We start from the raw sequence: 67390 nt of genomic DNA on the forward strand, positions 1-67390 counted from the left end.
CTAGAGAAATAAAAGAACTAAAATCTAACCAGGCTAAAATTTAAAAAAGCTATGAATGAGGTGCAATCAAAAAATGGAGGCTCTTACTGTTAGGATAAGTGAGGCAGAAAAGAGAATTAATGATATAGAAGACCAAATGACAAAGAATAAAGAAGTTGAGCAAAAGAGAGACAAACAACTACTGGACCACAAGGGGAGAATTCAAGAGATAAGTGATACCATAATATGAAACAATATTAGAATTGGGATTCCAGAAGAAGAAAGAGAGAGGGGAACAGAAGGTATATTGGAGAGAATTATTGGAGAGAATTTCCCTAACATGGCAAAGGGAACAAGCATCAAAATCCAGGAGGCACAGAGAACCCCCCTCAAAATCAATAAAAATAGGTCCACACCCCATCATCGAATAGTAAAACTTACAAGTCTTAGTGACAAAGAGAAAATACTGAAAGCTGCCCATGACAAGAAGTCTGTAACATACAATGGTAAAAATATTAGACTGGCAGCACACTTACCCACAGAGTCCTGGCAGGCCAGAAAGAACTGCCATGATATATTCAGAGCATTATATGAGAAAAACATGCAGCCAAGAATACTCTTGTCCAGCTAGGCTATCATTGAAAATAGAAGGAGAGATAAAAAGCTTCCACGACAAACAAAAACTAAAAGAATTTGTAAACACCAAACCAGCCCTACAGGAAATATTGAAAGGGGTCCTGTAAGCAAAGAGAGAGCTTAAAAGTTACAGACCAGAAAGGAACAGAGACAATATATAGTAACAGTCACCTTACAGGCAATACAATGGCACTAAATTCATATCTTTCAATAACTACCTCAATGTAAATGGGCTAAATGCCCCAATCAAAAGACACAGGGTATAAGAATGGATAAAAAAACAAAACCCATCAATATGCTATGTACAAGAAACTCATTTTAGAACCAAAGACACTTCCAGAATTAAAGTGAAGGGGTGGGAAACAATTTGCCATGGTCATCAACATCAAAAGAAACCTGGGGTGGTGAGTCAAGATGGCGGAGAAGTAGCAGCTGAGACTACTTCAGGTTGCGGGAGATCAGCTAGATAGCTTATCTAAAGATTGCAAACACCTACAAATCCAACGGGAGATCGAAGAGAAGAAGAACAGCAATTCTAGAAACAGAAAATCAACCACTTGCTGAAAGGTAGGACTGGCGGAGAAGTGAATCCAAAGGGACGGGAAGATAGACCCCGGGGGGAGGGGCCGGCTCCCGGCAAGCGGCGGAGCAACGGAGCACAAAATCAGGACTTTTAAAAGTCTGTTCCGCTGAGGGACATCGCTCCAGAGGCTTAACTGGGGTGAAGCCCACGCGGGGCCAGTGTGGCCTCAGGTCCCGCAGGGTCACAGAAGGATCGGGGTGTCTGAGTGTCGCAGAGCTCGCAGGTATTAGAACAGGGAAGCCGGCTACAGAGATGGAGCCGAGGAGTGAGCTCACAGCTCGGGCTTACCTTGAACCGGTCGCAGGCTCAGTGAGCTCGGAGAGCAGCCGGAGACCAGGAAGACAGGAGTAATTGGACGCTGTTCCCTGAGGGCGCACTGAGGAGTGGGACCCTGAGCTCTCGGCTCCTCCAGGCCGGAGACTGGGAGGCCGCCATCTTCTTTCCCGTCCTCCAGACTCTATGGAAAGCGCTCAGGGAACAAAAGCTCCCGAAAGCAAACCCGAGCGGATTACTCAGCCCGGCCCCTGGTAAGGGCAGTGCAACTCCGCCTGGGGCAAAGACACTTGAAAATCACTACAACAGGCCCCTCCCCCAGAAGATCAACAAGAAACCCAGCCAGGACCAAGTTCACTTACGAGGAGTGCGGTTTCAATACCAAGGAGAGCAGCGGAATTCCAGAGGAGGAGAAAGCAAAGCACGGAACTCATGGCTTTCTCCCCATGATTCTTTAGCCTTGCAGTTAATTTAATTTTTTTTTCTTATTCAATTTTTTTCTCTTCTTCTGCTAAATTTTTTTAAACTTTTACCCTTTTCTTTTTTAACGTTTTTTAACTAGTTTATCTAATATATATTTTTTTTTCCTTTTTATATTTTTTCATTATTGGTTTTCTTTTTTTATTTGTTTCTTTTTTCTTTTTTCTTTTTATTTTCTTTCTGAACCTCTTTTTATCCCCTTCCCCCCCCCTCACGATTTGGGATCTCTTCTGATTTGGCTAAAGCATATTTTCCTGGGGTTGTTGCCACCCTTTTAGTATTTTACTTACTCCTTCATATACTCTTATCTGGACAAAATGACAAGGCGGAAAAATTCACCACAAAAAAAAAGAACAAGAGGCAGTACCAAAGGCTAAGGACCTAATCAATACAGACATTGGTAATATGTCAGATTTAGAGTTCAGAATGACGATTCTCAAGATTCTAGCTGGGCTCGAAAAAGGCATGGAAGATATTAGAGAAACCCTCTCGGGAGATATAAAAGCCCTTTCTGGAGAAATAAAAGAACTAAAATCTAATCAAGTTGAAATAAAAAAAAGCTATTAATGAGGTGCAATCAAAAATGGAGGCTCTCACTGCTAGGATAAATGAGGCAGAAGAAAGAATTAGCGATATAGAAGACCAAATGACAGAGAATAAGGAAGCTGAACAAAAGAGGGACAAACAACTACTGGACCACGAGGGCAGAATTCGAGAGATAAGTGACACCATAAGACGAAACAACATTAGAATAATTGGGATTCCAGAAGAAGAAGAAAGAGAGAGGGGAGCAGAAGGTATATTGGAGAGAATTATTGGAGAGAATTTCCCCAATATGGCAAAGGGAACAAGCATCAAAATCCAGGTGGTTCAGAGAACCCCACTCAAAATCAATAAGAATAGGTCCACACCACGTCACCTAATAGTCAAATTTACAAGTCTTAGTGACAAAGAGAAAATCCTGAAAGCAGCCCGGGAAAAGAAGTCTGTAACATACAATGGTAAAAATATTAGATTGGCAGCAGATTTATCCACAGAGACCTGGCAGGCCAGAAAGAGCTGGCATGATATATTCAGAGTACTAAACGAGAAAAACATGCAGCCAAGAATACTATATCCAGCTAGGCTATCATTGAAAATAGAAGGAGAGATTAAAAGCTTCCAGGACAAACAAAAACTGAAAGAATTTGCAAACACCAAGCCAGCTCTACAGGAAATATTGAAAGGGGTCCTCTAAGCAAAGAGAGAACCTAAAAGTAGTAGATCAGAAAGGAACAGAAACAATATACAATAGCAGTCACCTTACAGGCAATACAATGACACTAAATTCATATCTCTCAATAGTTACCCTGAATGTTAATGGGCTAAAGGCCCCAATCAAAAGACACAGGGTATCAGAATGGATAAAAAAACAAAACCCATCTATATGTTGCCTACAAGAAACTCATTTTAAACCCGAAGACACTTTCAGATTTAAAGTGAGGGGGTGGAAAAGAATTTACCATGCTAATGGACATCAGAAGAAAGCAGGAGTGGCAATCCTTATATCAGATCAATTAGATTTTAAGCCAAAGACTATAATAAGAGATGAAGATGGACACTATATCATACTCAAAGGATCTGTCCAACAAGAAGATCTAACAATTGTAAATATCTATGCCCCTAACGTGGGAGCAGCCAACTATATAAACCAATTAATAACAAAATCAAAGAAACGCATCGACAATCATACAATAATAGTAGGGGACTTTAACACTCCCCTCACTGAAATGGACAGATCATCCAAGCAAAAGATCAACAAGGAAATAAAGGCCTTAAATGACACACTGGACCAGATGGACATCACAGATATATTCAGAACATTTCATCCCAAAGCAACAGAATACACATTCTTCTCTAGTGCACATGGAACATTCTCCAGAATAGATCACATCCTTGGTTCTAAATCAGGTCTTAACTGTTATCAAAAAATTGGGATCATTCCCTGCATAATTTCAGACCACAATGCTCTGAAGCTAGAACTCAATCGCAAGAGGAAATTTGGAAAGAACCCAAATATATGGCGACTAAACAGCATCCTTCTAAAGAATGAATGGGTCAACCAGGAAATTAAAGAAGAATTGAAAAAATTCATGGAAACAAATGATAATGAAAATACAACAGTTCAAAATCTGTGGGACACAACAAAGGCAGTCCTGAGAGGAAAATATATAGCGGTACAAGCCTTTCTCAAGAAACAAGAAAGGTCTCAGGTACACAACCTAACCCTACACCTAAAGGAGCTGGAGAAAGAACAAGAAAGAAACCCTAAACCCAGCAGGAGAAGAGAAATCATAAAGATCAGAGCAGAAATCAATGAAATAGAAACCAAAAAAACAATAGAACAAATCAACGAAACTAGGAGCTGGTTCTTTGAAAGAATTAATAAGATTGATAAACCCCTGGCCAGACTTATCAAAAAGAAAAGAGAAAGGACCCAAATCAATAAAATCATGAATGAAAGAGGAGAGATCACAACTAACACCAAAGAAATACAGACAATTATAAGAACATATTATGAGCAACTCTATGCCAACAAATTTGACAATCTGGAAGAAATGGATGCATTCCTAGAGACATATAAACTACCACAACTGAACCAGGAAGAAATAGAAAGCCTAAACAGACCCATAACCAGTAAGGAGATTGAAACAGTCATCAAAAATCTCCAAACAAACAAAAGCCCAGGGCCAGACGGCTTCCCGGGGGAATTCTACCAAACATTTAAAGAAGAACTAATTCCTATTCTCCTGAGACTGTTCCAAAAAATAGAAATGGAAGGAAAACTTCCAAACTCATTTTATGAGGCCAGCCTCACCTTGATCCCCAAACCAGACAAGGATCCCATCAAAAAAGAGAACTACAGACCAATATCCTTGATGAACACAGATGCAAAAATTCTCACCAAAATACTAGCCAATAGGATTCAACAGTACATTAAAAGGATTATTCACCACGACCAAGTGGGATTTATTCCAGGGCTGCAAGTTTGGTTCAACATCCGCAAATCAACCAATGTGATACAACACATTAATAAAAGAAAAAACAGGAGCCATATGATACTCTCCATAGATGCTGAAAAAGCATTTGACAAAGTACAGCATCCCTTCCTGATCAAAACTCTTCAAAGTGTAGGGATAGAGGGCACATACCTCAATATTATCAAAGCCATCTATGAAAAACCCATCGCAAATATCATTCTCAATGGAGAAAAACTGAAAGCTTTTCCAATAAGGTCAGGAACACGGCAGGGATGTCCGTTATCACCACTGCTATTCAACATAGTACTAGAAGTCCTAGCCTCAGCAATCAGACAACAAAAAGAAATTAAAGGCATCCAAATCGGCAAAGAAGAAGTCAAACTATCACTCTTCGCAGATGATATGATACTATATGTGGAAAACCCAAAAGACTCCACTCCAAAACTGCTAGAACTTGTACAGGAATTCAGTAATGTGTCAAGATATAAAATCAATGCACAGAAATCAGTCGCATTTCTCTACACCAACAACAAGACAGAAGAAAGAGAAATTAAGGAGTCCATCCCATTTACAATTGCACCCAAAACTATAAGATACCTAGGAATAAACCTAACCAAAGAGACTAAGAATCTATACACAGAAAACTATAAAGTACTCATGAAAGAAATTGAGGAAGACACAAAGAAATGGAAAAATGTTCCATGCTCCTGGATTGGAAGAATAAATATTGTGAAAATGTCTATGCTACCTAAAGCAATCTACACATTTAATGCAATTCCTATCAAAGTACCATCCATTTTTTTCAAAGAAATGGAACAAATAATCCTAAAATTTATATGGAACCAGAAAAGACCGCGAATAGCCAAAGGAATATTGAAAAAGAAAGCCAGAGTTGGTGGCATCACAATTCCGGACTTCAAGCTCTATTACAAAGCTGTCATCATCAAGACAGCATGGTACTGGCACAAAAACAGACACATAGATCAATGGAACAGAATAGAGAGCCCAGAAATAGACCCTCAACTCTATGGTCAACTAATCTTCGACAAAGCAGGAAAGAATGTCCAATGGAAAAAAGACAGCCTCTTCAATAAATGGTGTTGGGAAAATTGGACAGCCACATGCAGAAAAATGAAATTGGATCATTTCCTTACACCACACATGAAAATAGACTCAAAATTGATGAAGGACCTCAATGTGAGAAAGGAATCCATCAACATCCTTGAGGAGAACACAGGCAGCAACCTCTTCGACCTCAGCCGCAGCAACATCTTCCTAGGAACATCGCCAAAGGCAAGGGAAGCAAGGGCAAAAATGAACTATTGGGATTTTATCAAGATCAAAAGCTTTTGCACAGCAAAGGAAACAGTTCACAAAACCAAAAGACAACTGACAGAATGGGAGAAGATATTTGCAAACGACATATCAGATAAAGGGCTAGTGTCCAGAATCTATAAAGAACTTAGCAAACTCAACACCCAAAGAACAAATAATCCAATCAAGAAATGGGCAGAAGACATGAACAGACATTTCTGCAAAGAAGACATCCAGATGGCCAACAGACACATGAAAAAGTGCTCCATATCACTCGGCATCAGGGAAATACAAATCAAAACCACAATGAGATACCACCTCACACCAGTCAGAATGGCTAAAATTAACAAGTCCGGAAATGACAGATGCTGGCGAGGATGCGGAGAAAGGGGAACCCTCCTACACTGTTGGTGGGAATGCATGCTGGTGCAACCACTCTGGAAAACAGCATGGAGGTTCCTCAAAATGTTGAAAATAGAACTACCCTATGACCCAGCAATTGCACTGCTGGGTATTTACCCTAAAGATACAAACGTAGTGATCCGAAGGGGCACGTGCACCCGAATGTTTATAGCAGCAATGTCTACAATAGCCAAACTATGGAAAGAACCTAGATGTCCATCAACAGACGAATGGATAAAGAAGATGTGGTATATATACACAATGGAATACTATGCAGCCATCAAAAGAAATGAAATCTTGCCATTTGCGACGACGTGGATGGAACTAGAGGGTATCATGCTTAGCGAAATAAGTCAATCAGAGAAAGACAACTATCATATGATCTCCCTGATATGAGGGAGAGGAGATGCAACATGGGGGGTTAATGTGGTAGGAGAAGAGTAAATGAAACAAGTTGGGATTGGGAGGGAGACAAACCATAAGTGACTCTTAATCTCACAAAACAAACTGAGGGTTGCTGGGCAGAGGGGGGGTTGTGGGGGGGGTTATGGACATTGGGTAGGGTATGTGCTATGGTGAGTGCTGTGAAGTTTGTAAACGTGGAGATTCACAGACCTGTACCCCTGGGGGGGGGGGGGGAATAAAAATATATATATATATATATATATATATATTTTTGTAAAAAAAAAAAATATTAAAAAAAAAAAAAAAAGAAACCTGGGGTGGCAATTCTTATATCAGATCAATTAGATTTTAAGCCAAAGACTATAATATGAGATGAGGAAGGATACTATATCACACTCAAAGGGTCTGTCCAACAAGAAGACCTAACGATTTTAAATATCTATGCCCCTAACATGAAAGCAGCCAACTATATAAACCAATTAATAACAAAATCAAAGAAACACATCAACAATAATACAATAATAGTAGGGGACTTTAACACACCCCTCACTGAAATGAGCAGCTCATCCAAGCAAAAGATCAACAACGAAATAAAGGCCTTAAATGACACACTGGACCAGATGGACATCACGGATATATTCAGAACATTTCATCCCAAAGCAACAGAATATACATTCTTCTCTAGTGCACATGGAACATTCTCCAGAATAGATCACATCCTGGGTCACAAATCAGGTCTCAACCAGTACCAAAAGATTGGGATCATTCCCTGTATATTTTCAGACCACAATGCTCTGAAGCTAGAACTCAATCACAAGAGAAAAGTTGGAAAGAACCCAAATACATGGAGGCTAAAGAGTATCCTACTAAAGAATGAATGGGACAACCAGGAAATTAAAGAAGAATTGAAAAAATTCATGGAAACAAATGATAATAAAAACACAACTGTTCAAAATCTGTGGGACACAGCAAAGGCAGTCCTGAGAGGAAAATATATAGTGGTACAAGCCTTTCTCAAGAAACAAGAAAGGTCTCAAATACACAACCCAACCCTACACCTAAAGGAGCTGGAGAAAGAACAGCAAAGAAAGCCTAAACCCAGCAGGAGAAGAGAAATCACAAAGATCAAAGCAGAAATCAATGAAATAGAAACCAACAAAACAGTACAACATATCAATGAAACTAGGAGCTGCTTCTTTGAAAGAACTAATAAGACTGATATACCCCTGGCCAGGCTTATCCAAAAGAAAAGAGAAAGGACCCAAATTAATAAAATCATAAATGAAAGAGGAGAGATCACAACCAACACCAAAGAAATACAAACAATTATAAGAACATATTATGAGCAACTATATACCAGCAAATTTGACAATCTGGAAGAAATGGATGCATTCCTAGAGACCTAGAAACTACCAAAACAGAACCAGGAAGAAATAAAAAACTTGAACAGACCCATAACCAGTAAGGATATTGAAGCAGTCATCAAAAATCTCCCAAAAAATAAGAGCCCAGGGCCAGACGGCTTCCCCGGGGAATTCTACCAAACATTTAAAGAAGAATTAATACCTATTCCCCTGAAACTGTTCCAAAAAGTAGAAATGGAAGGAAAACTTCCAAACTTATTTTATGAGGCCAGCATTACCTTGATCCCAAAACCAGACAAAGACCTCATCAAAAAGGAGAATTACAGACCAGTATCCTTGATGAACACAGATGCGAAAATTCTCACCAAAATACTAACCAATAAGATCCAACAGTCCATAAAAGGATTATTCACCATGACCAAGTGGGATTTATTCCTGGGCTGCAATTTTGCAATCTGCAAATTGATACAATACATTAATAAAAGAAAGCACAAGAACCATATGATACTCTCAGTATATGCTGAAAAAGCATTTGACAAAGTACAGCATCCTTTCTTGATCAAAACTCTTCAAAGTGTAGGGATAGAGGGTACATACCTCAATATCATCAAAGCCATCTATGAAAAACCCACAGCGAATATCTTTCTCAATGGGGAAAAACTGAGAACTTTTCCACTAAGCTCACGAACACGGCAGGGATGCCCAGGGATACTTTATGTGGAAAACACAAGACACCACTCCAAATCTGCTAGAACTTGTACAGGAATTCAGTAAAGAGTGTTAGGATAAAAATCCATACACAGAAATCAGCTGCATTTCTATACACCAACAACAAGACAGAAGAAAGAGAAATTAAGGGATCAATCCCATTTACAATTGCACCCAAAACCATAAGATACCTAGGAATAAACCTAACCAAAAAGACAAAGAATCTGTACTCAGAAAACGATAAAGTACTCATGAAAGAAACTGAGGAAGACACAAAGAAATGGAAAAATGTTCCACACTCATGGATTAGAACTAGTATTGTGAAAACGTCTATGCTACCTATAGCAATCTACACATTTAATGCAATCCCTATCAAAATACCATCAATTTTTTTCAAAGAAATGGAACAAATAATTCTAAAATTTATATGGAACCAGAAAAGACCTCAAATAGCTGGAGGAATGTTGAAAAAGAAAGCCAATGTTGGTGGCATCACAATTCCAGTCTTTAAGCTCTATTACAAAGCTGTAATCATCAAGACAATGTGGTACTGGCACAAAAACAGACACATAGATCAATGGAACAGAATAAAGAGCCCAGAAATAGACCCTCAACTCTATGGTCAACTAATCTTCGACAAAGCAGGAAAGAATGTCCAATGAAAGAAAGACAGTCTCTTCAACAAATGGTGTTGGGAAAATTTGACAGCCACATGCAGAAGAATGAAACTGGACCATTTCCTCACACCACACATAAAAATAGACTCAAAATGGATAAGAACCTCAATGTGAGGAAGGAATTCATCAGAATCCTTGAGGAGAACACAGGCAGCAACCTCTTTGACTTCAGCCACAGCAACTTCTTCCTAGAAACATCAGCAAAGACAAGGGAAGCAAGGGCAAAAATGAACTATTGGGACTTCATCAAGATCAAAAGCTTTTGCACAGCAATGGGAACAGTCAACAAAACCAAAAGATAACCGACAGAGTGGGAGAAGATATTTGCAAACAACATATCAGATAAAGGGCTAGTATCCAAAATCTATAAAGAACTTTTCAAACTCAACATCCAAGAACAAATAATCCAATCAAGAAATGGGCAGAGGACATGAATAGACATTTCTGCAAAGAAGACATCCAGAGGGCCAATAGACACATGAAAAATTGCTCCACATCATTCAGCATCAGGGAAATACAAATCAAAACCATAATGAGATACCACCTCATACCAGTCAGAGTGGCTAAAATTAACAAGTCAGGAAACGACAGATGCTGGTGAGGATATGGAGAAAGGGGAACCCTCCTACACTGTTAGTGGGAATGAAAGCTGGAGCAGCCACTCTTGAAAACAGCATGGAGGTTCCTCAAAAAGCTGTTAATAAACCTATCTTATGACCCAGCAATCACATTACTGGGTATTTACCCTAAAGATACAAATGTAGTGATCCAAAGGGGTACATGCACCTGAATGTTTATAGCAACAATGTCCACAATAGCCAAACTATGGAAGGAACCTAGTTGTACATCAACAGATGAATGGATAAATAAGAAGTGGTATATATATATACAATGGAATTCTATGCAGCCATCAAAAGAAATGAAATCTTGCCATTAGCAACGACATGGATGGAACTAGAGGGTATTATGCTGAGCGAATAAAGTCAATCAGAGAAAGACGATTATCATATGAGCTCCCTGATATGAGGTAATTGAGAGGCAACATGGGGGGTTTGGGGGTAGGGAAGGAAAAAATGAAACAAGATAGGATCAGGAGGGAAAAAAAATATAAGAGATTCTCAATCTCACAAAACAAACTGAGGGCTGCCAGGGGGGAAGTGGGGGTATGGAGAGGGTGGTTGGGTTATGGACATTGGGAAGAGTATGTGCAATGGTAACTGCTGCGAAGTGTGTAAGCCTGACGATTCACGGACCTGTACCTGTGGGGCAAATAATACATTATATGTTAATTTTTTAAAAAAGAAATTAAAAAAAAAAGTTCAGGAAACTCAATGTTATTTAAATAAGTGAACACATTGGAAAGAACAGAGAGTCCAAGCAGATGACTTCAGTATGTTTAATTCCTGGGTCAGGAAATTAAATTCCTTCTGAACTCCACCAATATCTGTCTCTTTTAGTTAATATAATCATCTAGACCTTCTTTGATATTTTGATTAATGGAACAATCAGAGAATGTGACTAAGTGGAACATTTTTCTCTTTCCCTTCCAAGTAGAGAATGGACAGCCAATAAACACTTGAATTTATTTGGTCAAGAACAAGGTTAAAGACTTACCATTTTCCTTTGTGTTCTGACTTCATGGAGTTGTTGTTTGTAGTAGCAGTGATTTTTTATTGCCTGTGTCCTGTGAGAAAGATTATGTGTTAATAAGAACCCCCTAACCAGCCTTCTTCACATAAAAATGTGAAGTGACATGACAAATGAATCCTTCGGGGAAATTCCTCTAATTTGAATAGAGCCAAAACCACAGGGAATAAGGGCAATAATCATCGCTGCTTTCTCTTGCTGAAACTTAGCCCAAGATGTTTATTTGAGAGAGTTAAGGATGAAGAAGCAAAATAAAGGATTTTCAACCAGTACTTCAAAACTAAGATCAAATGTCCTTGAGGAAAACAGTTTCAAAAATTGTCCAGATTCTTATTTGCATTCTTACACCAATTAGTACTTTAGGAATCATCTGGAACAGCATTTTTCAATCATTGGTGGACATTATAAATACCTGTGGTGGGGTACCTGGCTGGCTCAGTCAGTAGAGCATGCAATTCTTGATCTCAGGGTTGTGAGTTCAAGCCCAGAGTTGGAAGTAGAGATTATTTAAAAATAAAATCTTAAAAAAAAAAAAAGACATTCAGAAATTAAATCGTTAAGAAACACCTGTGGGGGCACCTGGGTGGCTCAGTTGTTTAAGTGTCCTACTCTTGATCATGGTTTAGGTCTTGATCTTGGGGTCATGAGTTCTAAGCTCTAAATTGGGCTCTACTTTGGGCATAAAGGCTAGTAAAAAAAAAAAAAGAAGAAGAAAGAAAGAGAAAAAGAAAAGAAATACCTGTTGAGTTTTCAAGTATACACATACTTTGGCTCAAAAACTAGGAAGACTGATTCATTGGGTCTGGGGTTGGGCACAAGGATCTGTAATTTTTAAAGCCTTAAGTGAGGTTATGATTTTTTTTAACTAGGAATCAAAAGAACCTGTTACCTAAAGGAACATGGCATTCTGCATTTTGTTCTTCAGTGCTATCACTAATGTATTCTCCATTTATTGACTTAGGGAAACTGAGTCAGAGCACCAAGGGAAAGAGTCATTATCAGAGCGGAAATTACATCTAGGATTTTCTTAACCAATAATCATTGCCCATTATTTGCAGCCACATAATTGATAATAAAATTCTCTTTCCAAACTTACTCTCTGAACTTTGTACTATCTTCATCTGCAGGTTGTTGGTACATGACAAGAGAACAACTGGCATTTATCTTCTCTCTGTACTTGGGACAAAAGCAAATTCTTTGTGATGTGGCCCTGTCTACCTTCATCCATTCCAGCGATACCAGCCAGATTTTTCTATTTCAACAAGTCAGCTGGACTCTAGGTGGGGCAGAAACATGGATTAGATGGCTCCAGCTGGAGCAAGAATTGGGGCAAGGACCCAGGTGTGGCCCTTGGAGAGTCCAGTCTGGCTTTATTAAGGAATAGCTGGTCAGTGTCAGGGAGATCCAAAAAGTAAGGAATGCGTGGGAGTACATAGTCACCAAGAATTCAGAGATAATTAAAACCTGGAGAGCCACTAGCAGCTAGACTTTCAGAGTCTGAAAAGGCATTGAATTAGGGCTCTAATAAACCTAGAAAAGTATCTTAGGTAGATGATCAAGCAGATTGAAAGTCAGGAAAATTCTGTCACAACAGTCTGTGATTAAAGAACAATTAAGCAGCTTAAATGAATTTCTTTACTAATTTTTTCAACGAAAACATGAATAAGCCTATTACTGACCCCTTTACATAGGTTGAGAGCAAAATGCAACTGAGAACAAAATCACTTCCTTAGAGCAGCGCCTTTGTCCTGCGAGCCTCCCGCACAGATTCAACCAGAACGCCTCACTTCCCAGCCTACAGCACTGAACCACCAAGCCGGAGTACTGGCCGATTTCTTCACGCACACCACATCAGAGCAGGCCTTGGAGCACGGAGATAGCCATTGCCTCTGACTGGAATGTCCTTGGATTTCCTTTTCTGCCTTCTGAGGTGATGTCTATGGGTCTGCCTTAGAGATTCCAACATGGAGAGTGGCCCCTGCCCAAACCTCCTATCCCAGGCAGAGATGAATACCCCCACCCCTCCCCACCTCAAGCCAGCACACCTCAAGGCATTCTCAGGGACAGCGAGGTTGGCCGAGGTTGAGAATCATTGTCTTAGAATGAATATCTATTACACGTGTATTTGAAAGTCACCAATTCAATCTTCTTCACTTAGGCTGAATTCAAATGAAACTAAATTAAAACAGCATATACAGTGTGGCCTTGTTAGTGAGCATATTTACTCTTCTTTGTGTGTATGCATTAAAATATCTATTCACAATGATTGTTTCCGAGTGGTGGGATTATGAGTGGTGGGATTACAAGTAATTTTTTTGCACTGATTTTTGTGCTTTTCCATATTGATAGAATTATTTTAACAATGATATTTTTATAAAATGAGTAGTCATTTTAAAAGAGACTTTATCTATCTTACCTAAAAATATCTACCTAGTCCCAGTGCACTATCCTCTATCACTTCATGATATTGGTTTTCTTTATAGCTCTTACCACAGTTTGTAGTTATATATTCATTCATTTGTTTATTTTCTGTCTTTGCCTCTTGGCCTTAAACTCCTCAAGGGAAGGACTCTGTTATTTCACTCACTCATGTGTACACAAAACCTAGCTCTGGGCCTGGCACAAACTAGTTGCTCCAAAATCCTTATTGCTTGATGGAGGCCTGGCATAGAGCAGCTGCTCTGAAGTATTTGTTGTTTGACAGATGGGTAGACAAACATGTGATATAGTAGAAGGGGTCCAGCACGACTTGAAGGAAAAAGAATAGAATGAATCCTGTTAGAGAAGATCAAAGAAGGCATCCCAAAGAAGGAGACACATGAACTGAGTCTGGAGCATTGAACAGGATTCCGGACAGCAAAGAAGGAAAGCTGTCTAGGTGGTGAGAATATCCAGAGTGAGGGTACAGAAACATGCAAGGATGTAAATATTTGTGAAACAGAAGCTGGGTGTGGCCAGAGGGTAGGCAGAATCATATGAGAAAAAAAAAAAATGAGACAGGAAGGTTGGGTTGGAGCCCACTGTAAAGAGCCTGGAATCCCCATTAAGTAGTGGGGACTTTAATTTACAAGGCAACCTTAGAACATATGGGCAAAAGAAAAGGAGGGCAAAGGACAAAAATCTTAGAAATACCTAGTGGAGAGACAAAGATGGGAAACGAGTTCAAACAGAGCAGCTGGAGTTGAGGAAAACCAGGAGAAAAAAGTGTGGTGGGAGGCAAGGAAATAGTGTTTTAAGGAGGAAGAGGCTCAGAGTGTCAGATGCTGCAAAGAGACAAAAACAATAGAATTTGGCACATACACAGATTAGCAATGACTATAAAAGGACTCAATACAGTAGAGTAGGATATAGGAATATGATTAGAAGGAGGGTTTCTGTAAACTTATTTTGAAGTTATTGTAGATTTGCAGAAAAGCAGGAAAATAAAACAGAGTTCCCATAAACCCTTCACTCACCTCCTGCTAATGTTAACATCTTGCATAACCAGAATACACTGATCAAATCCAAGAAATTAACATAGGCACCATACTATTTAAGAAAGTACAGATTTTATTTGGATTTTACCAGTTTTCCACTAATGTTCTTTTCCTGTTCTGGGATCAAACCCAAGAACCCCACTTTGCGGTTAACTGTGTGTCTCCTTATTCTTCTCCCATCTGTGATGGTTTCTCATCTCTCCTTGTCTTTCTTGACCTTGACCTTTTTAAAAAGAACTGGTCAGTTATTTTGTAGGTTTTCCCTCAATTTGTGCTTGATGATTTCTCAAGATTAGATTGAGATTATTATGCATTTCTGGCCTGTCTTGGCTTGTCATTTTGGGGAAGATGTTGATAACACGTTATTCCTGGTTCAAAGTTATGACTTTTCCCTTTATAATGAGTAGGTGTCTTTGAGCAAATTCTTTTTGATGATGTAAACATCCTATTTTTTCTTCAAACTTCTGCCTACCAATTTTAGCATCCAGCATCCTACAATTATTACTGTGGTGATAACTTGCTATTTTTCTCATTCCTTCCCTTTCTATTAATTGGGATTCTGCCATAAGCAAAAGCTATATTGTGTCCTCATCTGCTCATACAGTTAAGCATTTATATCAGCAAGGATTCATGGATATTTATATTATGGGTTTAATCCATTATCTTGCTATTTATTTTGTTCAAATTGCTCCAAATTTGCTCACTGGAAATTCTTTTAGGTTGCTTCTGTGCTTTCCAACTCCATCAGGTGAAGTTCCTCAGTTAGAGATTTGATTTCAGCTTTTCAAATAAAATCAGCCTTGTAGAAAGATTGTGCTGCAATACTCTACCCTGACAAAAAGTCTCCACTCATTTCCTCCTCAAACCTTGGAAGAGATTGATCAGGAGCCTTGGATAATGTCAAAAGCTGTTATAAAGTAGCCAGTAAGGTTTTAAATTCTGTGTTGTCACCTTACAGGTGAGTATGAGAGCAGGTGTGAGAAGAAGCACATTCTTCTGGAGCAAGTGCCAGAATCACCTGTGGGGTGCCCAACCACACCATCTCCTTCCAAGCAGCGGTGAGCACCTGGTACTAATGGGTATCACACAGTCCTTCAAGTCAGCTGTTATGGGGAAAACATAAAGGTAGGGAAACACTAATATAGGAAGTTCTGGAAATGAGAACACAGCTGTTTGTCAACAACCCCCCCTACCTGCCTTTGGCCATAAATGTCTTGTCCTTTTATAACATAATTTTAATCTACAACTCTCTTGAATTCCCAGGCTCATCAAACTTCTGAAGGCACAACTCTGAAAGGCAAAAGGGCCATCTGGAACTCAAATGGCTCTGTGTGGGGATCTAGGAGGATTTCAGAGATTTTAATGTTCCTGGTGAGGGGCTAAGCATCAGCCTTCAGGAGGGTCTCCTCCACCCCCAAATTTCACCACAAATTGCTGCTTCCCATTTTTACATTGAAACTGGTCATGCTAAAAGGTAAAAATATATTATTTCTCTTCTAAAATATAATCAAAGACTTACTGGTATATGGAATAAAAGAGTCTGAAAACTTCAAAGGTTGATCCAACTGGAGGTACCCTTAGGAAAACTGTGGAATTGATAACAAAATTTCTTCAAAGACATGGGGTAGAATTCTTTGAGAAGAAAGTTTGTGAAATGCTCAGAGAGAAAGCCCGTAAACCTTCCCAACTTCAGTATTTCTCTATCACTCCTTTACCTTCTCTTCCCTTCATGCTCCTAACGGGGTAGGGAGGACAGATTAGGGCAGCAAAGTGGTCCAGCTACAGCCCCTCTCCTCCAGCAAACAATGGATAGGTGGAGGGACACTATCCTTCAAAGTTCTGGAGCTGACTAAGACTTGGGGATGTCATGTACAGCACGGTGACTTTTAACAATACCGTATTAACAATATGGTATTTAACATTATACAGTAGTTAACAATACCGTATTATATAGTTGAAAGTTGCTAAGAGAGTGGATCTTAAAAGATTTCATCACATAAAAAAATTGTAACTCTGTGAGGTGATGGATGTTAACCTGGGGCAATGATTTCACATATAATATAGGATATATAAGCATATATGATATATTTATGATATATAAACATATATCAAATCATTATGTTGTGTACCTTGAACAAATAAATGTTATATGTCAATTATATCTCAGTAAAAGTTTGGGGGGGGGACAAATACATTAAAAGCATAGTGGTTTTCAACAATATCTCCTAAATAAACTAATTTAAAATTCAATTTTATGTTTCAAAAAAAGAGAAGGCCAGGATCCCCAGTCCCAATTTATCTCTACGGTAAACTGGGCCCAGAACTCTCTGAAATCTTAAGTAAATTATTCTCACCATTCTACCCAAATTCAGCTTTCAAAATCAAGTAAAAAAACACATGAGTAAATGAGTCCACAGAAATGAAAAAAATATTCTGTGGCCCTTTTTCCAACCACGGGAGAGAAAATGGACTTGACAGAATGAACTTGTGAAGGCACTTAGAAATATTTTTATGTTCACTAATGTAAAATGATAAAGGCAGTGAACCAAATGAAGATAATGTTAATGGATTATCATATATCTTAAATCATATAACAGGTTACTATATAATTAATTCTATTTCCGTTCCTTATCTTGTTAAACATTTTTCAGGATCTCTCTTTCCTGAATGTTCAATAGATGTGTTTGTGTATGCTTTGTTGTAGACAGCAACCAATCTTTTTTGTGTTTTTTAAAAAATCTTGCCTTCTATCCTACTGCTTCCTAACCTTTCACCTCATGGCACGCAGGAAAACAAATGGGATGAACAGACAGGTATTTCGAGATGTGCATATGGGCCATGATTTTAAATAAATAAATAAAAGACGTCAAACTCCTCATCAAGTCTTTTTAATGACAGTCTCTTACAATTCTGGATAGTCCTTACCAGATGAAAACATTGTGCATGTTGGGAGTAAAAGAATTTTCAAGCCACTATTTCACAAGCATTCAAAACTTTATAATAGTATAAACTCTATATAAAGAACCGATGGCTTTTCCTTTTCTTTCATGGACTGTTGTCATGTTGAAATTCATGTAATAATGTGAATAGATGTTGAGCTTTAACTTTAGCTCATCCAATACCTCTGAATAATGTTGAAGCTATAATTTGCTGAGTGCCCATGCATTAAAACTGTCAGCCTGCAGCTAGCTGAATGTCATTAAAAGGGCACATGAGAGGCAAATGAACAGAAGGATGGCATCAAGATGAAGACAAATGTACCCTGTCAGCTAGACCCATCCTGCCAGGCATCCCTAGAAAAGCACACAGGCTCACCGGCCTTACCCTCCAACTCCTCCAAACACTCAGTGTACCATTTGTCCACGAGGTGCGGTGTCTCTGCCTCTGACCTATGAACGAGAGGAGGGAGCAGAGGGGAGAGGCCCCTCTTGGCCGCGTTCAGCTTCACAATGCCGTGCTGCGCCCTTGTGTCTTCAGCTTCAGGAACCACAGGGTACACCTTCAGAGCTTACTCTGTCTAAGCAGATGTCTTCCACATCACAGTGTAATAACAGAGACACAGTCACTAGAGTAACTATAATTTAATTTAAATAGTTAAGAAATTGTCTCCCTGGGGGCTCCTGGGTGGTTCAGTAGGTTCGGCTCAGGTCATAATCTTACGGCCTGGGATTGAGCCCCGAATTGGGACTTCTCCCTCTCCTTCTGCCCCTCCCCTCTGCTCGTGCTCACTCTGTCTCTATCTCTCCTCTCTCTCAAATAAATAAGATCTTTTTTTTTAAGATTTTATTTACTTATTTGACAGAGAGAGCGATCACAAGTAGGCAGAGAGGCAGGCAGAGAGAGAGGAAGAAGCAGGCTCCCTGCTGAGCAGAGAGCCTGATGCGGGGACCTGGGATCATGACCTGAGCAGAAGGCAGAGGCTTTAACCCACTGAGCCACCCAGGCACCCCAATAAATAAGATCTTTTAAAAAAAAGGAAATTGTCTCCCTAATACTCAAAGTTAAGTCTTTAGTTTCTCCCACCATAACTTCAACCCAAGCATCTGCCAGCACCTCCTTATCCACACGCCCATCCCACTTCCTCCGTCTTCACAAAGCACAGGTGCATTTCTAGGTCAAGCCCAGGTTTCCTTTCTTCCTCTTCTTTCATCCCTCTGAAACCGTCTTGGGCAAACCACTACTTCTGCTTTGCCTCCCAGTTCCCCTCTGTTTCCCAGACCTAGCCCTGATACCTCCTTTTTCTAGTTATCCCCAACAGGAGTTGCAGTTGAGAAAAAGGTATGTGTAAGGAAATCTGTACATGCTGAAATTCTACTTAATGTCAACTTACTTGAGAATCAATTACTGTTACAGATAATTTACAACTGAATAAGTGACCGCTTTGTGATCAAGAGCATGTAGAGAAAATGGATATAGTTTTCTGTGCTTCCCAGCTTTACTCTCCTACTTTTCTGCAAACATTTCATTCATGGAAATGGCTTTAAAACAGCAGAATAGCTTCATTAGAAACATTCTCCCCAACTTTCAGTTATGTGCCAAACTCTCTGGCTGCTTCTTCAGAGACTCCTCCCTGACCCCCATTTCCCTCACTCTCTTTCCAAAACCTCGGCTTGCAAGTCCTTCAGATGAGTGAGCTCTGGAAGTCAGGTTCAACAGGCAAGTACTTATCAGAGTATGTGTTTCTCTAGGGTTCCGGAGGGAAATTCATTTAAAAAATCCAACTGTTATTTCCTTTTTATGTCTCCCATTTTGAAGTTTGATGCAATAATTAATTTCTCTCTTTGCTTCAAGCAAACTCAGACTTGGCTTTAGTTCTTTGTGAAAACAACATTTAATATTTACAATTCCATATGCTACCCAGTTTCAAATAGGAGAATATGGAAATCCTACTTGGGTTTCAGAAGAGAGAAATCACTTTGTGTTTCTCCTAATGAAGTTCAAAAAGAAAGTGTCTGAAGGGGTGTTGAATGAATCAAAAACAAAAACAAAATGTCATAATGGTAAAACTGAAGCTCTAGCTTCAGACAAAACATCAGTGGACAATTCATAGTTCATATTTCATTTCTTTTACTAACATGGCATTTCACCCTGAGCAGATCTCCAAGAGAGTGCCGATTCGGGACCCAAGGAAAAAATAGGTTCTTTGCAGTTAAACACGTCATACCTTGAGAGGAAATTGGAATTTGAAAGAAACAGCACAAAACTGGATATGGGGAGACCCAGGGTTCCATACATTCTCAGTCCCTGTACAACCAAAGTTCTTGGTGCCTCCGTTTATTCAATTGTTAAATGGAGACAGTGCCACCTGCCCTGACTTGCAGTCCACAAAGGGCTGAGTCAGACACACCTACAGGAGGCACAGAAAGCTTTGAGAAAGTAAAAGTGCTGTACTGATGTCAGGTGGTTTGACATCGATTAACTTTTTATCAAGTGAGGGTACCTCTCTGGACCTCTTGAGGTTTGTGGTCCTAACCAACTTCTTCATGTCAGCTTCATGGTCATTTACATGTGTATTCTCTGGTTTTACCTTCCTGTTGGACCAGATCATGGGCAGCTCTTCTAGTTTCCGCATAGCTGGTAAAAGCAAAACCAAACTATTTGGGGGAATATTTTCTCCAGAAGCCTCCCAACACTATAAGAATATTAGGAATCAACATTTGGGATCTCAGATTGGAATTGGAGACATGTGGAATCTAAGATTCTCACCAGTTTTGGACATTATCTCCCACAGTCATATTAAGATAAAGAGGTCATGGTCGTGGCTAGCATGGAAAGTTACACAGTGTGTGGGCTACACAAAGGGGTTAAGGACTGACTGATATCTACTTTTCTGTGCCATTTAGTTCTGAAGCCATTTACTTAAGGTGCTGTGCCTGCCCAGAGAGGGCATTTTTCATCCATTTGCACAAAGGCTCCAGAATGGCTAGAGGTCTTCACTTTGGGTGATTACTTGGATTCCAGCAATGGTGGAGGAAGAGGTGGCAGCGTGTAGAGCCATGACTTTTTCCTCTCTGCTTTAATCCCGGTCAGCCACTTCTGAGGCTGCAAACTCCTCCAGCACCCCATCTTGTCTCTCCCCCATCCCTCTCACACGTTTTTCCTGCCCCAACTTTTTCTACCCCCTCCATTCTTCTTTCTCTTCCCTTCCCTGTGTCTCTTTCCCTCTCATTGTTTGCTGCCCTTTCCTTCTGCTCTCAGGAGACAGACTGAGTCATAGGAACCATCCTTGTTCCCTGGCCTCCTCGTTGAGCTCTCATCATCAGTGGCATCCCCGTAATCACTTAGAAGTTATGGCTCCAGGATTCTTGATACAACTACAGAGAAGTAGAAGTCTAGCTTTTTTGTTTTATCCTTTCATCATTCCGCCTGACACCCCTCTCTCCCTAGTAACCAGGGCCCATGACCTGAGCAGACAGACCCGGTGGTCTGTTTATCTTATCTCTCAGGTTAATGGTCAACGGTGTTGCCTCCGTCAGATGTGTTGTCATGGGGGGTAGAAAAAAGATGCCCAGGAGACTGTGTCTTAGTCCTAAGGAAAGAATCTCAAAATGGTAGAATTTCAGGCAGCTTTCTGGCTGAGGTAAATGATAAAGATTTTTTTGGATAAAATAATCGCTCAAACACGTGCTCGTTCTACCTCTTTCTTTTAGGAATTTTTCACAGATAGGCTTGAAACAAAATGTCCAGCCCCCATGCCTGCCTCTCTTCTGCCTCGCTGCTTTTATGGTTGAGATTGTAATCTGTTCTCTAGAGAGCTCATATCAGGGCTTTCAACTCGACTGTTGCACAAGACATAATCATTTTCTCAGCCAGCCTGGCCGAGAATCCATGGTTGGCGGTCCAGCATCTCTTCATCACACTCTCACACACTCCTGAGCAATCCTAAACGCCCCTGTGCTTTTGGCCTCGCCCACCCCTGACGACCCTCAAGCCTGTACCTCGGGGCTGGAGTCCTTTCCTGAGCTCCGTGTCACTGTACAGGCTGCCTATCAGAGAAGTTCACCTGATATTCCTTAGACGCCTTAACTCACAGGCCCCAGACGGAATGTCATTCCCCCCTCTGCTGCCATGCAAACCTTTTCCATTTCCTGGTTATTGACCCAGTCATCCACCAGCCACCCAAAGAGCCAGGAGCCACACCCACAATGAGCTCCTCATTTCCTCCTAATTCCTCCCAACTCCATCTGGTTCTCTTACTCTCATCCTCACTGCCAGCAGACTAGCACCGTCTCGTGCCAAGACAATTGCAAACTTGTGATCCTGGGTCCAGTCTCTCACTTTGCTTGCTCCCAAAATGATTTTTCCAAAGTGGAAAGCTAACCATATTAATTCTTTAATAATACCTCCTCCATTCAAGTACTCCTAAGGCAAGCTCGCAGCAGGTGTGGGAGGGGTCAGAAGAACAGGGTCTGGAGGGCCCCACTCTCAGCACAAAGTTTCTTTTTTTACTCTGATTTTTACAACTTTACATTCTATTCTATAATGTATTGGTCTTTGTTTTAAAATCAAAATAATATTTCCCCAAAGCTTCAAGCAAAATCGATCTTGCAGAAAAGGGTGTTTTATCCTGCAGCCTCTGGAACCCTCAGGCCTTCTAGTTTGAGAAACTGCTGTCCTAGCTGGAGTGTACTTTCTCTGCATGTTATACAAGGACTTTGACAAGTGTCCATTTGTCTCTGCGGTTGCAGGACTTATCCATCTCCCTGTGATCCAGTCACACTGAACTTCTTGCAATTCTGTGAGCATCACACCTGTTCCCATCTCAGGATGTTTTCTTTTACTGTTTTCCTCCAACTAGACTGAGTCCCTCCCCCATCTCTCTGCTTAACTCTTAGGCCCAACTCAAGTATCATCTGCCCTGTGAAGCTGTCCATGACAAACCCTACCAGGCTGAGTTAACCATCCCTGTTTTTGCGCCACCAAAGTCCCACACCTCTCCCATAGCATGTATCCCATTAGATTGTAATTCTTTGCCTATGTCTCTCTTCCCCAGTGGACTGTGGATAGCTACAGAGCAAGTCTGTGTCTTACTCATCTTGACCTTCCCAAGCCCAGCACCATGCCTGGCCCATGCTGAGATGGGAAGTGAATATCGCCAAGACATTTCATCCTAATGTTCTCCAGGGTTGATCTGATTGATCTGAATGACCATAAGAATGTCTCCTCCCTGTCTGTCAATTAGATGATCCCAGATGGACAAAGACACTCTTTCCTCTCCTGCGGAATTCCCCGACGAGATCTCCAGACCTGACACATGGTAGATTCTCAGTGAATATCTATTAAATATCTGTATGAACTAATGATCAGCTGTTCTCTTGAATTAAGCTACATTATATTTTCTCCATCTTATCTTTCCAGGAATCCTGATATCTCTGAATCCCCATAATGTACCAACATGCCAGCACTTACTAGACACTAAATAAATGTATAATAAATGAACGAATGAACAAATGGAGTAATATCTTCATGTGTTTTTCTTAAAAAGTACATGCACTCATTTTAGTTTTTTATTCTGATACCCAGTGTGTTTACAAACCTGTTAAGAACTAATTTTTCATTTAGAAGTGGAATCTTGACAAATTAATGATAACTGAAATTATTTTGAAACCTTTATCTGTGACCAGTGTGATTTTTTTTTTTTTAATTTCAGGCTCCTGTAGGAGAGAATTTTTGAGTGGCTTTGATCTCTTCCAGAGCTAATATAATTTAATGTATAAAGCCATCAGCCTCAGAGGAAGGGCCATCTCTGTTTTTAAGTATAAATACTCAATAAATGTGACATTGCTCTTAAGCATTTGGATAGAACTACATAAAATTCTACTACAGTGAAAAGCTTGGCACCCCATCTAGCCCACAGTGAGGGCTCAGTGAGTACTTTCTCATCATTTATTCATTCCCTTCTAGGCTTGAATGTGGACTGTAAGAGCCAATGTCCGTGGAATATCAAAGCAGTGCCCAATTTTTATTGAGGACAACAATGCCCTTTCCTTAACCACCATTCAGTTGTAACATTGTTGCCAAGGACTAATAAAATGTACTCTTTTTTTAGCTAGGTATAAGCCATGTGGATAGTATCTTCAGGCTGGGAAGGATTTTGTCTCACTCAAAACTTACAGCAGTGTTTTTTAATTCTTTTTCCCTAATTTTGCACATTTCTCCCAGTAAAAAGTGTCTGATCAAACGTCCTCAATCTATGCAGAATTATTTATTTATACATTTTATACATTTATCACCATACTGATGTATATATACTTCTATAAAAGTCATCAAAGGGGTGACATAAAAATGAATAGCAATGGAGGTTCTTGTGTTTTCTTTCCTCAACCCAACAGATTGTTTTATAACTAGCCCACTGGCTAAAGGATGTACTTTTGGATCTCACCAGAAGGATCTTGGCAAGATCAGTGTTCTCTGGGGTCACTGAGTGCATGGGACCTTGGCTCACCCATTGGCTCCCTCCCTTCAGTTAATCTTATCAAAAGTACCTGGCTTAAACCCTTAAGAAAAAATTAGAATCCAATGATAGAATGATGGTTTAAAAGGCTTTATTTCCAGAGGAACCAGCTTTTTATGCTCATGCTAAATGCAGTACTTCACTCCAAATGAAAAGAACTAGACTTCTGATTATACTGTAGGAAAATGAGAAAGGCAATAAAGCTGCAGTACATCCCCGAAGCACACCAAAAGGAGTATGGTAAGTAAAAAGGGGGTTTTATCTCACAAGGCCATAAACACTGAAAAATTAACTTTTCACTCCAGGAAATCAGCAGTCATCAACATGCTCTTTTGCAAAACATTTAAGATTTGTGATAATAACAGGTACTGCAGTGGCACTCCGTGTGGTTCTCCACTTTGGCATTTCCCATCACTGTGGCCTAAAAGGAAAGTGAGAAAAAAGATGGATGGATGGATGGATGGATGGATGGACGGATGGAGGGACAAAACTGAAAAATGTTAAATAACACTGTCTGTAGGCAGCCGGACTAAACAGATGCTTGTTCTGTTTGTACATTCTTTATTTCAGCTAATATTTTACTCTAAAAGTTTGGGTTTGCCCTGTGTACATATGTTATATTCTCTTCCAACCCACCCCTCATCACTTCCACAGCTGTTCCTTGCATTCTGAATAAGTCCAGCTTGTCCCCACAGGTTATTTTTGATGTAAAGGGATGAATCCGTGTACCAATGTGAAGCAAAGGATGGGTCATTAGACACTTCTGACATGAAACCCCATGGATGTGTTCTGGGGACATTTCTCAGGTTGCACTGTTAGAAAACTTCTGGGGCCCTCTAAGTTCTCACCTTGGTAAATGCTTTGGCCACACAGCATGTGGCTTCTGAAGTGATGTTCTTTGGGACCAACATCGTCTTCTTGGACCTTGCTGGAGTGGGATATGCTCTGGAGAAGCAGCAGCCCATGCACTGAAAAATTGGGGCACCCAACTTGGAGAAGTATTTGTTTTCCTTTAGCTTGCATTCTGGGCAACCTACCACCAAAAAAGGCAAAGAGTAAAATAATCCAAGAATGACTCAAAAAGAAATGGCTCAAGTGGTGGAACATGTGACTCTTGATCTCAGGATTGTAAGTTCAAGCCCCACCCTGGGCATAGAGCTTATTTTTTTTTTAATTGAAAAATAAAATTTAAAAAAAGAACCTGAATTTTCCCCGATTATGAGATGATAAATATTCTTTTTCCATTGGAAATAGAAGGAAAATAATAAACATTTTTTGGCTGTTAACTTTCATGCATAGTATCTATTTGTACTGATTGTATTTATTTTCATGGGAAATAATTTTTGCAGATATGCATGAGAGATCTCCAGAGTCTTCGTTTCTCACATAAACATTAAAAAAAAAAAAAAAGAGGAGTTGTTTCTGTGTCTTCAACCATGGATTTTCTATCCGTGTTAATAGCATGCCTATAGGAAGCACAAAACTTGACAGATGAAAACACCATGCTCATCTGAAAGGAGAATTTTGCCCAGAAGCAAAACAGTTTCCCCTTTAGAACATGCTATTGTTTTTTTCCCCCATGGAAACTCCAAATATTGACAGAGAAAAATATGTCAGAATTAAGAAAACTTGGTGAATGGAGAGCCCTGATATCAGACAGGGAGCATCCACACCAGAGAACTGGGATTAAAATATTACCAATTGTCTAAGAAAAACCATAACCAAGAGTAGCTCACAATTTCATCACATACGGAATTATATCAGCTACTCTAGAGATTTTTCAAACAATAGAGCAAAGCAAATGTACTGCATAAAATGGTGTTGTTTTTCTCATTTGTTAACTGATGTGAAAATTCGTCTACAGAGGAAATGTTAAAATCTTCTCAAAGCTTCTGGGAAAAATGTAAAAAAAAAATTGAGCTGATTAAATAAGGAGCATTTTCTACTTATAAAACTCCGATAAAGAATAATAAGGAATCTATTTCAGATGAAAATGTATATGCTGCTATTTAAATGGACATGTTCGATAAATTCTCACTATACATTATCTGAACCTAACTTAACTTTATGTATAGAGTCGAAAAGTGTCTGGATATGTACCCAGCAGCAGAGATTTATCACATTTGAAAAGGAAGTGGAAATGTAATTAATGGAGTTATTGATGTACATCTAGAAATGTGTGTTTTTCTTATTACTGCAAATCCGTTCAGCCACATACCTTGCATTGTAAACTCTCCTTCAGGAAAGGAATGGAGAATATGCAGAAACACAGACAATGTGGCCAGAATGACAGCTGCGTATTTTCTGTAGTAATCCATGGCTCTCCTGCAAAACAGAAAAAGAAAACAAAGTTACTCTAAAATTGGCTTACCAGTCATAAAAACAACTAGTAGTTTTAACAGTACTACTACTAATACTCATCAGTGTCTTGACCCCTCAGCTTATAGCTCCAAACACACTCTGGAGCCATGTAAATAAGAAAACAATTTTTCCTTAGGAAAGAGCTAGGAAATCGAATCTTTCCATTTCACATATAAGTCAATAGAATTGGACTTGATGCAAATAAAAAATTCTCTTTTTAAATACATCATTCTGCTAAGCCTCAGTGTCCTTAATTGTTAAGACATGAAACTTAAACTAGATAATGTCTTAGAAGACAGAGAAGGCGAAAGAGAGAGATAAGCTCATATAAAATAGATAAGCTTATATGTGATATATAAAATGTATAAGCATTCGAGTTCATCCTTCCCATTCCTACACTCCCAGGTGGGAGAACAGAAGGAAAGGATAATGTGGTGCCTGGGTGGCTCAGTGGGTGGCTCAGTGGGTTAAAGCCTCTCCCTTCGGCTCAGGTCATGATCCCAGGGTCCTGGGATCGAGCCCCACATCAGGATCTCTGCTCAGCAGGGAGCCTGCTTCCTTCTCTCTTTCTGCCTGCCTCTCTGCCTACTTGTGATCTCTGTCTGTCAAATAAATAAATAAAATATTTTTAAAAAAGGGAGAAGGAAAGGATAATGTCTTTTCTGCTTTTTTTTATTAAGATTTATTTTATTTATTTGAGAGAGAGAGCATGAGAGGGGAGGGGTCAGAGGGAGAAGCAGATTCTCTGCTGAGCCCGGAGCCTGATGTGGGACTGGATGTGGGACTCAATCCAGGGTCTCTAGGATCATTACCTGAGCTGAAAGCAGTTGCTTGACCAATTGAGCCACTCAGGTGTCTCTCTTTCCCGCTTTTAGTAGTGAGCTCTAAGATTCATTATCAGCGTGCAACAGTAAATGCTAACCCAGCAATGTGGCAAGAGCAGACAGCAGAGAATGTTTATCAGAGTTTTCCTAAATGCATTTCTTGACTTATTTATACCCGTAGATACAGCTTTACCTAAGCATTTTGAGGGCATAAGATCAGGCTAGCCATTGTCAGCTGAATGATTGACCATAGCCAGCATTGACCTCGCCGCACCTGAGAATGGGCAAACAGGGAATTGGATTGTATCCCTACATTTCCTACAAAAACCTCATATAAGATAAAATGGGTAAGTTTTATTCCTATTTTTTAAGTGAAAGTGTTATGGATTACTCATGTTCAAACCATGGGAGATAAGATGAACAGAGCATCAATTACCAATAAAAAGATAATTCAGAACATTTAAAGGAGAATTAGCACCAACTTTACAGAAACTCTTTTAGAAAATAGAGGAGGAGGAATAGTTTCCAACTCATTTTGTGAAGCCACAATTACCCTGACACAAAAACTAGACCAATTCAGTATGAAAGAAAGAAAAAACACAAGAAAGAAAGAAAGAACACAAGAAAGAAAATGAAAGACCGGTATACCTCATGAAATTAGATGCAAAAATCTTAAACAAAATAATAGCAGATCAAACTCAGCAATGTATAAGAAGATTTATATATGATCTACTGGGAATAATTCACATATGCAAGGTCGGTTCAGTATTTGAATATCATTTAATGTAATCTACCATATCAGTAAGATAAAGAAGAAAAAAAATGATTTGTTATATCAGTTGACAGCATTTAATACTCTTTCATAATAAAAACTTTCCACAAACAAGAGTCAAAAGTTTTCTCAACTTGATAAAGAGCATTTACAAAAAACCTGCAGCTGACATCATACTTAATGGTAAAAAAATGAATGTTTTCCCCCCAAGATCATCAACATGGCAAGGATATCACTCTTACCTGTTATTTGGTATAGTCCTGGAAGTTCTAGCCAGTGTAAAATGGCAAGACAAAGAAATTAAAGACACACAAAATAAAAGGGATGAAATAAAATTATATATATAGATGACACGATCACCTATGTTTAAAAAAAAAAAAAAGGAACCTACAGCAAAGGTTCTGGAACTAATTAGTGAGCTCAACAAGATGGCATGTTGTAAGATCAACACACAAAAATGAACTGCATTTCCTCATACTAAAAACAATAATGTGAAAACAAATTTAAAACACAATACCATTTACAATTGCTCCAAAGAAAATAAAATACTTAATCTACCAACATATATACAGGACTCCTTTGCTGAAAATTCCAAAAAAAAAAAAACTAATGAAATAAATTAAAGAAAACCTAAATAAATGGAGAGACATATCAGGAACTGGAAGACTCAACATGGTAAAGGTGTCAGTTGTTTCCAAATTGATCTTTTTTATTGAATGAAATGCCTATCCAAACCCCAGAACAGCTTTTGTAGACAGAGACAAGATTATTATTGAAAGGCAAATGATCTAGAATAGCTAAAACAATTTAAGAAAGAAAGTGGGAGGAATCGCTGTTCCTAGTGTTAGGACTTACTATACAGCAACAGTAATCAAAGCTGAGTGATATTGGCAGAGGGATAGATACATAGACCAGAAGAACAAAATAGAGAACCCAGAAATAGACCTACACAAATATGGCCAGCTGGCTTTTGACAAAGATGCCAAAACAATTTAACAGGAATTCAACCTTTTCAACAATGGCTGCCAGTACACTTGGACATCCATAGGCAAACAAACAAAAATTAGATACAAATTTCATACCTTGCATGAAAATCATTGAAAATGAATTATAGACTAACCTAAAATGAGAAACTATAAAATTTTTAGAAAAAAATTGGGGGGACCAAGGACTAGGTTAAGAGTTTTTAGGATTAACAACAGAACATGACACATAAAAGAAAAATTAATAAATTGGACCTCATCTAAATTGTGGGTTAATGCTTTGTCAAGAAGATAAAAATACAAGGTAGAGACTTGAAGAAAATATTTGCAAGCCACATATCCAACAAAGTGTTAGTATTAGAATAGACAATAAGCTCTCAAAATTCCAAAGAAAAAAATATAATTAGAAAATGGCTATTGCAGGGGCACTTGGGTGGCTCAGTCTTTTAGGTGACTGGCTTTTGGTTTCTGCTCAGGTCATGGCCTCAGGGTCGTGAGATTGATCCCTAAGTCAGTCTCTGCGTTCAGCAGGGAATCTGCTTAAAATACTCTCTCTCCCTCTCTCCTGCCCCTCCCCGCTCAAATAAATAAATAAAATATTTTTAAAAGAGAGAAGAAGAAAATAGGTTTTGCAGCAGAAAGAATATACAGATGACAAATACATACATGGAAAGCATTTAACATCATCAACCTTTAGTAACATGCAAATTAAAACTACAGCAAAATAGTATATACCCATCAGAATAGCTAAAACAAAACATAATGATAATACCAAACACTGGTATGGATGCAGAGAAATAGGATAATTCAAACATTGCTGGGGAAAAACAAAACGAAAACTCATTTGAGAGCTTCTTTCTTTTTTTTTTTTTTTAAGGATTTTATTTATTTGAGAGAGAGAGAGAGAGTGGGCACACAAGAGAGAGAAAGAGAAAGCATCAGCCAGGGGAGGGGCAGAGAAGCGGACTCCCCACTGGATAGAAAGCCTGATGTGGAGCTTGATACCGGAACCTTGGGATCATGACCTGAGCCAAAGGCAGATGCTTAACCAACTGAGCCACCCTGGTGCTCCATTTGGGAGTTTCTTATAAAACCGACCATATAACCCAACAGTTGTACTCAGGCATTTATCTCAAAGAAACGAAAACTATGTTCATACAAAACTTATATACAGAGAGGTTCAGAGAAGCTTTATTTATAAGAGACAAAAACTAGAAACAGTCCAAACACTTTCAGTAGATAAATAGTTATACAAGCAATGGTATATCCACATGAGCTAATAGTATATAGCGACATAAAGGAATACATTATTGATATCCATGCAAGGCAGATGGAGCTCAAGAGTCTTGTGTTGAGTGAAGGTTGCATGCTGTATGATTCCATTTATATAACACTCTATATAATATAATAAAATTAGAGAGATGCTGAATAAATTAGCAGTTTTAAGGAGTTAGTGTCGGGGAGGGAGCTGAGGGGGGATAAGACTGGCTATAAAGGGAGCCACGTGGTGATGGAACAGTTCTGGATCTCGATTGTCATAGTTGTCATACTAATGTACACACGGGATAAAATTGCATGAACTACACACACATTCACACACACGAGCGCGCGCACACACACACACACACACACACACAATACAAGTGAAATCTGACTAAGCTCTGTGGGTTGTACCAATGTCAATTTCCTGGTTTTCACATCGTACTACAACTAGTCACAGTATTATCTTCGGGAGAAACTGACTAAAGTATACCCAGGACTTCTCTGTACATATTTTTGCAACTTCTTCTAAATCTATAATTTTTCAAAACAGGAAATTTATTTTTTTAAAAAAGGGCATTCTAAAATGAGGTTTAAAATTGCACGAGTCAAAATTTGTGGTTATTTTTCATGCAGATTGACAGAATGAGACCATATTTTGGCCAAAGGTTTATATCTACCTATACATCTTTTAAGAAAAAAATTGTCAGCAGAACTAACAGTTCGTAATGCAGAAAAACAAACTATATGAATATAGGTAAGGCTAAAGCAGAGGTATGTTATTATTTCTCCCTGATGTATGTACTTATACATAAGTAATTATGGGTTTTATTTATCTGTACCTAATTAGCACCAAATATTGTTCTGAGTTGGTGGTTCTCAAAGTGTGATCTGGGGACTCTCAAAACTTTTCAGTGAGTTTGTGAGGTCAAAACAATTTTCATAGTAACCCTAAGATGCTATTCACTTTTTTCACTCTCAGCTTCTCATGAGTGTTCAGAGAAATTTTCTAGAGGCTACATGATATATGCAATTGCAACAGATGGAGTAAAGATGAACATGGGAATCTAGCTGTGTTCTATTAGGCCAATTTTTAGAAAAAAAAATTACAGAAAGATAAAAACATGCCATCTTTCTTACTGCTTTTTTGTTTGTTTGTTTGTTTGTTTGTTTTGGGAGTTGTCATTTTTTAATAAATATATATTTGTGTTAATATATAATAGGCTAAATCTTATTGTTTTAAAATGAATAAATGTGTTAAAACTTTTTCTAACACAATTTCTAAATCGGTAAATATTGAGAAATACAACTTCATAAAAAATTCTTTGGACTCTTCAACAATTTTTAAGAGCATAAACAGTTTCTGAGACCACGAAGTCCGAGAACCAGTGCTTAAGTGATTTACAAAGCCACAAGGAAATTTTCAGAATTGAAACTGGTTTCCTTTTTTAAACTAGAATCATTTTTGTGCTTTGATATTGCAGCTCATATATTATGAAAATTCAGCATTATGCAGTGAACAATTATATCAGAATTAATTCAGAGAGAAACATTTATAACAAGATTGCAGAATGTGAGAGCATGAAGTCAACGTACATTTCAGAATCGGCTTTATGGTAAAGTGAAGAGCAGGTTGGAAAAGCAGAACAAAAGTCACCATTGCTGTAGCTTTCAGTAGCAGAAGTGACTTTATCTTTATTTTAAAAAAGAAATAGGATTAATCAAGCAGAAAGGGATTAACCTTCAAATCCTGAAAACATTTAAATAAATATTTTTATCATTCGAATCACCTTCAGGTCTTTCTGCTTTGGAATTTGGGAGAAAACATTAAGAATCAAGACAGGAAAAATAATTATGTCCAGCTGGGATTTATGCTATTTTGCAAAGTATGCTCAATCTTATTCAGATTTCCTGACCTCAGCCTCTTTTGGGATTGCAAGTGGGTACCTTGCAGACATCCCAGACTCTCTACATCTGACGCCATGGTCAGTGCTCCAACATACTCTTAACTCCCACCACCTGCCACATCAGAATGGTGTGAATCCAACAGAAGGTGCGTTTTCTCAACTTGGCCGGGAAATCCTCTCTCCTCTATCTCGGTCCGTCCACCTCAGTCATTTAAGAAGTGGTCCTGCTGCCAGCCTCCCCATGAAGGTTTCACACAACCCCAAAGCCGGAATACATCTCTCCACAATTTGCCCTGAACTCTAGCCAGTAATGTACATGTTGGTTTCTCCATTTCCGTGAAAACCTCCTAAGGGTAGAAACTATGCCCCTCTGATCCACCACCAACCCCAGCGGCTGGGTCTTGCACAGAGTAGATGCAATTATGTTGCACTGGGACTTTACAACAATAATAATAGTATCAACCCAAAGTTGCTAATGTAGAGCTGTCATTAAAGAACAAGATAACTCTTGAATGGGGGCTTAGAATAAATGTTGAATAAAATAAATTAAAATAAAATAATTTCAAATAATAAATTCATTAGAGACTCTATGTTCTCACCAAGTCCCTAATTTGTAGCTGGCTAACATGTGAATCTCTAAGTGTTGAATATGCCACAGGTAGAAGCCACTGTATGCTGAGATATAAAAGTCATAAGAATTTAAAAGAAGGCTTTAATAAAAAGCATATGTAAGAGCTTCAAGGTTTAAATTGGGTGTCCCATCTCTTAGTTTACGTCAAACTATATGTGTGCACAAATTTAAATTTGCTAAGACTGAGGAAAAGACAACATTCTTGAAAATATAGAAGAATATTATTGCCATAATTTAATATTATTGTTTTCATATTATTTATTGTGATTATATAAATTAATAAATTAAATTATTTACAAAATAGGTAAACGCTCTACCAGTACATATAAGCTAACCAGCTAGCTAGATAGGCCAAGTATTCGAAACATACACACACATACACACCCTGTATGTCAAATGGGGTACGAAAATCGACACCCCACTTTTGGACATGGAAGTGGCACACATACTGTCATACTACAGAGTGAATTTAGTCTAAGATACTTCTGTGACCTTCTTTGGAAATACAACCCACTATCACATGAAAACTTAGGGGCAAGGAATAACCAGGGCGCTTCTCTTTGTATCTCCTCTGCTCTGTGGTTTGTTTTTGTTTGCTTGTTTTTAACATTTTTTTTATTTATTTGAGAGAAAGAGAGCATGGGAGGGTGGAGAGTCAGTGGGAGAAGCAGACTCCCCACCGAGCAGGGACCCAGATATGGGACTCAGGACTCCAGGTTCATGACCTGAGCTGAAGGCGTTCACCCAAGCAACTGAACCACCCAGGTGCCCCTCTGCTCTGTTTTTATGGCAGAAAAAAATCCTTATAAAGTTAGGCACCTGTCTATTGACAATTCTGGCCTGTACACACATATCTGTACACACATGTATACACACATATATGGAGATGTACATATATATCAAAGATTGCTCCAAGAAGATTACAAGTGCTTGGTACAATGTGACATCCTGCCCTTCACTTGCAAAGATGCTGCTATTCCTTCCCACCCCCCACCACCAAAGAATAAGGTTTTCGGTTTTTCTAAAGGTGGTGATGGGAGGGGTGACTCATCCACACTCTCCACACCAAGACGCCCGTCTGACTCATAGCACGCTTTTGAGATGACTGGCTAAGACTAGAGGCACAATTCTTTTTGAACAAAACAGTAGAAATGTAACTGACTTCTAGAGGGTTACTTAACTCAAGCCTTCACCTCATTAGCCCCATTGAACTCAGCTAACTACCAAGGAGAGGAAAAGTCCAGCTGCCTTCAGTGAATAGTAACGAATGAAAGGGAACCTTTAAGGTAGAGCCTTTAATCCTTGGCACATTGCCTGGCATGAGAAAGGTATTCGATAATCATTTACCAAACAGAGGCTCGGCCTGTTAGTTCTGTGTCTTGCCTGGTGAGAGAAGATAGCCATAGCTCAACCTGAGGAAAGATTTGAAGGAGGAATGTCACAAGGGAAAGTAGAATGTTTGCCATCCATCATCCCACAACGTCCACGGAGTCAGCACCCCCTCTGCCTGCTGCTAAGTGACTGCCTCTGTTACTAGGTGGACGAATTTAAAGAGCCTGGGGCCAGTAGTAAGGAAACTCAGCTTGGAGTGACCCTGGCAACTACTTTTCTTCGCTCTCGCGCTCTAGGTGCAGTAAATGGGTTTCTACCTTGTTCTTATAATGTGCTCGGCACCGCAGGTCCAGAATGAGTGTCTTGCATGATCCCATGTTCCAGCCCCCAGCCTCAATGATCCTCTAGGTTCTAGACATTCCAACATTGCTTCCAGGCACACAGAGACCTTCAGACCCGTTAACATATTCACTGACGGTTTTTCCAAAGATAGTGATGTGGATGGTTGAGCAATTGGGGAGACAAGGAGAGACTGGTTAATGCTCCCTCAATCTGTCCCTGGTCATTTCATCCACTCTTGGATACAGATAATTACTATTTTCTCTATCTTATAAAAAGATGAGTTTGGGGGAGGGGGTCCTGGGTGTCCCAGTCAATTAAGTGCTTTGGCTCAGGTCATGATCCCAGGGTCCTGGATTGAGCCTCCCATGGGGCTCCCTGCTTTGTGGGAGTCTTCTTTTCCCTCTCCCAGCTCCCCCCTCATTCATGCTCTCTCTCTTTCTCTTGTGCTATCTCTCTCAAATAAGTAAATAAAATTTTTTAAAAATAATTTAAAATAGGCTAAAAATAAATAAATAAAAAGATGAGTTTGGGATAATTTGAGGGGGGTTCAATGTCGTTAAGTGCAAAATTTAAGGTCCAAGTTGAACCTCTGAAAGACTTAAAGTCTTTGAATAAGCACCTGCTACATGTCAGGCACCAAGCCATACACTGGTGACACAGACTTGAATAAGCTTCCTGCTCTCTGGCCCAGATACAAAGGCAAGTAACTATGAGAGGTGAAGAATGCTGTAAAGAAAGTATTTGTTAACACTGAGGCATTTGCTGGATGGAGGACATAAAAAAGGAGAGATGACAAGCAAATAAGAATAAGGCGCACCTACTTGACCGGAAGAGAATCTCTATAGCAGTAAATACATATTTTAGTGTTTTGATATTTGTTCAGGGGCTTCGTGGATTCAGTAGTCCCCATAACTTATGAAGCAGCTATAGGTGGCAAACAGTGGCTTCAAAGCATCCCAGAATCCAGAGGAAAATAAGGCCAAGTGAAGTCACACAGATCAGGGGCAGTATCAGGGATGGGATTTCTGTCTATGAGTCACATAACAGCATTTTGTGCCTCTTTTGCTGGGGATGCTGAGATGCCATCCAGGCTGAGAAAGACTCGGAAACTTCTGGGGAACGTAAGCCACGGCCATGCTGCTTGGGCAAGCACCGGAAGCACCCAGGGCCCAGGGTCGTCCTGGTGGCATGCGTCATCGGCCCAGGATCAACTTCAACAAATCATACCCAGGTTACTTTGGAAAAGTTATTTTTAAAGCAGAGTTCTTATTATTACCAAAGCCAGTATTGCAGTATCTGCACAGTATCTGTGCAGATACTGTGACCTTCTTTGGAACTACAGCCCACTATCACATGGAACCAGAGCTTCTGCCCAGCTATCAACCTTGACAAAATATGGGACCAAGTCCATCAGCCAACTGGAAGAAATGTGGCCAGAAACAGGACTGGAGCTGCTCTTATCATTGATGTGGTGTGATCTGGCTACTGCAAAGTTTTGGGGAAAGGAAAGCTGCCAGAACAACCTGTCATGGTGAAGGCCAAATTCTTCAGTAGAAGAGCTCAGGAGAAAAATTGGGTGGTTGGGGTGCTGCATCCTGGTAACTCAAAGCCATGTGGAGGGAGGAGGTCCAATAAATGTCAAAGAGTGCTTTACAAAAAACGACGACAACAACAAAAAAACAACAACAGTGCTTTGTGTCTTCACAAAACATTCAAAGGGATCCAACTTGTTTTCCAGATGAAATGGGGAGAAAGGAAATGGAAAAAAGGGGTTCCATGGACAAGAGAAATATACAGCACAACTTGTACAATTTCTGTCTTACAGAACAGAGGTTTCCATAAGGAAGCACCAAACAAAAGATGACCTTGAGATATTTATCTTAAATATTTATTTTAAAAATAAAGGAAAAAAGCAAGCAGTAATTAGAAGAAAATTCAAGGGCTTATGGATTTATGAAAATAACTTTAATCCCTATGACCATTCTTTTAACCATCATATTTTAAGAAGTTTCTTTTCTTTTCTTTTCTTTTTTAAAGATTTTCTTTATTTATTTGACAGACAAAGATCACAAGTAGGCAGAGAGACAGGCAGAGAGAGAAGAGGAAGCAGGCTCCCTGCTGAGCAGAGAGCCCAATGCGGGGGCTCAATCCCAGGACCCTGAGATCACGGGCCCACGTGGAAAGCAGAGGCTTTAACCCACTGAACCACCCAGGTGCCCCAAGAAGTTTCTTTTCTTAATTGAATAAATTTAAGGGGCTTATAATAAGATGCACACTTTCTACTTTAATTTTTATTTAAAGGCATGTTACAATGTTAATTATGTAATTAAAATCTTGGTTTTTCCATTACCCTCTGGTTTTCCTGGCATATCAGCATTTTTTAAATTGTCTGTATACTAAATCAATAAGAAATTTTGATAAAATGGACTCTATGCACCACAAATATTGTTCTAAATGAGAATTTCAAGTGTTTGCTGTTTAAAAATACCCAATTTTTAAAATTAACATTATTGGAATAATAAATGCTGGCAGGAATAAAACACTGGATAGTATCAGTTTCTCACTCAGAAAAATAAAATATCCAAAGGCTAGAAAAGTTTCATATGGAGCATTATTATAGCAATATAAGAATGTTTCTTATAACTTTTTAAATTTGTGCATTGTATTTTGTTATGTTTCTCTGAGCTATTTTGATGCAATCTTTTGACACACCACACATCATTCCCATTTAATAGCACTAAAGCATAAAAACATATTTCATTTGCCTTGAAGTTTTTCAATAATAGAATAGATGGGCAGGGTTATTGATTTCTCTTCCCTGGTATCTTACTTTATAAGGATTTGTTTTTCTGTAATAAAAACACCAGAAGAGCTCCAAAGAGAAGCTCCTTTGTTTTTCATTGCCCCTAAGTTTTTCATTTCTGTGGCAGGTTGTACTTCCCAAAGGTGGAAACAAAAATATATCTCAGCCCATTCCTTCTGTAGCATGACCTTGCCATTTCCACAACAAAACACAGTGTGTCTAGGGCATCTGGGTGGCTCAGTCGGTTGAGCATCTGCCTTGAGCTTAAGTCACAATCTCACGGTCCTGGGATTGAGCCCCACATTGGGCTCCCTGCTCAGTGGGGAACCTGTTTCTCCCTTTCCCCCTGCCTGCTGCTCCCCATTCATGCTCTCTCTCTTGCAAATAAATAAACCTTAAAAAAAAAAAAAGAAAGAAAAGAAGAGGAAGAAAACCCACAGTGTGTCTATTTCTATACCCCATTTGACTACTGAAACCAATAGAATATGGCAGGAACAATATTGGGCCGGTTGTTAGGTGTATCCAGGCCCTAACTTGGCAGTTCCTGCTTCCTGTCTCTTAGAAGACAGTTGCCAGGGGCACCTGGGTGGCTCAGTCATTAAGCGGCTGCCTTGGGCTTAGGTCATGATCCCAGGGTCCTGAGATTGAGCCCCACATCAGGCTCCCTGCTCAGCGGGAAGCCTGCTTCTCCTTCTACCACTCCCTCTGCTTGCGTTCCCTCTCTCTCTCTCTGTCAAATAAATAAATAAAAATCTTAAATTAAAAAAAAAGAAAAAGACAGTTACCAGATAGAAAGTGCTACTACTCTGAGATCACCCTGCAAGAAGAAGTTAACCTACACGGAGAGAGAAAAGAAGGCCAAGCAGTAAGAAATGAAGAAGTCGTCCTAGATGACCCGTCCAGTTGAGCCTCCAGATGACTCCAACCCCAGCCACAACCTGACCATAAACACCTGAGAAACCCAAGTGAAAAACTGCCCAGGTGAGCCCAGGGTCACCTACAGAACTGACAGAACAGTAGCTTGTTTTACCCACTAAGTTTTGGGGTAATTGGATTCACGGCAATAGATCACTGGAACAAATATCTATTGCTCTCTCTTACAACAAAAATTTTTCCTCCAGGGTCTGAAATATAGGACCCCAATCTTGCCTTTCTGCTTTCTCCTCTTTCTACTGTCCTCTTACTTTTCCTCTGTGGAGGTTATTTCTATAACACGTATTCAGTTTACTCTATTTGGGAAATGTAGCAATGTGTGAAAAAAAAATTGGAGTGAGCATTATACACAGTATCTGCAATACTGGCTTCGGTAATAATAAGAACTCTGCTTTAAAAATAACTCCTACATTTAATGGAGCACTTGTGTGCGCTAGATGTTCTTTTGGGCACCTTGAACGCATAAACATATTCAATGCTGATGACAATCTTGTCAAGTATTACTTTCATTTTGGCTAAAGAAATTCTTGAGGCAAAGTAACCCAGACAAAGTCACAAAATTTGTTGCTAGTGGAGCCTAGATTTTCGAATATCTCTTTACAATTCCAAACTCCAAGCTCTGAACCACACTTCACTATACAGCCTTCAAATCTTTATATTTTACAATGGCGTTCTTAGATGATTTTTTCGGATGGTGTATCCCTAAATAAGATGCCGACATTTTTTTGTCTAGAGCAACATTATGTTATGCCAGCTTAAATATAACTTGCCCATGTAATTTCTGATTTTACATATTTATCTGACTTCACCTTCTTCAGAACAGCCTCAAGAAAGCCATTCCAGGGTGCCTGGGTGGCTCAGTAGGTTAAGCTGCTGCCTTTGGCTCAGGTCGTGATCTCAGGGTCCTGGGATCGAGTCCCGCATCGGTCTCTCTGCTCAGTGGGGGGCCTGCTTCCCTTCCTCTCTCTCTGCCTCTCTGCCTGCTTGTGATCTCTCTCTGTCAAATAAATAAAAAAAAAATCTTAAAAAAAAAAAAAGCCATTCCATCCAGATAGAGAGGCATTTTATACCTGATCGAGTTGTGAGGACTGGTGTCTGACTGTGGGAGAAAGGAGGAAACATTGGCTTTCACGTTAACAGTCCTTTGTTTGAATCTTTTTACATCTATATGAGGAAAGACTTGTGGTGGCACAGATTTCTTAGACTAGAAAACTATGCTTCAGAAAATTAAAGGGATCAGCCAAGGTCACGTGGAAAGTGATCTGTTCCTAAGATCATACTTCTTCCACTTATACCACTTCTATAGCCCTACTTAGTTAATCCATTACCTCCTTTAGGACATTGATTTACCTATAGATCATGCTGTTACAATTGTCTTCTCTAATTTGTTTCCCAATATTGCCCCTGATTCCACACTAGTTCAGCCTCAGCCCCTTTTAAACCCTCTTGTGAGCCCTAAGCCCTGTTTAAACCCTCTATTGTATTAAGGATGCTAGAGCATTTTTATAATGTTATCTCTGAGTCTGATGAACCAAGAAATTACCAGATTACTTTGTGCAACATTACAATATGTAATGCTGAAATGTTACACACCAAGACCAGAATTTGCAAAGATCATAAACTGATAACAAACTACTCCAGGATTCACAATCTGTAAAAAAAAAAAAAAAAAAAAGGGAGTTTGGTGCTTTGGGTTGTACTGTTCTCAATGGAAATATTAATTGATTCCTATACATTTTCTCTTTGTGAAAGCAGATTATCCAGATCTCTTTTTGGACAAGATGTACATTACTTTCTAATTTTACTATTTCTATTTCACAGCTTTACTTTGAGTTTTCATGTAAATTTGAGTCCCACATTTATAAGAAATGTACAATGAAACCAAGACTCTGTTCTGGAACATAATCAATTGCTTTTCTAGCATTGTTCACATGCTACCCTTTTCAGCAGGAAATGGTAAGAAATATGACTCAAAATTTCAAAAACTCTATTACTGAAAAGAGAGAGAGAGAAAGGAAACTTAAACCAAAACCAAAGTTAAAATTGAAATGAAAGCACATGAGCTATTCATAAATGGTAACTGTTCTTATCTTTTTTTTAAATAATTCAAACTATAGCAAAGTATTACAATACAATTTGGATGACCAATATTTTAAATAGTTGATCTGGTGTTGGGTCAAGTAATTATTTAAAAGGTATCTTCAGGGGTGCCTGGATGGCTCAGTGGGTTAAGCCTCTGCCTTCAGCTCAGGTCATGGTCTCAGTGTCCTGGGATCAAGCCCCACATCAGGCTCTCTGCATTGCTTCCCCCTTCTCTGTCTGCTTACTTGTGATCTCTCTCTCCCTGTCAAATAAATAAATAAAATCTTTTAAAAGATAAATAAAAATAAATTAGAAAAAGATATCTTCGGAAAATTAAAAAGAGTCCTCTGATCTAATATAAAAAAATATATATTATTTTGAGGTGAGGAAAGGATTGTAAGTGCTTAGGAAATAAAAGCTCCTATGACGTTTAAATGGAGCTTCTGCATTCCCCAAGAGACCCATAATTCTTCCATGCACCTAAATCCTATTTCTTGATACTAATAAAGAGGGACAAGAGAGCACTTTTATTTTCTAGTCTCACTTTCCCAATAAGCTGCCGTTTTAGCTAGTGCTCATGTAAATATAAGGTTAACAAAAGTTTCCAGAAACTCTCATTGGAACACAACCAACTAGACTTAGTCAGGAGATTCAGAATTACAAGGTCATCAGTAATAACTGGAGAAATAGCTCTGACTCTTATTTTTGTAGCATTTGATGAAAGAAGAAAATGCAAACAATGTTGTCCAAAAATTTTCAGCGTGACTCTATTCACGTCTACAGGAAAACATCTATTCAGAAGATACCAGAAGCTCTGATCATTCATTCGGCTAAACAAGTGAGCAGCTTTATCACTGGCCAGATTGAAGATATAGTTATGCATCATTTAAAAACTGATTAGGGGCCCCTGGGTGGTTCAGGCTGTTAAGCGTCCGACTCTCCATTTTGGCTCAGATCGTAATCTCAGGGTCCTTGGACCCAGCAGAGTCTGGCTCCCCACTCAGCGGGGAGTCTTCTAGAGATTCTTCCTCCCCTTCTCCCTCTGCCCCTGGCCCAAATAACATGCTCTCTCATGCCTTCTCTCTCTAAAACAAACAACAAAAATCTTTAAATAAATAAATAAACAAATAAATAAAAACTGATGGTAAAACAGTATCCGCAACTTATATAATATCTACTCTCCTTCTACCTGACCCCTGTAAACCACTCAAACTAAAGTCTTTCAAATGACACCCAATATTTCTTGAAGAAAATTTTTTAGATACTGACAGGCACTTGCAGATCTCAGCAGGAGACATTTGGTTTCTGGTTTCTGTTAGATAACATCTTAGCCTGTGATCACAGACCACAGTTTTGCAGACTTCCTCCCAATTCAATCATGAGCGCCGAAAAGAGAACGTGTAAATGTCTGTCTCTCTCCTCACGAAGGCTTATGCATAGCTGACCTATATTATAGAATATTATACTCCTTACTCAATTAAAATCCCAGAAATTGTTTCATTTATATTACCTTCCTCAGGACTTTTTGCAGGATGTGTTCAGGGCAGTTGATTGTGGATCTGAAGAGGGATTTTAGCTTTGCCTTGTGATTTCTCAGTAACCACAGTTAATAAAGTTCTCACTTGTCTTTTATACCAGGAGAGTAATAAAAACTGCATGTTCCCACCTGCATCTAAGCCCAGGGATCAACAGTAAATTCCACCCAGTGATTGAATGGTCCTTCATGTAATTACCATGACATCAATTTGATCTTATCTTGTTTCAACCCTTAGATCATTTTTTGTTTTGAGCCCTTTTCAGGCAGTGGTGACTTCAAGGTCAGCCTATGAAAAGAGAGTACACTCATTATCTATGTAATTTTATCAAGACTTACACACAACATCCTGAAAGTGGACACTTTCCTATAAACAAGACTCTATTAATATTATATTTAATTAGCTAAGTACCTGATGTTTACTTAAAACAGGAGAGGAACTGTAAATGTCAGATAGTAGATACAGAACATTACCAGGCTTATGTTATTCTAGTAGGAAACAGAAAAATAAAACACGTACCTATTTAGATTTTTCTAACCCATTACTATGTATTTGGATTTGATAAGGATGCATAGAGAAAGCATGAGATAGTTCTAAGAAAGACTGATTAGTTCTCAACCATGACTTTTTCCCTTTCTTAAAAATTTCACATCTGTAAGGCTCAGTTTCCGCCTAAACAAAAAATACATGTTACAACTTGCCAGCTGGGGACATTTAACTCCAAGATTCCCAAACCATGTCTCTCTAAAACTACCCAGCTCCTCAGGATTCAACTCTGGCTTTTATCCAGAGATTATGATCCTCTCAAGCGTCCACTCTCCATCTACTGCACTCAGTGCCATTTCTGTAGGAATTGGCTTGAAAATAAACTACCAAGGACCTCCCCAGGGGAGGGCTTAGAAGATCTGTGGGATACAAAAAAGCAACTCTTGTTTCACATAAAGACACAGACCAAAGAAAGCAATATTGTTCTGTGATTTATTATCTGTGATAAGTTGATTTGTTTCAGTTCTTACACCTTTTCAGATTTCCATTATCTCCTTCCAGTGGTTTTTCTTAGGATCCACTCTAACCATTCACCTTTTTCTGGTGACAATTGTCAACATTATTCATGAATTTCTATCATTTACATCTCGAAGGATTAGCAGTACATTTTCAAAGTAGCAGACTTACTGTGGAAATCTTGAGCCTTTATAGCTTCAGGGGAAGGAAATCTCTCTAGTCTTATGGATAGCTTCCTTTCCCTCCATTCCTGCATTTTGTTCTAGTCTCTTCCTTCCCTCTGTGCCTTCTTTTGATCCTTTTTTCTTTTTTATCTGTGTGATTAAGTAGATAAGATGCTTCTTGTGTTCTCTTATTATTTTCATTTGGTTTATGATTCAGTAATGGGTTTCATCTTTATTTCACGCTTCTGTATAAAAATGAGGAATATTAGGGACTCATGAAAGTTCTTAGAGTATTTTTAAAGTTTATAGTGTTTTCGTATTCTTTCTTAAACATGATATGGCAAAATAAATAAATTAGACAACGGAGTTGTCAAAACAGTCCCTTCAGCATGTGACCTCTCCTGCTCCACAGACTCCCAATTTCCCTACTTAGAAGTGATGTTGAAGTTGTGATGCATTCTACACCTGAAACCAATACTACACTAATGAGAATTTAAATAAAAATTTGAAACAAAAGAAAAGAGTGATATTTTTAGTTTTTATATGTTTCTGCATTTATCCTATGTATATATAAAAAAGTTATACATAACTTTCCTTCCCCATCCAAATTATCTTTTACATGATAAATAGAACACAGAAGTTGGAGGAGACTGAATTTGTACTCACAATTTAGAGGCATTTCTTTCTGTTAATATAGTATAAATTATAGTTCTCCATACTTCCAAAAATGAGTATATATTACTTTTTTGGAGCATATATTACTTTTAATTATAACTACAGAAATGAATTTTTAGTTACTGGAGGAGAAATAACGATTTTCAATTACAACCAGTTAAAGTACCAGTACTGAAAATATGTTTTCAAGTCTCATTTTTTTATGTAGTTGTTTTCCTGTACTAACAGTTCTATCCTATATCAGGCCATTCTCCTCTTGGATAACAGGTAGGGCTGGTGGGTAAGAGATCCAAACCACACCTCATTCATTTATAGTTACTCTCCAGATGCTAAAATTTGGAGTGCCCATTTCCAAGAAAGTAGATTGGTTGAAGAACATGAGATGACAGGCCCACCAGTCACTCTTACTAGGCAAGGTCCTGAAAGCACATCACACTACAGAGAGTGTGTCAGGCACATCTTTGCCTAGCAGTATGACACAGTGAATTTCATACATGCTAGGCTAAATGCATGAATTTTTCCTAATGAAGTTTTGTCATCTACACATTGGATATTTTTTAAATAACCACTTTTGTAAATGTTTCATATGTCTAATTGATTTGTTTTATTAAACATAATTTGATCTTTCTACTAACAAAGTATAATTATCACAAACATTATGCTATAATCAAAACAGCTGAGGCATGTTAAATGCCTGCTTTCTCGAGTAGTTTATTCTTCAGTAATTTTAATAACACATGACACGATTTTAAATTTTCAAGCAATCTAAGAGTATGTATAATGAAAAATTAGTCTTACTTCTACCCCAAAATCTTCACTTCCATTCCCAAAGTTAATCAATTTTTAACAATTTCTTTTTTTGAGAGAGAGAGAGAGAGAGAGAGCATGAGATGGGGGAGGGTCAGAGGCAGAAGCATACTCCCAGCTGAGCAGGGAGCCTGCTGTGGGACTCAATCCCGGGACTCCAGGATCATGACCCAAGCTGAAGGCAGTGACCCAACCAAGGACCCATCTTTAATAGTTTCTTAATGTTTTCTGACATTTTCTACATATATAGATACATTTTCTGAGGTATTACTGTGTCAGGAAGCAAGAATTCCTGTCCCTTCAAAGGTTCTTTTGGCTGGACTAAGAACCAAATTGTCATGAGACAGATTAACAGGAGAAAATCAAATTTAATAGGTGTATACACAGGGAATCCACACAGACATGGATTCCAGAGATTATGATCCTCCCAAGCGTCCACTCTCCATCTACTCTGCTCAGTGCCATTTCTGTAGGAATTGGCTTGAAAATAAACATCGAAGACAGGCAAAATGAAATATATATGCTGAACTAAGGAGAAGGAGCTTATAGGGGTGTGGGACTTCGGAGAGAGGGGTCTGGGATTTGAAAGGAGAGGAATGCACTTTACAGGGTGATAAGAAGAACAGATATTTGGTAATTAGATGTTTGCCCTACCATGAAGATGGGTCACTCAGATAAAATTTATCTCTGTAAATAACCCTTATTCTGGGAAAGACCCCCAATTTAGATTCTTCCATGTGGTTAAGGGACAGACAAAGTTTCTCTTGGGCCCACAGGGTCTTAAGTGCCTTCAGCTCAAAATAATCCCCATGCCAAAATGACACATTCTACAGGGGATCCTATACTGAACCCCTTCAACTATATAGAAATATACGCATTGTTTAGTATGACTTCTTTTTATTTTTTAAAGTTTATTTACCTACTTATTTATTTAAGTAATTTCTACACCCAACGTGGGGCTCAAACTCATAATACCAAGGATCATGAGTCACATGTTCTTCCGACAGAACTAGCCAGGTGCCCCTTTCTTCTTTTTAAACCTTATGATGTATTTTGGTGTTTTTTTTTCCCTATGTGCAGATAGGTAGATCTAACCATACTTTTTAAATAGCACAAAGTATTTATGGACCACTAATTATTTAACCAGTCCTCTGTTAATGATCATTTGCATCATTTCCAGTTTTTTACCATTACAAACAATGCTATAATTATCATCCTTGTCCTGGTTGCACATACACTTATAGTTCTTCAATACATTTTTAGAAGTGCAGTTGGATCAAGAATATGAGTATTTTAAACTTGTATAGAGATTGCTCAAGTGCTCTTCACTGTTCCTCAAAGCCAATGCTATAAAATATGTTAGTTTTTATGAAATAGATGAAAAATCATCTTATTTTCATTTGCATTTATGTAATTTTGAGCAGGGTTAAACGTCATTTCATAAATTACAGCTTATTTATGGGTTATTTTTCAAAAATCTTTATTTTCAAAAATCTTATTGTTCAAAAATCTTTCCCAAGTTGTTAATTTCATCTTTGATTTTAAGCTTGAGTTTTGACTCTTTTATGATATTTTTATCACACAACAGTTTATGTAAACAAAGATGCCTATCTTTAACTTTTAGACGTGTTGGTTTTACGTAATGCCAAGATACTAAAGAGAAGTCTTCTTCTTTTTTTTTTTTTTTTTTTTAGAGAAGTCTTCATTTTTTACTCTAGCATGTGTATTGCTTTATTTATTTTCAGTTCAGATCTTTAATCCACCTATAACTTCTTTGGGAGTAAAGAGTGAAGTAGAAATCCAGTTTCTTTTTCAATCTAAATGGCAAAACAGGGGTACCTTGGTGGCTCAGTGGGTTAAAGCCTCTGCCTTCGGCTTGGGTCATGATCCCAGGGTCCTGGGATCGAGCCCCGCATCGGGTTCTCTGCTCAGCAGAGAGCCTGCTTCCCTCTCTCTCTCTCTCTGCCTGCCTCTCTGCCTACTTGTGATCTCTGTCTGTCTAATAAATAAATAAAAAATCTTTTAAAAAAAATGGCAAAACAGTTACTATAATATCATGTAGGGAATAATCAAACCTTTTTTTTTTTCTGGAGTAATTTGAAATGCCACTAAATTTACAAATATTTGGGGTCTAGTTTTGGGTTCTCTATTGTGACTCATAGCAATAAAAATTGGTCCATAAATGATAATAGATGTCCTAAATTTGTTAAGATAATTGAGTAGTAAGATTAGTAATATTAGTGATTATCCACAAAGTGTACCAACCAGAGTACATTTACAACCAAAGAGAAATTAGATGTAAATAATCTCCTTCAGTAGCTAACAATCTCCTTGCTATAAACTGAAGTGTTGGGATTTTTCCCTCAACATTCTCTTTGATTTGTCATGAAGCTACTAAGACAGAATCCTGATCTCTTAACCTCCACTCAACTCTTTGATGCTATGAGGCTACATTTCTTGCACTAGCTCCCATTTTTCATCGATAACCAGAATTTTCAGGCTGTTTAAGATCCAGATTCCCGGGTCCCATCTGAGACCTACCACATCCAAATCTGTCAGTTGAGCTGAGAAATTTGCATTTTGGGTACCAAAGCTTGAAACCCATGAGTGTACAGCCTTGTTCCATAAGTCAGAAACGTAGTTAAGGAACAAAACGGTTTGTTTTCTTCTTCAGCTGCTCCCGTCACACAACTAAATTCAAAATGGTAAAGTCATTGATTTCAGCCGTGTGGGTCTCCACTGTACAAACAGCAGAGACACGCAGCAGTGGGGATCTACCAGAACGACAGCCCAAGGCACCAAACAGCTACCCCATGGTCACAGCCACAAAAACAGCAGCAGTTTCTTGGTGGAGATAAGGTTTTTAATCAGCACAGCAGGTAAGGTGACTGACAGGCTGAAAGGACAAGGTGAGACGTGATGTCTAATACAGGCGGCCGCCACGGAATCTCCCCGGAATGGATGGACCAGAAGCAGGCAGACGTGACACATGCAAAGCAGCCGAGGATATTCTCCACTAATTCAGTCACAGCAGCGTAGCCTAATCAATAATGCAAACATCCTGTTTCTCGGGCTAACAACCTCTGTCACTTGAACCCTCGGAGAGATAGAGAAACTGCGGGGACAATTACGCAGATTCTTCCTCGAGTCTGAACCGTCCATAGACAAGGCAAATAAGGCTGTGGAGAAAAGGGAGGAAAATCTCACAGGTGAAAAGGAATTTGTTGAACATCTTCCTGTTTCTTTTGCTTTGTGCGGCTCTCCTCCCCCTTCCACTGCAGAAAGCTTTCCAGGATGGGCTCTCAATGGGAAGCTTCACGAGACAAATGGGTTTTGTGCAGAATCAAAAAAAGCAGCAACGGGGCTGATAGAGAAGTTCAGTCCTATTTATAGTGCAGCATGGGAGGGACAAATGAAGCCCAACAGAACTTCCTACCCCTCTTTTGCGGGGGAAATCTTGGGAAATTCGATGTCAGGTGGGTTTGCCAAAGGCGTCTCTGTCCTGAAGGTCTTGGCTATTTTGCCATGAGAGGTAAGGGTGCTACATTTAGAAACCTGTCTACCTTCCTTCAGTGGCTGCATAAAAGGCCCTGTGCAGCTTTAGAGACAGTGAAGAACCTTGTGGGAGGGACTCAGAGCCACTTTTATTAAGTGGAAGGAGCTTTCCTTTGGACAATGTTTTTGGTGTGCGTGACAGAAATCCCACTGTTCCTGTAAGAAGGAAGAGTCATCAATGCTGGTTGTCCTGGCCTAAAATCTTGGCTGCTATCCAAAAGAAAATACATTTAAGGAAAAAAAAAAATGACCCTGTCACAAACATTACCCTGATATCTTCCCTCCCCACATACCCAACCACCCTGGAGCTCAAACTGAATTGGAGGGTGGAGAGATTCTGTCTAATCTCAGCCTCTAATTGCTGTCAAACACTCATTTGGGCTGGCTGGTGTGAGTTCCCATCGTTCACTAGGGGGACTCTGCCTCCCACATAGGTGCCTCCATATTTTGCCAGCCTTTTCGAAACACCATTAATCAGCCAAGACCCACCAGCCCTTCTCCACACCCATACAGTTTCCATACTCACATCTTCAGGATAACTGTACTCTCTGGGAATCGGGGACCAGTTGGAAATAGAGGTAAAGACATCCCCTACTTCATCCTTCTCTGTACCTGATCAGATTCCATGGGAGAGGTTTTAACTTGGGTCGCTCTCTGAAGCACTAAAGCAGGATTCCAAGGAAAAAAAGAAGAAAGAGAAGGAGAAGGAGGAGGAGGAATGGGATGTAAAGAATTATATATACCTGAAAATTGTTAAGAGAATAGAATGCCATAAAATACAGCATTAGAACTGTTGATAAAGAGATGGAAAAAACCAATGTGGAGACTGACACCTAGAATTCAGAGAATTGAGACAATACAATCTTTATTTGAGTATGTGGCCCCTTCTCCATACCCCCCCAAATACTGTATTTTTTTTTTAAATAAATTTGTTTGGGGGCACCTGGGTGGCTCAGTCTGTTAAGCATCTGCATTCAGTTCAGGTCATAATCTCAGGGTCCTGAGATTGAGCCCCGTGAGGGGCTCCCTGCTCAGCAAGGAGTTTGCTTCTTTCTCTCTCCCTTATCCCCCCTCCAACTCATGCTCTCTCTCACTTTCTCTCTCTCTCAAATAAATAAATAAATTTTTAAATAAATAAAATTAATTTAATTTTGAAAATTATTTTTCTCCTTTGAGATAAAGATATTTTAGATGTGGTCCCAGAACTAGGGTTGGAAGCTCTGACCTTAAGCACAATCCACACAAAACTAGTCTTCTCGCATCATTTCCCATGAAATCTCTATTCCATTCAACCTGGCATCGTTGTTGAGTTTCATGCCAGTGTCTTAGTTCAGTGTACTAACTATCTATTGCTGTGTAATCAATTACCCCAAATTGGCAGCTTAAAACATATATTATCTCATGTAGCTTCTCAGGGTCAGAATTCTGGGAGCCTCTTAAGTGGATGGTTTTGAATCAGGGTCTTTCTTGAGGTTGCAGCCAAGCTATCAGGTGGGGCTGCTGTCATCTCAAGGCTCAGTCAGGGTGAAGAATCCACTCATAAACTCATTACGTGATTGCTGCAATCCTCAATAGCTGATGGGCAGGGACAGGGAGGTTACCACGTAGAGGTCTCCTTGGGGCTGCTGACAAATTGTAGTGAGATTTCCTGAGAGAGATGGAAAAAGAGAGGGAGAAAGAGAAGACACCTAAAACAGTCACTGCCGGTGAGGATACAGAGTGATTGGAATTCTCATACATTGTTAGTGGGAACGCAAATGGTACCATTACTTTAGTAAAGAGTTTAGCAGTTTCTCTTTTTGTTTTTTGATATTTTATATATTTATTTGACAGAGAGAGACACAGTGGGGAGGGAACACAGCAGGAGGAGTGGGAGAGGGAGAAACAGGCTTCCCGCTGAGCAGGGAGCCCGATGTGGGGCTTGATCCCAGGACCCTGGGATCATGATCTGAGCCCAAGACAGACGCTTAACAACTAAGCCACCCAGGCACCCCAGTTTAGCAGTTTCTTATGAAGTTAAATATATAATATATATTTATATTATGATCCAGCAATTTCTCTCCTAGGTATTTATTTAACAGAAATGAAAACATATGTCCATACAAAGAACTGTATGTGAAAATTTATAGTAGCTTTAAGTGTAATAGCCAGAAACTGAAAATAATTCAATTGTTCTTCAAGTAATAAATGTATAAAGTATGGCACACCCATACATAGAAATGTTATTAAGCAATAAGAAGACATGAACAACTGATACATGCAACACGTGAATGAAACTCAAAATCATGCTAAGGAAAGAAGCCAGACACGAAAGGCTATACAAAGCATGTATGATTCCATTTACACGACATTCTGGAAAAGGCAAAACTATAGCCACAGACATCAGATTAGCGTTTGGGGGATGGAGTGAGGGGATTGGCTCCAAGACATACACAAAAATTTCTTTACCATGAATGTAGTGATGATTACGTGACTGTATATTTTTGTAGATACTCAAACCATACATCTTAGAAAGGATGAATTTTATTTTATGTAGATCATACATCACTAAACCTGACTTTAAAAATAATAAAAATAAAGGTGGGAAGACATTTCGTCAGAGGTAACACAAGAGAAAAGGCATGGAAGTATGACAGTATGGTGCATGCAAGAGAGAGACAACAATATTACAACACTCAATATTACAAGGACCTAACAGTCAAAGCAAAGGGTTGCAGGCAGTGAAATCCTAACCTTCTCACATGCATCTCCAGCTTTGACCTCAAACTCAACGTATCCAACCCTGCAGCCTGCTTCCCTCTCTCCCCACAAGAGCACCATCTCACCTGCTGTTGATGTCATTTTCCCAGTCACTGAATCTCGAAAGCTCAGAATCTTTCTTCACTACTTCCCTTCCCTGTCCTACCAAATCTATGCTACTCCCTTGCAATGTCATGTTTTTTGTGGTATTTATGGGGGCAGCCATCATGCAATGATGACAGTAGTGATTTTCTTTCTTTTTTTTTTTTAATGTAAATTCAATTAGCCAACATGTAGCACATCATTCTTTTTGATGGAATGATCAGTGATTCATTAGTTGCATGTAACACCCAAAGCTCATCATATCACGTACCTGCCTTCATGCCCATCACCCAGATACCCCCACCCACCAGCCCTTCAGTAGTGATTTTCCATTTCCCTCATATACCATTCTTTCTTACCCCACTGTGGTCATACAGTTCAGGCTTTTATTTCTTCTCACCAGGCAGCCCTCTGCCTGGTCCTGGTACATCTGGCCACTCTCCCTTCTTTCCAGATGAGGCTTCTGAAGATATCAACCTCATCCCACTATGTCCTAATAAAAAATTCAAGGTCCTTTTCAATGAAAATACCCTCTTCCCTTGATCCCAACCTACTTTTTAAGTTTATTCCTCAATAAATGTAAGTCAACAACCTGTTTCAAAGTCAGCCAGCTTGAATGTTCATGCCCACCTGTGCACATCTTCAGATTTTACAGTTCTGTCCAGATGCCCACTCCTTTTGTCTCCACGAATTTAGCTCCTCCCTGTCCACCATGACCCAGCACAAAACACTGCTCCCTCTCAAACAGATTCTGCAAGTGACACAGTTTTCATTCTCTGAACTGCAGTTCCTCTTGGTCCACCCATTTGGGGGTTTTGGATTAAATTGATAATGGTAGCATGTATTTCTACAGCCCTTGAAAGATTTCAAAGCGCTTTCCTATTCATCATCCTCTTTGAGGCCTACTCAACAAATGTGTGAGATGATTCCTGTCTCAGAGATAAAGAAGCTATGGTTCCATAATGCACAGTGAATTGTGCACAGTCACATGGCTATGGAGAATATTTTTAATACATATATATATATATATGTTTTAAGATATTGTTTATTTATTTGAGAGAGAGAATGAGAGTGGGAGGGAAAAGGAGAGAATCTGAAGCAGACTCCACGCTGAGCTCAGAGCTGTACTCGGGGCTCAATCCCACCAACGTAAGATCACAACCTAAGGCAAAACCAAGAGTCAGACCTCAATCGATTGAGCCACCCAGGTGCCCCCCAAATTTTTAATATATTTTTAAATGAAGACAGAACCAGAATGTTGACTTGGCAATCAAGAAGAAGAGGCAGGACTTGTTTGTTTGGTTTTTTAAAATCTTAATAATATATTCTATTTAACCCAATGTATCCAAAGAGGCAGAGCTGTTTTTAATGGAGAAGAAACTAAAGTCCAAAAAAGACTATGTAAAATCAAAATTTGACCACAACTACATTCAATCTGACCACACTGTCTGCTCGGCTTTTGTGAGACTGGTAAGATAAAGAGCAGAATTTAATCTAAACTGTTCAATACCAGGAGCCTGGCTGTCTCGGTCAGTGGAGCACATGACTCTTGATTTCAGTGTTGGCAGTTTGAGCCCCATGTTGGGTGTAGAGATTACTTAAAAATAAAATCTTTCAAAAATAAATCAATAAGTAAACACTTCAACAGGCGAATTTTTTAAAAGCTTAAAACTGGAAAACTATGCCCTCAGCAAGCACTTATTTCTGCTTTTGTGACTGCTGGCGCTAACTGTGTGGGAGAGTCAACTGCTGTGTAAAAAGTGAAATTAAAATTTAAAAGTTCTTATGTATATTTTTAGAGAACAGAAACAATCAAGATTAAATGTAGCTCAAAATACAGTTAGTTGAGTTGGCACTTAAATTGGCTGTTTAATTAGCAAAATTCTATATGATTAAAGTAGTCACTTGAAAATGTCTTTCAAAGCAAAGCATTTTAATATGCCTCAGTTCTTAGATGATCTGAATCACTGGACCTTTGTTCCCCCTCTGGAATTGACTTGCTCTGCAGTCTGAGTTAAGGTGCTCTTGGACTAAAGATTTAAAAGGTAGCTTATCAGAACGAGAGCAGAAAGTGAATCTTATTTGACAATGAAATACCCAAGACCTTCAAAAATTGTTAGCTATCTCTAGTAAATGAAGGATTATAGGGAGAAAACTTTTTCCATATTGAAGTCTTAGACTCCTAGCCTACATTTCATCTGAGACACTGAGAGGGTGATTACCTGTGAGTGCATTAATGAATCACAGAGTTCTTCAGGTTGTGACCCTGATCTAAAGTGGGTTTTAAAGCACACACTTTTTTTTTTTTTAAAAACCCTTATACACAACCATAAGAAGGTCTTTGAGAAAGGATATGTAGTTCGACCCCCCTTTTTCACTTAGAACTAGACCAAAACTGTAACGAGTAAATAAAAATCCAGATAGGTTTTTATTTTTTATTTACTTTTTTAAATTTTATTTTTAAGTAATCTCTAAGCCCAAGGTGGGGATTGAATTTACAATCCCCAAGATCAAAAGTCACGCACTCTAACCACTTAGCCAGCCAGCCACCCCCAAATGGTGTTTTAAAACTCCCCATGGCAGAGACTAGCTAGATATTCACCAAATGTCTTTTGTCTCCCTGGGCACCCAGATAAACTACATTTTATTGACTTCCTTGCACCTAGAAGTGGGATCTTTGGAACGAAATGTGAAAAAGGATGTGTAACTGCCTCATCATGGCAGTTAAAAGGGACATGTCTTCCCCTTTGTGCCACCTGGATGATGCCAGGGCCTTTGAGGTGATACATTGAAGCTGGCAGAACCACAGCATGAAAAGAGCCTATCTTTAAAAGTCTGCATACAGGAGACCTCCCCACTACATTATCATGCACAGCTCTATACCTCCCCACCTCCCACCACTATAATTCACAATGCAATGTCCAAACAATGTTGCTTCATGTCCTTTTGTATTAGTTGCCTATAATAGGGCCCTGTGGATCCTAACCTTTTTGGAGACAAGGACTTTTTTGAACCTGAAAAAAATTCAAAACTCTCTCCTTTGGAAAATAAATGCATATGTACTCAAAATTTTGCCTAAAATTTCAGGGTGTCTTGAAAACCACAAGAAGCTCATCAATAAATTCCCAGTTTAGACCCCTGCTACCAGTAATTAGTGTATTAGAAATGTAGAGGGGGCTCTGAACAAGTAGTATGTGTATTCCAAGCTTTCTAGTTGTCTTCATCATTCCTTTCATATACAGCTGCCCTGTCATATTCATGCCTTTGATCTTTGGATTTTAAAAATGCAGAAAATTAAATGTTTCAACATTGATATTTCTCTCCCAAAGCAAAAATGTCAGTGTAACAGTCCCAATGCCAAACATCAATTCTGTGACCATGCCTTTTTATTTCTGGATCGATTGTGAGCAGCCTGTACATTAGAACCACCAGCAATGGTTCTGTGATGATTGATATTTTATGCCTGGTACGGGGCAATTGCTTTTGGAAACAGAATTTTAACTACCTAGCATGACCCTTGAAATGTTTTCAGTTTTGCTTTGTCAGGCTCCCTAACTTCATTGTCATCATCCCTACATCAACTATTTGTTCTTTTAATTAATTTATTTATTTACTTTTAAATATTTATGGGGTGCCTGGGTGGCTTAGTTGGTTAAACATCTGCATTCGGCTCGGGTCATGATCCTAGGGTTCTGGGATCGAGTCCCACATCAGGGTCCCTGCTCAGCAGAGAGCTTGCTTCTCCCTCTCCCTCTGCCTGCTGCTCTGCCTACTTGTGCTCTCTCACTTTCTATCAAATGAATAAATAACTAATTAAATCTTGAAAAAAAATATTTATGGGTGCCTGGGTGGCTCAGTCAGTTAAGCATCTGCTTTCAGCTAAGATCAGGATCCCAGGGTCCTGCAATAAAGCCCCCCATGGGGCTCCCTGCTCATGGGGAGTCTGCTTCTCCCTCTCCCTCCTGCTTGTGCTCTCTCTATATATATTAAATAAATAAATAAATAAATAATCTTTTAAAAATATTTATTTAGTCATTTGAGAACAAGAGAGAGGAAGACAACGAGCAAGTACACAAGCAGGAGGAGGGGCAGAGTGGAGCCCATGCGGTGCTTGATCTCACAATCCTAAAATCATGACCTGAGCCAAAACCAAGGGTCCCATGCTCAACTGATTGAGACACCCAGGTGCCTCAACTCTTTTGTCCTTTTAATACCACAGTGATCATGGTGCACTGAACATGTTCTTCAATGTCTCATGACTTTGGCTGCAATGTCCTTTCCTTGACTGTCCAAAAGCTCTTATTATCCTCTAAGATTCAGCCCTAGCATCACCTTTTCGGTAATTATCCCTGGCCTACCCTCTCCTAAATGAAGCATCCCCAAGAGTGCTCCTACCGTGTTGTCCAACCCCTGCCATAGTTCTCATCATGCATGGTGAGGATTTACTTCTCTGCCTCCCATGGAACTGCTGGCTCCTTTGGGGTAAAGACTACCTTCTATCGCATATCCTTCATGTAGCACAGTGCCTGGAGCAGACGGAAGCATGCCACCCATATAGCATGTCTATGTTCCAGACAACATGAGGGAATGAATAGCTGTGAAGTTGATTTTACTTGATTAAGCAATTAAACTCCTCTGAGTACCCTCAGCAGCTAAGACTTCTTTATTGTAATGTGACCAGTTGGTAAATTAAAGGCAAGGATTCTAATATGTTGGCTTTCTGGGGTATATATATATTCTATGGATAGAAAATATATATGTGTATATTCTAAAAAGGAATTAACTTTATCACATTTATAAAAATATAACATAAGATGTAATGGCATATTCAATAGCTTTCATTGGATGTCTCCCACATACCAGACACTGTTCATCCAGACACCGATGATGGACAAACAAAACATGAACAAGATATGTATGATCCCTGCCTTCTCAGTGCTTATAGGGATAATAAATACTAAATAAGCACAAATAAATATGTACTTATAAGTTGCAATAATGTTCTGACGGAAAAAAGGAGACAAAATATGAAACAAAACTTAAGGGAAATAAATTTAGCTAGGAAACAGGTCAGAGAACTTTTAGAGTTTTTCTCTCTAAATTTGCTCTCTAAATTTCTGATTTAAAAAAAAAAAGAAATGAAGATGAATTAGCCACAGTTACCTCTTTCATCCTTAGGTAATTTAACACTCACACTTCCCTAATAAAGGCCCACCCTGAGTTTTGGGTGCATGGCTTTTCTTTTATGTTCTTTTCTCTCTCTCTCTCTCTCTCTTTTTCTAAATAGCCCATGAAGGATTGGTGGTGACTTCCTGGGGAGCCCTATCTTAAGCATTCTAGTGAGCCATTCCCTAAGATTCAGACATATTATCCCGAAAGGAAAAATTCTCTCTAAAAGTATTTAAGCACAGAATCTGGGTGTGCTGAAAGGTAGCAAGTAAGATAAATATAGAAAAAATTTTGACTGTATCTCCACCTTGGATATAGTTACAGATGATATCATGTTTATTTTCCCCTGCTTTCTCTCAAATTGAATATTTGGATAAGGATAAAGTGATTATTTTTCCCCTTTCCCATTCCTTTACATAGTTTACCTAGAAGCCATTTACTCTCAGAATTGGATGGCAAAATTTAAGGTGCTAGAAAGATGAAAGGGATAAAAAATATTCTTGGTTCTATGGGTGTCTTCTAAAATTCAGCATTGCTGTTTCAAGGGCAAGTTTGCTCCCCTCACCTCTTATCTATGGATTGCTGATCACATACATGCCACACTCTTGGTAAAGATCATAGGAGTCAAAAAGCCATGAATAGTAACAAGACTTCTAAAACAAACTGGAAGATGCTATTGGTTTATTATTTCCTAAAAATAATTAATCTTAGTTCTCTTTTTTAAAAAAAGAAGGAAAGAAATAACACATACACACACACTCAAACTCATCTTGGATTACAACACGATCTGAGATTTTAACTATCAGATCAGATGGTATAATGAGGGAAAGTTCTGGGGCCAAGTTATTTGAGATATAAATTTGTGAGTTAAACTGAGGACCTCATATCTTTATCATCAGAGTTATAAGTGATTTCTGAGGGTCAAAACTCAGACTAAGCAGTTGATATATGTCATATTACTACAATACGGTCATTACAACTCTGAATGAAAGGAACAGCCCTGAGAAATAGGGAAAATTATCCCCATTTTACAAATGAATGAAAAGTCACTTCGAAAACTGGAAAGCAGTAGAGCCAACATTTGAACTCAATCTCCAACTTCGCACATCCCAGGATGCTCTCTGGTTAAGTATCACTATTGTTTTCATCTGTTGTGTATTGACTTTAAAAGCTCAACCTAAATGAATAAAAGAGTAGGAGCACAAGATTTTGTGGCTGTAAATTGTCAAGCCTGAAGCATTGTTTTTGAATGCATGCTACTTTGTTTACCTTCATTAACCCTACACATAGAAACCTGTCAATTTAGACACCAATAGTAATTTAATCCCATTTTTCTAAGGGCAATTCTTTAACCTAGTAACTTACCACATCTTCCACCCAATGTGTATTTTAAGTGCTGGCTTTCTCAAACCAATGTTAGCTGTGAAGAGCGGGCATTCTTTAGAGAAAGCCATTTCCCTATTAACATTATTAAGCTCTCCAATTATCTTGTGGAGAAATCCATTACAAAAATGTATTAGTAGGGAAGGGAAGAAGAAAAATGTATTCATTGAAAGCCAATAGGTAGGGCATCACTCCCACTTTCCCACAGCAATTCCTGTCAATTCAGCCTCCAGAGTTGTAGCAAGTCTGATCACCTATGTGTCTCTCCGGCCCCCTCACCCCACAAAACCCTGCCAGTCTGCTCTTCAGCGGTGCCAATGACAGTCTTTTAAAGCACAGCCTCATCCACTCCCCATTTACAATGCTTTGACTGCTGCCCTTGCCAACTGGGTAGTCTCCCAGCCCCCTCCCATTGTCCCTTGAGCCTTGAGGGGTCCACCTGACTCAGGCCCGCCTCTTCAGCCTTCTCTTCGTACACTTGTTCTTGGAACACACCAGTGTCTCTCTTCCCTTTGCATGTGCTGCCCTGCTAAACCTTCACTTCCATTTTGCTTGTCCACCCCACTACCCACCCTTGCCTTTCAGGGATGGAGTGAGACCATCCATCCTGACCTTCTCACACTGGCCCATCTCTGTCCTGTGTTTCCGGACCCTCTACCCTCTCCTTTGTTGTCTGCTCCAGGCATGTCTTCCTTGCTGATTCTAGAGATAGCAGGCAGTTTTCCCCTTCAGGGCTATGCCTCCTGCCCCAAACGCACTTTCCTCAGACACAGCTCATCCTCTCCCCCACTTCACATCTGCTCAGGTGCCAATTTCTCAGTGGGGCCTTCCCTGAGCACTACATTTAACATAACATTTCCTTGCACCTCCTACTCCTCTCCTCTTTTGTTTCTCTCCAAGCAGCCATTTAGTGTAGAGCCACCCTTTAATACATTCTATCGCCTACATTTTTTTTTTTAAAGTATTAGCTGAAATGTACGGGCTCCACAGTGATTACAAATTAATCCTGATTTCTCAATGGCTTAACATAATGCAGATTTATTTCTTGCTCATACTACACATCCATCACAGGTCAGCTGGAGTTTCTACTCCACTCAAGGACCCAGGCTGACAAAAGCCCCACCAAAACGTAGATGCTCTGTAGGGAACACACAGCATCCCTGATCAGAAGAAAAGAGAGACTGGAAAATCATACATAGCTTTTCACTGCCTCAGTCTGAAGATCACTTTTTTCCCTATTTCATTGGCCGAAGTAGTCACAAGGGCTTACGAACTACAAGGAAACTCATAAATGCAGGAGGTCAGATGGAATATTTGTGAGCATTACTGTCTCTGCCACAAATAATAGTTTTCTTGTCTTTTATTCATCCATCTTGTCCCTTGAGAATAGAATAAATTATTGGTTAGGTTACATGAACTCAAATAGAAATCTTTTTGAAATTTTGTTTTATGCTTATTTGAAATCCATATATATTTGAAGTAGCTTGAGAATAAGAGTCCGAGAAAAAGAAGAATTTTTTAAGAGTGGTTTCTTTATGTGTTAGCTAATAATTTCCATTGAGGCAAAATGGGAATCAGCAATGGCCTCCTCCTTTGATATCTTTTTGCCCTTGTGATTTGACACTTTTCCATGATCTGGTTACATGACCCAACTATGAAGAAAAGAAAGATAATTATTCTCTTATATAGATGATATATCTCTACTCAAACATTCTAAGATTGGCTTTAAGAAAGAATTAACCATTGCTTCTCCCCACCACCACCAAATGGTTAGAGATCAAGCATTCTAGAAATAAAGTTATCATTTTTTTAAAAGATTTTATTTATTTATTTGACAGACAGAGATCACAAGTAGGCAGAGAGACAGGCAGAGAGAGAGAGAGGGAAGCAGGCTCCCCGCTAAGCAGAGAGCCCAACTCAGGGCTTGATCCCAGGACCCTGTGATCATGACCTGAGCTGAAGGCTTTAACCCAGGCGCCTCTAAAGTTATCATTTTTGTTCGAAATCACCCCACATTAAATGGGTTCATGACTTTAAACTCCGTAAATCTACTTATCAATATTTAAAAATCATTTTAACTTAATATGTTCACCAGGAAATTATATTTCTTAAAGGTATACATCTTCTGAATCCTTTATTAAAACAGCTTTATGGCCAAGGCCAGTGTCTAGTTACAACTGCTCTATAGTTTTCCTAGGATGAAATAATCGTGGATATAATCAGGATGAAGAACTTTGACTTTCTGAGAGCTCATTTGTCTATGTTTTAGAGCTCACCGCATACCACTTTTGGAGAAGAATTTTTGCCCTGCCTAAAGATGTTGCCATAGCTATCTTTGTGCAGAGGTGAGGTAGCTTCCTCATCAGACTCTAAATTGTGCTTGCAACCAGTACACTGTTAGATACTAAAGCCTGTGTCTCTACACATTTGCATCACCAGAGAGTTTGTTAGATTTGCAGAAAGCAGGGTCCTAAGTCAGACCAGTAAATCAGAATATGAACTTTTAACAAGATTTATATGTCCAGTAACATTCAAGAAGCACTACTCTAACCCACATTAACCTTGGGGTCTATGGATCCCTGGATGGGCCTCAGGAAGACTCTAAATCCCTTGAAATTGTATTTAAGTATTGTGCATTTGTACATTTTCTAGGGAGAGACTACATGATCATCACCAAATTTTTGAAAGGTTTCACTTCAAATGTATTTGTCTCCATCTGTAGATTTTCTAAAATATTTATTCTTTGGTCTTAACTAAAGAATCAGAGAGGTTTGGACCTTTACCACTTCTATTAGTTATTCATTGCTGCATAGCATATTATTCCCAAATTTGGTGGTTTAAAGTAACATTTATTATCTCATTTTTTATGAGTCAGGAATCTGGAAATGGCTTGGCTGGGTACTGTGCCTCAGGATCTCGGATAAGGATGCAGTCAAACTACTGACCAGGGTTGCAATCTTATGAAGGCTCAGCTGTGGCTGGAAAATCTACCTCCAAGCTCCCTCATACAGCTGTTGGCAGAAGCCCTCAGTTCCTTACTGGTTATTGGCTGGAGACCTTAGTTGCTCAGTTAAGTGGGTCTCTCCATAACCTGCTTGAGTGCCCTCTCAACATGGGGTGGGGGCACTTCCCCCAGAGTAAGTGAGCCGAGAGAAAGACAGAAGGAGGCAGGAAACCACATTGCCTTTTGTGACGTATCTCCAAGTGCCATTGCATCACTTTGGCCTGATTCTATTTTGTATCACAATGTTTTTGTGAGGATTAGTGGACATATGTGTGTAAATAAATACCTTAGCCAAGTGTTTCTCACATGGTAATTTCTCAGGAAGTGTAATCATTTCACTGAAGGCTACTATAAGGACCAATCCTATAAAGATCACTGTTACAGAAACATAAAGGTATTTCTAAGAACATTGTCCACTATGCTCCTCAGAAATATCTTCACAAAGTACTATGCAAGGATTTCTATTTGGTCTCAATGAAATGAATAGGGGATCCATCTCCTAGACATTGTTAGTTAGATGATTGTGTCCTTCTTGTGTTGACTGGTGGAAAGTATATAACCACAAACATGGCCTGACCTAACAAGGGAGCAAAGACCCTCTCAACAAGCATTTTGTGCTCTACTCTTGCTCTTAACTTTACATTACTTTCCTACACTATGTCCTATCTACTATGGTCCCCTCACATATCTAAAGTAATATTTTATTTTGTTTCATTATATTTAGCTTTTGAAAACTTTTTGAACCATGCAAGATATAAAATAATCTTTCAAATTTCACTAATAAGAAAGAATACATGAGTTATAGGAAATTTTACTTAGTACATTCTCTCCATAATATGAAATTTAAACATTTTTAGTAGTAGTTACTTACTGATGAAAGTTATGGAAATTCTGCCTCTCTCCAAAATGCACAAACACAAAAGACATTTAGCAGAATTTTAGGAGGCTTATGCACTACACTAAAGCCCATCCACAAGTCCCAGGTTTAGAACCCATTCTCTGCAGGGGTTTCCTTGATATTTAATTCAGAAGATTCCTCTTCCCCAAACTTCCTATGAGTAAAGCACAGTCGTTAAGTGCGGTCCACATGATTCTGGGAGTATTCTAAGACTTTTCAAAAAATAAAGGACATGAATAGTTTTGAGACCATCAATTTCCAAATCCTCAAATTCCATAGGCATTCTTTTCTAAACTTGATCTGTTTGAGAATGCCTCACACAGTCAAGACATGCCTGTTCTCCTTTCCCACCTTCCCTTTTTTTTCATAATTGCATTTCCCACATTATAGAATAAAGACATATCTCTCATGCAGCCCAGAGCTTGCTACATTGTATTGCCCTGAGAGTAAAAATCCACAGACTGAAAATGGAGGAAGATCCAAAATAATCCGAAATATCTGTATCAACGAAGCCATCTTTGTTGTTTAAAAGATCGTATTTATTTATTTATTTATTTAAGAGAGAGAGTGAAGGGGGAGAGAGAGAGCACACAAGTGGGGTGAGGAGAAGGGGGAGAACAGGCTCTCCACTGAGCAGGGGCGCCAATGCTGGGCTCGATCCCAGCACTCTGGGATCATGACTCTGGCCAAAGGCAGATGCCCAACTGACTGAGATACCCAGTGCCCCTGAAGCCATCTTTGAGATGCCATAAGCCCACAGTAGACCTTAGCACCTTTCTTTGGCTTAAATCTTTATTTCCATTAAGAGTGGAGGTAGGTGTTAGAAATCTTTGTTGAGATGTTTCATTTAAAAAATTTAAAGTAATCTCAGACACCCTGAGATGTTTCCATTACAGATGGATAGTAAAGTCGAGCAACAGTGGTCATGGCAATTGTTGCTCAAAGACCTCATTACCTGGATCATCTACACAGTGTTACAATGTTCATTGCCCCTGAGGATAGGCTCTCTTGAGAGCAAAACAAAAGAATCTTAGCAAAGCAAAGTAATAGTCTTTTCTTTCTTTCAGTAACCACCTCCCAGCAAAGCTCCGTGACTTAATCTACACACTTACCCTAGCACTAGAACTAGGAAGGACAGTGGTAATTGATGGGATGCATACTAACTCATACATTTGATTCAAAAAAGAAATCAGATTTCTTCTGACAGAAAGTAAATGTTATTTGACTCACTGGTTGAACAAAAGGGCTGGTGTGGCCATTTTACACTTTGGACATTTTCATGGATTGAAAAAAGCTCTAAGGATTTTGCCCCCTCTTAGGAGAAAAAAAAAAGCAAATCAAAAGATAGAATATATTTGCAAAGGTGAATTGACATCAATGTTTTCTCAACTTCCCCAGTCCTTTCTGAATATATTGGGATGCCTCTAAGGGAACGAGTAAGAGTAACTAATACTCATTTGATAACTCTTAGTGAAGCCTCTTTGGGAGACTTCCCAGAAATCAAAGGACTCCAATGAATGAGTAAGTTAGGTGGTTTCTAATTTTGTGCTTTCAACAAATTGGAGGAGCCACTAATCAAGATGTCAGTTGCAATATTTTTACCATATATCTTGAAAGAAATTTTTTTAAATGAGTAAATTGCCACAATAAAACTTCTTCTATTCCATTAGTTATAGGAATAAAGATTTCTCAGAGCTTACTTCATTAAAATAAACAAAAATAGAAGAGAACTGAGGCTGAAAATCCCCTCTTATAATGATAACAGTTATCCATAGATGTACCTAAAATGTGAGCGGCAAGCATCACCACACCATAGGATTGGTGTAAAAAGTAAATAAACTAACATGAAAAGGACTTAGACAATGTGTGGCACAAAATGAATGGCAATACATATGACCTGTGACTGTTACCATCCTTGTCATTATCATCATCATAGTGTGGACAATTGTGAATCACAGGTATCTCCACATTCATTGCCTAAATGTTTTGTGTTAATAATTATCAAATCATAATATATGTATGTTGTTTTGCTGAATTGGCACTAAAAATGTTTTTTGTGGCAAAGAAGGATTTTAGGATTTTCAAATATTGAAATATATCATGTTGGGATAAAATTATGTAGGGAAATGCAATAGAAATGAGCTTGGGAAAAAAGGCAACAATGTAAAACTCCTTTATTAAAGAAGAGTTCATATATTTTTTTAAATGGCTTATGATAGATATCAAATTGGTACAGCATTTGCATTATATGTAATACATTCAAAAGAGTGATATAACCATTTCAATTTAAAATGTCAAGCTTAGAATAAGCAGGAAATTACACACTTTGCAACTACTTAAATTTATAATGGAAATTTTTTAGAACCTAAAAAATGTATTGACTGGGCACATATATAATGAAAATATTATGAAGACCACTGCCCTGGAGCTCTGTCTTTGATTTTCCACTTACTGTATAACACCTGCTTAGTCACACTCATTGTTCCATCAGCCTCCTTAACACCAACTTTAACTGTTAAAGGGAGATTCTCTGAGCAGACATCTCCACATATTTGCATTTTCATTTATATTTCTAAATGTCTGTGGAACATCTCCAGTTACTGTTCTAAGAACCTCATGCACAACTTGTTCAAACCAAACATTTCTCTTCCAAATTCTTAATCTGTTTTTGCTAGTATATATATTTTGAAGTCACCAGAAAACTAATACAAATGGAGCTCATTTTAGAAGGGAATCTATTGGCTCATATAACCGAAGCTTTCATTAAGAGAGATAGTTGGACTGGCTTCAGGGCTCAAAACCTGTCTATGGAGCTCAGCATCCCTCCTTATTCCCTCCTGATTCTCCCTTCCACTGTGCGGGCATTAGTCACTGGCTCCACGTGGTAGCAGCTGGCTGTAGCAGCTCTGGACTTCACAGTCTCTGAGTTCTAACCCAGCCGTCTAGAGTATCTGCCTTTCTCCTCCAGAACGACTCCTACTATCTTAGGGACTCCTTTGGGATCGGTCACCCCCAGATGACTAGGGCCAAGGGAACTGAAGGTCCAGCCAAGATGGAATCACCCGAATGACCTGCCTCCACATTTCAGGGCCTGATGGAACTCAGTGCATGAGAGCTACACAGACTGAGATTCTGAAAGGAGAGATCCCAAAACAAAACTTGAAGGCTATAACTGACTCAAAGGAGTTCAGATACCAGGTCACAACGCCACTGTCCACCCTACAACCTCACTTCCATTCCAACCTCATCCTCCATCTTGGGATTACTTTTGACTTTTCCTCTTGTTTGATCGCTATACTCATTCATTCAGAGTGAAGGCGGTCCAGGCTTAAATCCCACTTTTACTCTTTCCTAGCTCCGTAAATTTGGGCAAGTTTGTTTCACTGCTTGTTTTGTTAGTCTCTTCATCTATAAGATGTGGATATAGAATCCTTTTCATGGGGTTGCTGTGAGAAGTAAATATGCCAATTCAGGGGTACTTGGGTGTCTCAGTCAGTTAAGGGTCTGACACTTGATTTCAGCTCAGGTCATGATCTCAGCATAGTGAGATGGAGCCCACCTTGGCCTCTGCGCTGGGCATGGAGCCTGCTTATGATTCTCTCTCTTCCACTCTCTCTGCTCCTCCCCCACCCTCTCTCTCCCTCTCTAAAAAAAAAGGCTAGTTCACATAATGCTCTTAGACAATGCCTGGCACATTAAAAAAAAGTTCTATGCAAAATTATCATCATCATCCCCCCATGCTTGGAACAAAAGTTACAAATATTAGTAATGGAGACAATTTAGCACATGCATATCTGTCCCTACCTGGTCCCACACTGCTTTTCTAGCTTTCTTTTCCATTATGATCCCTAATGGAGTTGCCCTGGGAGGCTTTTATCTACTTTCCTTACATTCCCTGCATTTCCTGCCTTCTGCTTCTCTGCTTTGTTCCCTCTATTCACAATCCTCAAAATGTTCCTGCTTTACACATCTGGGTTTACCAGGGTTTGTTGTTGGTATTTGTCTCTTTTGTTTTGTTGGAGGCGCAAGTTAAAATAATTACAGACCGGGCTGTGGTTTTTGAAGACATAAAGGCCGGTTAGTTAAGGACACACTTGTTCTTAGTCTGACTTCTAGTAATAGTCCATGAAGCTTCTTTTTTAGCAGCACAATCGGGATCTTGTTGATGAAGAGAGAGAGAATGCTGCTGGTGAGTAATAAAATATACACTTCGTCATAAAAGCTGAGAAGAATGTGTTCTTCACCGTTTGGAGGGCAAACTGGAGTTTGATGGAATGAGTTGGCATTCTGGGATGAGTAAGCTAAGTAAACCAGAATTGAAAGACCCTGGACTCCTGGCCATCTGTAAGGCCCAGACAGGTGCTAATAAGATTGCCTATCTCCTTGGGTGGCTTGGGTGGCTCAGTGGGTTAAATCCTCTGCCTTTGGCTTGGGTCTTGGTCCCAGAGTCCTGGGATCGAGCCCCACATCAGGCTCTCTGCTCAGCAGGGAGCCTGCTTATTCCTCTCTCTCTCTCTCTCTCTCTCTCTCTCTGCCTATTTGTGATCTCTGTCTGTCAAATAAATAAATAAATGATCTTTAAAAAAAAAAAAAAAGATTGCCTAACTCCTCAACCTCATCAAAGTCATTTGTTGAAATTGTGGAACATTCGAACATGTCCTTCTGACCAGCATCACAAAGCAAGATTATTCCAAGGTTCTGGGCACACCTGGTCTCTATGATGAGATATCTTCATAGTCTGCTCCCATGGGGGACACCATATCAGCCCATCTACTCTATACTTGGTCCAACCCAGATTCTTTGACCTCAGCTGTCACGGAAAAAGTATAACTTGGCATACATAACTCCAGAGTTCTTAGCCAAAACGGAGTTTTGGCTTTAAAAGAAAGTCATGTAAGTTCATAATCCCACAGCCTTACATCTGAAATCTAAAAATCTCTTAAAACTGAAATTTTATTCATAATTCAGTTGACAATAAAACCTGACCCAATTTAGATTCATTTGGCAGTAAATCCTGGCCTGAACTGAGGAAACAATTTATAACCTTTATTTTACTTTGTGTGAATACTTATGTTTTGCTGAGAAATGTTTGTACACTTGATTATGAGTTATTTTCCCAAACTGTACCAAAGAGAGATACCAAACAATATTGTATTCTCTCTATATATCTATATCTATGTCTATAGCCTCTAGTAGAGCTGGGGAAAGTAACTTGTAATCAAATAATCTAGCACCCCAATATTTCTTAGCAAAACATATATACACATATACTTCTTAAAAAAAATAATACCTTAAAAAAATGTCTATAAATTGTGAAATACATCTATCCCCAAGGGTTGTAGACATGGAAATATTGACCTGAACAGATATAAAAACAGCTACCAAATACAGTCTTCCTTTTGCCACATGTTTAACCCATTTGATAGGGACTGGGGTTGATTGAGGCTGGGTCTAAAAACATTTTAAATAGGTAGTAATGGGCACCATACAATTAATTTTCATTTACTATTTCCTGCTTTCTAGAAATTTTCCAAATCTCCTTCTCTTGCAGTCTCATGGAAATGCTGGTAAACTTGTTTTGGTTCCTTGGAGACAGTACACATCCTAAAAGTTATCCTTTTTTTGCAGCTGCTTCTTGCCGCAAATGCTAAAGCCTTTCTGTTCTTATTACCCAGGACTTGCACCATTGTCCCAGAATCCCAATGTAGG

The 67390-nt window shown here is 39.1% G+C and overlaps 1 protein-coding gene, 1 long non-coding RNA gene and 1 pseudogene across 2 annotated transcripts; 2 read left to right on the top strand and 1 right to left on the bottom strand.

The window, feature by feature from the left end:
• Positions 1–24514: 24514 nt before the first annotated feature.
• Positions 24515–42280, bottom strand: CGA (glycoprotein hormones, alpha polypeptide). The gene is made up of 4 exons (XM_032858069.1): positions 42159–42280; positions 26637–26743; positions 25267–25451; positions 24515–24839 (listed from the first exon to the last, which is right to left on the bottom strand). The coding sequence occupies exons 2-4, from the start codon at positions 26734–26736 to the stop codon at positions 24762–24764; spliced, it is 363 nt and encodes a 120-aa protein (XP_032713960.1). The 5' UTR covers positions 26737–26743; positions 42159–42280; the 3' UTR covers positions 24515–24761.
• On the top strand, positions 35910–36672 carry LOC116868023 (annotated as a pseudogene).
• Positions 38386–41595, top strand: LOC116868064. The gene is made up of 3 exons (XR_004382732.1): positions 38386–38614; positions 40388–40522; positions 41432–41595. It is a non-coding gene; the product is annotated as an uncharacterized LOC116868064 (long non-coding RNA).
• Positions 42281–67390: the final 25110 nt, after the last annotated feature.

The sequence above is a fragment of the Lontra canadensis genome, unplaced genomic scaffold (genome assembly GCF_010015895.1).
Source record: "Lontra canadensis isolate GAN:19392208 unplaced genomic scaffold, GSC_riverotter_1.0 scaffold14, whole genome shotgun sequence".
NCBI lineage: Eukaryota > Metazoa > Chordata > Mammalia > Carnivora > Mustelidae > Lontra > Lontra canadensis.

What these genes read in the sequence shown, in the direction of transcription:
- CGA (XM_032858069.1), bottom strand. Translation starts at nt 26,736, where the DNA reads ATGGATTACTACAGAAAATACGCAGCTGTCATTCTGGCCACATTGTCT. An exon ending in AGGAGAGTTTACAATGCAAG is followed by an intron (nt 25,452 to 26,636) that starts GTATGTGGCTGA and finishes TTTTGGTGGTAG; the next exon opens with GTTGCCCAGAATGCAAGCTA. An exon ending in TGGCCAAAGCATTTACCAAG is followed by an intron (nt 24,840 to 25,266) that starts GTGAGAACTTAG and finishes CTTTCCTTTTAG; the next exon opens with GCCACAGTGATGGGAAATGC.